Source organism: Macrobrachium rosenbergii, chromosome 19, assembly GCF_040412425.1.
Source record: "Macrobrachium rosenbergii isolate ZJJX-2024 chromosome 19, ASM4041242v1, whole genome shotgun sequence".
Taxonomy (NCBI): Eukaryota; Metazoa; Arthropoda; class Malacostraca; order Decapoda; family Palaemonidae; genus Macrobrachium; species Macrobrachium rosenbergii.
In genome coordinates this window covers 18,829,566-18,901,654 of record NC_089759.1, presented here as the reverse complement: position 1 = coordinate 18,901,654, position 72,089 = coordinate 18,829,566, and the positions used below count along the sequence as shown (strand labels likewise).

The 72,089-nt window shown below is 36.6% G+C and overlaps 2 long non-coding RNA genes across 3 annotated transcripts; one reads left to right on the top strand and one right to left on the bottom strand.

The window, feature by feature from the left end:
- Positions 1–16,465: 16,465 nt before the first annotated feature.
- On the top strand, positions 16,466–27,500 carry LOC136848681 (uncharacterized). 2 transcript variants are annotated; one of them, XR_010856095.1, is made up of 5 exons: positions 16,466–16,681; positions 19,005–19,187; positions 22,467–22,580; positions 23,527–23,667; positions 27,142–27,500. It is a non-coding gene; the product is annotated as an uncharacterized lncRNA (long non-coding RNA). The 2 variants fall into 2 exon arrangements; XR_010856094.1 differs by lacking the exon at positions 19,005–19,187 and having other exon boundaries at positions 16,470–16,681.
- A 1,615-nt stretch (positions 27,501–29,115) lies between these two features.
- LOC136848680 (uncharacterized) lies at positions 29,116–56,255 on the bottom strand. Its single transcript, XR_010856093.1, has 5 exons — positions 56,114–56,255; positions 41,730–42,027; positions 38,229–38,332; positions 37,299–37,367; positions 29,116–34,347 (listed from the first exon to the last, which is right to left on the bottom strand). It is a non-coding gene; the product is annotated as an uncharacterized lncRNA (long non-coding RNA).
- Positions 56,256–72,089: the final 15,834 nt, after the last annotated feature.

The following is a 72,089-nucleotide window of genomic DNA, read 5'->3' as shown; positions in this document are numbered from 1 at the left end:
AGGAATTTGTTCCCGTGTTTGAGTCAAGGAGTCTCATATATGATTATATATTTGTTTAGATTAATTTTTGTGGAATTTTCCACTTTTGCTAAAATTTATTGGACCTGTTAAATAGGAAATGATATCATAGTTGGACTGGTTTATATCCTGGTTAAATAGTGGGAAATGTGGTAGGACCATCAACTGCCCGGAGCAATATTTGGACCTGAGAGTTATCAGGATTGTTAGCTCAAAGGCAGAAATATTTCAGATTGATAGCTCAAAGGCAGAAATATTCTTACGGTTGACCATGGATTCCCAGGGTCTGGTTCTGGGGATAGACTGCGCCATTCTAATTCGGTTTGCCCATAACATGAGATTAGGTGGGGATGATTGTATTTGTAATACTCTCAGTCCTAGCGTCGGTTTGGCTTACACTCCTGAGCCACTCTAATCATGTGTTGTGCCATCCCCGTGGGGTAGGCAGGAGCGCCATTTGGGACTCAGTTCTCACTTGTGCCATTGGTGGAAGAATAAACCCATGAAAGGCTGCAAGATATCTTTAAGGTTTTCAAATTTTTTTTTTCTCCAATCTTTATAAATAGTGACCATAAGGATTTAAATACTCCTGGTCCCTTTGATGGTACAGTCTCAGCACAGTTGACGACCGCTGGAATCTCCTCTGTCAACCTTTGTTTGGAAAAATCCAAGAAACATCTGGAGGGCTATGCTCCAGTGCAGAAAAAACCCTAAAGAAGTAAATATCGTCTTGACCCAACCTTGACTCACTTTAACTCCATCTTTGGAAGTGGAAGTTGGTCAAGATTCCTAACCATGAAAGCTGACCAAAATATTTCAGCCTTAAAATTAGAAAATTATCTATTAAGTCGGCATCCAATGGCAGAAATGTCATTCAGACAAATAAAGAAGACTTGGTTTATAGAAGCCACAACAAAAAGTCAGTCCAAAGACTATTTGTCTTTGAAAAATATAGATAACATTAATGTAAAAGTGGAAAAACACGATACTATGAACAGCATTCAGGGTACCATTGTACTTCCTGAAAAGACAATGAACTAATCGAAAAGAAAATGCTATTAGACTCTCTCAAAAAGAGATACCCCAAGGTCCAGGATTGTGAGGTGTATGTTGTACCAAGTAAAAAAAAAGCTATAAACAAATACTAAAAACAGCAAATATAAAATTTGAGGGTGAAGATCTACCTCAAAAAATAAAAATTTTAGGCCAAAACAGAGAGTTAAGACCCTGTGTCCTGAAGGCCACTGCAATGTCAAAATTGCAGGTATGGGCAATAATAAAGAAAAATTGTAGAAATGAACCGGTATGCACTTATTGTGGATCTACTGAACCTACCATGCAATGGAAGTGCAATGAACCAAAGTGTATAAACTGTGGGCAGAATCATCATGCAAGATCCAAAGAATGCATGTATTATACATGTACAATGGAATTTAAAATGTTACAAGAAAGAATGAGATGTATATAAACAGGCTAAATTAGAATTGAAAGTGAGAAGAATTCAAGATCCTGCCAAGAAACTTACATATTTTCGATAACAAAAGCCAGTAATGAAACAAACACATACAGATGAAGTAATAAAACGCAGCTAACAACTGAGAAATTCTAATGCTTTACAGAAAAAAAACTATGGTAAAGAATCAAGAAATGGGCACAAAGGCTATGGATAACATTTTATCAAATTCATTTGAAATGTTAATGCAATAGGGAGCAAGAAGATACTACTGCAGAAGTAACGGAGGAAAGCTTGTATGACTGGAAATTAAAGATGAAAGAGACCTAGAGAGAAACACCACCAAAAACAAAAACCAACTATTATTAGAGCAACAACAGTTAAACCAGACAAGGATGTGAAAAAGAACAAAACAAGCCAAGAATATACCTTTTATCTCCTAAAATAATAATAATAAAACCTATGGATACAGACATCCAAACACTGGAAGTTGAAGATAAGAATGAATATGTCAAGGAGGAGAGATTACTCCATCACCAATAATTTGTACAAGAGCAATGAAACGAGAATGCACATGAAAACGTGTGTAATGATTGTTTTGTAGAATTGTGTAATAATAACAAAACATAAGAAAAGTATACTAAAAACATTATAAGAAATTTTATGAAATATAGAAAAAAAGAAACTACAGACGCAGTACCTTGAAGAAGGTTGCATGTGCATTGAGCACTTGGTATATTATAAAGAAAAATAAATGAATGTCATGAGTAAATTATTAGAAAATATTCAAGTTGATAATACAAAAAAAAAGAAAGCAAAACTCGACCGCTATAACAAAATATTTTCAGTAGCTGTATTACACAGTGGCATGCAATGGTCTACAGACCAGAATGTAGAACCAATGATACATGTATTATGTTTACATGTCAACAAAACAATATCAACAATGGGTAAATATACCTTAGCATCAGCATCACGAGAGGAAGAAGGAATTCAGTTGTAGGTATTATATGTACACATAACAAAGTAGTTTATGACAAAGTACCTGTAAACATCACTGACTTGCAAATATCAAGTATTAAAATCTGAATAAAAAACGATATATAATTTATAATTTATACAACCAACCTGATAAAAATTATGACACTGACAAACTTAAAGAATTACTTAGCAATGCCAAGGTGATTTTAATGCACACAACCCAACACTGTATGGACTGTAATTGTACAAACTCGAATAGAACAGGGAGTAAATAGAAGAGTTTGTGGATTCAAATCTATTACGTGCTGTATAAATGATGCATCAAATTAGCGACATTTTTCAAAACACATGGAACATTTTCCTCAGTAGACTTAACTCATGTACAGCAAGTATAGTTGATAGGATTAGACTGAGTACAGTTGATGCACTCTGTACACCAGTGATCATTCTCAATATTATTAATTTTCTTATTACACAATAACCCTGCAAAACATGTCCCTCACTATAGCATTTATAAAGCAGATTGGAAGTGATATGAATTCCTTACTAGAAATGTCCCACCATTTGAGTATTTAAAAGTCCATAATGACACTAATAAATTTCTTGTTGATTCCATTAAAAATGTTGTTGATAAAGCACACTAAACTCAAAACCCCATCCAACAAAAACACAAAGTTCCATGGTGGTCCGATCAGCTATCGAATTTATGAATACAGTATAAAACACTCGACAGGAGACGACAGATAATTTAAATGGAAAGTTCAGTAAAATAAATAAAACATTACCATTATTGAAGGAACATTACAAAATGACTATATTGTTACTAGAAATTGATACTTTAAAACTCGACATAACAGAATACTATCTACAAAATTTAAAAAGGGCGTAATTCATGGAAATATCATTTCATGGAGGAAATACATATCTCTCTATTAATACTCCCATAAAAATATGGGAAATTCAGGAAATAAATGGCACCCATGTTAAAACCACCTAGACATGCTGTATTAAAAGATGGGAAAAGAACACGTGATCCAAAAGAAATAAGTATTATAATAAAGAAATCTGTGCATGTATGAAGTGATAAAAATTTAGATGAACACTTCCCCACAAAGAAAATATAGGAATTCTTGATAAATTGCAGTTTCTAGTGAGAATTGATGATGTTCTGTGTCACCATTTCCATTTCTGAAAGGGTGTTCCACAGGAAGCATCCTTAGTGGCACAGTTTACTTTTTTAGCAATGACAATAGTAATAACCTACCTAAGCAATTAATGATATCAGTAATAACTTACCTATTGGCATTAAAGGAACCTGTATATGAATGATTTTACATATATTATTCAGCATCCTAATAAAACATGCAGAATGAATCATTAATAAAAAGCATAGTAAAATAGATAATACCATCTATTTTAAATTTTCCATAGATAAAACTCAAGCAATCATGTTTTATAAAAATAAAAAGTGGGAAAAAATAAATAGATTTAAAAATCAGAAACCATAGTATACCAATTGGCCAAGCTGCAAAATTTTTGGGATTAGTATTCAATACTCGCATGAACCGGAAAGACCACTTAACATAAATAAAATCAAAATGTAAGAGAGCATTAAATCTAATTAGAAAACTATCGAACACTACTTGGGGAGCCAATAGACATACCCTTATTGCACTGTATAAAGCAACGGTTCTGTCTATCATTGATTATGGAAGCGAAGTATATGGCTCGGCATCTGACACAGCGCTGAAAATGTTAGACCCTGTTCACAATGAAGGCCTTAGAATATGTTCAGGAGCCTTTTGATCATCAAATTAAAATCATCCTTTACAAGTTCAGCGTGAACTACCTCTGTCTCTCCATAGAGAGCTAGTAACAATGAAAAGTGCTCTCTAAGAATTAAGCACATGATTCTCCAACAAAAAATTACTTGAATTAAGAGATTTATTTATAAATAACCTTCCACCACCATCCTCCCCAATTAGAGCTAGAAGATTGTTTGAGTCGCTGAATATAATTATAATTCTTCTTCTTCTTTGTCTTCAGCCTTACCCATCTCTCTATATGTAGTCTGTTCCATGTAAGCCATCTCCATCTTCTTCTATCTACATATCCTGTTCTCTTAACCCTTTTCCCATGTCATTTGCTACATTACCTTCCATCTGAATTTGGCCTCTCCCTCCTCCCCCCTCCCAACCACCTCCATGTCCATGACCTTCTACACACACATCCCTCCTCTCTCCATGACATGCCCAACCACTGCAATCTTCTTTGCTGAATCTCTTGACACTTCTACCACTTGACTGTCCTCCAATATAATCGTTTCTGATCCCATCCTTTCTCGTGACTCCACACATCCATCTCAACATCCTCATCTCTGCCACTTCCAACTTCCTTTCTTGAGCCTCTTTTATTAATTCACCCCAGTCCCATACACCACAAGGGGGTCTAACTAATTTCTATAAAAGCTTCCTTTACTCTTGCACTAATCCTCCTCCAGTTCATCCAAACACACTGTATCCTGTGGTTTACTTATGAGTCCATGCCACCATCATCCATCACACAGGACCCAAGGTACTTGAAAGTGGTAACCCTCTTGATGTCGTCTAAACGTAATTTAACCGCACCGTTTTCCTTTCCCTCCCATCCACAGATATTCTGTCTTAGCTCTGCTTATCCTTAAACCTTGATTTTCAAGTGCTTGTCTCCACAACTGTAGTTTTATCTCCATCTCCTTCCCAGTCAGGTCTACCAAAACAGCATCATCAGCAAACATCACACACCACGGACTTCTATGAAATCTGATATCATCCATCACAAGGTCAAAGATGTAGGGACTAAGAGTTGAACCTTGATGTAAACTAATCCTACACTAAACTTCTTTCTGTTGTTCCCACAGTGCCCTTAACAGTAAAATCACCTCCTGGACAATGAATAAATGAGTTTGTACACACTGGAAATATTTTTCAAAAAAGTTACCTATACACCAGAATACTCATATACAACATACAGTAGAGTAGCCTATATGTTTAAAAGGTCCACATTACGCAATATACAGATGGATCTAAATCAGAGCATGGAGTGGGATATGCTGCAGTGTCCCAAGACAAAAATTATCAGTTCTCTCCTAATAATGCTTCAGTATTCACAGCAGAATTGTGTGGAATTGCATCAGCTATAAAAATAATTAAAGAAGCATCATTCAATAATTTTGTGATTTTTAGTGACAACAAATTAAATTATGTCTCCATAACTTATATAATAATGGGAAAAATGTAGAAATGTGTTGGATTCCTGCCCATGTGGGGATCAAAGGAAATGAAGAGGCAGCAAAAGAAGCAACCCACATGACAAGACCAAATGTGAATATCCCTGTTACTGATTATGTAACACGCATAAAGGCGGGTATCATAAATAAATTGCAATATATATGGGGTAAGAACCTGAAAATAATAAATTAAAACAAATAAAACCTAATGTTAAAAATTGTAGTTTTCATATCAGAGAGAGAAACATGGACAAATAATTCTAACACGGCTCAGAATAGGCCATACTTGTGTGACACGTGGACACTTAATGAGCAGCCCACGTGGCCTGGCTCCCGAGCGCTCGGAGTGCAAGGTGATAACACCGGTCAGACATGTATTATGTGAATGTCCAAAGTATGACCAACAGCGACTGTCAACTTTTGGAAGTAAATTAACGAAGGAAATTTACAGAACCTTTCTTACATTTTCAGTCCTTCCGATTTTGGATGTTCATGAGGACCTGTGATTTAATTAATAAAATACAAAATAAGTAATAAAGCACTAAAACCTCTTACAGCATTTGTCTAATTGGAAAAAATTTTTTAATATTACTTAACTTATTCTGAATTTTGATATAACTTCTTTTAGTGTGAAGGTATAAAGCATGAGTAAAATGTATTTATTGTATGTATGTGATCCAGTATGAGTGCATGTGCCTATGTGCAGTTTTTAATTTTTTTTAATTCATTCATCATCATAATGACCGCAAGTTGGTGACCGCCAACGGCCTACCCCTCCGGCTGGTTCTTCTGGCAGGACAGGTAGGATTGCATGATCCCCTCACTTGTCCCTCAACCTCGCGGGTTTTATTGGGAGGCATGAGTCAGACAGAGTGGACTCCAACGAAGCCTGCTTCTCCTCGAGTTCAGCTACAAGGGCTTACGCCCTGGCTCAGTTCTCAGATCATTCTGGCCGCATGCTTTAGTAGTCGGGGAGGGATCTCAGGTCTGTTGGAGGTTCTCCCTCTTGCAGGGAGAGTTGCCGGGAGGACCGGGGCACTGAAGGACTCAAGGGTCCTCTCTCTCAGATGCGGGACACCGAAAGTTACAGAGGATTTTGCAGAGATCATCATGCTGATCTGGCCAGCACAATGATCTTCGGAAAGGGGCCACACTGTGGACTGACCTTCGGGCTCAACCTTTTTTAGGTCCCAAGAAGGAACTCCAAGGCTTCAGTTGGGCTGCTGTGGTCTGCACTTTTGCGAGGGGGTACTCCACCAGGTGAATAACCTTTGTCTCTGGGCAAGAACCTTCAGCCCCTAAGAAGACCCAGGCTTTGATACGCCGTAGGAATACCCAGTCTTCTTCTTCTCTGCTGCGAAAGGAGTGCAGTCACACCCCTTTCAGCCCCCTGCCTGTTCTAGGAAAGGGGGCAAAGGTAAGAAGAAGGGCGGAGGACGTTGGGGGCGGTGTTCATCCCTGCTGCCAATGGTGGGAGGGGTTGCCTGTTGAGCCATTGAGCAACATGGCAGTGACATGGAGCCGAGACCTGAGCAACGGATGTCCTTTGGGAGGATATCTACTTTCCTTCGAGTCTCGGCCACCTCTCACCAACAACCCGTCTGTCTCCTAACCTACGTTCCCTGTTTGCCGAAGATCTCGCACTCAATGAGGAGTTGCAAGCGATGCCGAAGAAGGATGCTGTAGAAGTCCTGTTTGATCGTTTCCTAGGCTTTTACAGCTGCATCTTTCTCGCAGAGAAAGCCCCTTGGTGTTGGAGACCAGCCGCAGATCGCTCGCCAGACTCACCACAATGGAAACAGCACGCCAGTGCTCGCTTCTCCATCAGGGAGAATATCTTTCGCGGCTTACGATGCTGACCAGAAGGATGGGTATTTTCTAAATACCCATCCATCCGTCTCGCACAGGTACCTTTGCTCTGTTCTCAGGAAGTTACCCAGTTCAGGTGCTCTGTTTCGGCCTCCGACTACCCCCAGGTGTTCACGCTGAAGTTTTCACCTTGTGTCGCTTGGGCTCATTCACACGTGGATGGATACGTCTTTGGAGGTATTCACAGCGACTGGCTCGCCCTGGCGAGCTCCTGCCTGCAGTTGTTACAGGACAGCTGATCGGCTTCTTGAGTTCACACAGCCTAGCTGTGTGTCTTAGTAAATCTCAAGAAGTCCGATCTCATCCTCAAGCAGAGGATAAAGTACCTGGGCATACTGATAGATACAGTAACAGCAAGAGTCTTTCCCTCGTACTCTCATATTAGCAGGTTCAGGAAGGCAGCGTAGCTGTTCCTGTCTTGACAGGAGCAGCCAGCTTGGCAGTAGCAAGTTGTCATCGGTCATCTGTTGTCATTGGGGAAGCTGGTCCCTCATAGGCGGCTTCACCTTCGTTCTCTCCAGTGGAAAATGAAGGAGTACTGGTCCCAGTCTCGAGATCCTCAGTTCTTTCCCATTCCTCTTTCGGAGGAAGTGAGACAGGATTTGGACTGGTGGATGACGACAGGAAACCTCTTGATAGGAGTATCCCTGTGTAGTCCCCCTCCCGACATGCTTCTGCTTTCAGGATGCATCGACCGGTGGGATGGGGAGTTACCACCTGGAGGAGTTGCTGACTTCGGGAGTGTGGAACCGAGACAACAAGCTCCTTCACGTCAACATCCTGGAACTCCAGGCAGCCTTCCTAGTCCTCCAAGAGTTTCAGGATCAAGTGATGGGACACTCAGTGTTGTTGATGAGTGACAACACCACAGTAGTGGCATATGTCAACAAGCAGAGGGAGGGGTCTTGTTCCCTCCCGCTGTATCAGTTGATATTGCAGGTGCATGAGTGGGCAGTAGCTCACTCAGTAGAGCTGTCAGCCAGGTACATTCCAGGCAAGAGGAATGTAGTGGCGGACAAGCTCAGCTGCCAGAATCAAGTGATAGAGACAGTGGTCACTTCACTCAGACATCACAGAGAGGTTGTTCAAGCTGTGGGGGCTTCCAGCCATCAATCTGTTCACCACCTGGCACAACAGAAAACTTGCAGTCTTCTGCTCCATCATGCCAGACCCATGGGCCGCTGCGGCAGACGTGTTCCAACACCCGTGGGACAACCTCAAGACCGTCTTTCTGCTTGCCCTGGCATTGGCGAAGAGAGTAGGCGAACTTCAAGGCGAACGAGATTATTTTAATAGGGCTCTCTCGCCCAACAACGCTCTCTCTCTCTCTCTCTCTCTCTCTCTCTCTCTCTCTCTCTCTCTCTCTATCCCAATTATATATACAGTATAAAGGACTTTCCTTCGATTTTAACACTTGCGGGGATGGGGATCAGTTGCGCTCTACTTCATCCCGGAATTTGTTGTGGAGACTCAGAACCCATCGGTCCCTGACACCAGGTTTGAGTCCTTCACGATCCCCACCCTAGAGGACTTTGTTGATAATGATCCAGATGAGATGCTGCTTTATCCTGATAGAGTGCTGCTGTGCTATCTGAAGAGAACTTGACATCACTGCCTGGAGTGTTGATAACTCTTCGTTAGTACTGGCTTGTCCAAGAAAGAAGTTTTCAAGAAAACAATTTCTTTTGGCTTCGTGAGATGACCAGGAGAGCGTACTGTACTCTACAGCTGGTGAAAACGACACTGGTACCTTCCGCCCAAGAACTCATGAAGTCAGGGGCATTGGTCCAACCCTCACATTCCAGAAGAATCTGTTGGTTCCTCAGGTACTGAAAGTAGGGGTGTGGTCCCACCAGACCACCTTCACATCATTCTACCTTTGGGACTTTGCCCACAAGTCCTTGGGCACTTTTCCTTGGGACCTACCAGGCTCCTCTAAGAGGACAGGTAGCATCTCGCCCAAGGTGTTCGGTTATGGAAGCAAGAGTGATTGGGTGAGTGACTGGCCTCTCCTCCTCCTTCCTTGTCATCTTTCTTTCTCTTCCTTCGGGCAGAGAGTGGGATTCGAGCCAACAAATGCTGGAACTGGCAGCTGATGCACGTAGTCTTCGCTTCGAGCATCCGTTCTATTTTCCCATCTTAGATTTATAGAAGCAAACCTGCTCCTTCCTCTAGCAAGGGGAGGAAGGAGACCCTGACAATGAGACAGACCTAATGCTCATATTTACCTTACCGTCACCGACTTTTTAGATTCATCCTAGCCTATTTTCGCATGAAGTTATGTTTCCCCCACTTACTTGAAAAGGCCCAGAAGTCTGACAATTGATCATGCAGCTCTCATACTCCCATCAGTATGTCAGAGGCACAGTACTTTTCCTAGCTCTGTCGACCAGGAAGAGAAGCCCAGGTGCAGCGAACTCCAGTCAGTTCAGAGACCGATTCAGATTCCTCCCTCCAACAAGTGAGTCTTCCTAATGTAAAGGACCGAGGGTTTGTATAACATGGGAACAAATCACAAATTTCTAAAGTAATTTGTATTTTTATATAAGTAACTTACCAAGTACAGTAATTACATTGCTATGAGTTTCACTGCCGCAGCTAAAATGTTAAAATTCGCAGGTTGCTTATTTTGTTTTGGATAGGTGATATGCCCCGCTTCCACTCATGTAAGAGGGGAAATAACTTAGCAAAAAGAACTTCAATTATTTTCGCTGCTGATGGCTGTACACCAGTTATTAGCATCAGCTTTATTTTTGTAATTTGTTATTTTTGTGATTATCCTTTTCATCAATTTGGGAAGTATTCTTCTATATACAGTAAACCCCCCATATTCGCGGGGGGTGTGTGTACCACACACCCTCCGCGAATAGCTAAAACCAGTGAATACTTAGAACCCTTCTAAAAACATTTAGAACTGGCTCTCGTAGTTCAAACACATACAAAGTCAAACTAAAAATGCTTATACAGGTATTATCCTACTTACAATTGGGTTAGGTCTCAAAAAAAAAAAAAAATCCATCGCTTGTTGAAAACGTGAAGACATACCAAACATATCTCTAACATAGCCCAGCCTGCTAATTAGGGGTATTCGCACCATGTATACATATATGGTAGCCTAGCCTATGCTATAAATATACTCTTTACTTACACAGTTACAGGATTTAGCAATGTACCTGTCAGTCTTGGGTCCGCGTTCTTTTTGATTCGGCGATGGGGGGCGATGAAAGTGGGTCGTGGGAGGGAAGTGTTGTAAACGTGAGCTCTCCGTTTCGGGTCAGTCAACTTTCTTTGGGGATTAGTTTATTAAACAGAAGATGGTGTGTAGAGGAGGAGAACTTGAAAACCAGGGACTTGAATGACGGTCAAGGTTGGGTGAGGTGGTCTTCTTCTTCCACTTGTGGTGTACTGTCTGATCAGAATGCCTGCCTGGTCTCCTTTATGTTTAGAAAATAAGAGGATTCGAAATTTCTGCTATGAATGTAATTGACGAGACGAGGCATTGGGAGTGTGTGTGTGTGTGTGTGTGTGTGTGTGTTGTGGTGGGGGGGAGGGGGAGGCGGAGGGGAAGGCGGTAACAGGAGAGTAGCCGTCCTCCGGCGACCGAGGTTGGAAACTGGCCTCAATGGTGATGATGTGAGGGTACTACAGAGTGATGCGGAAAAGGTTTAGATATTGAGGCCAAATGGGGAAACAAGAAGGAAGGTGTTTTTGTAAAGGTTCCTTCAGTGACCTCCTTTGTAGAAGTTGAAAGTTAAAGGGTTTAACCTGACGGTTGTATTTCGGGGTTTTGTCAAGAAAACAGATTAATTTTTTTTTATTTTTTTTTTTTTTTAGTGGGACTGAATTTATCATATCCAGTGCTTTCCACAATGGTACAGTAAGGGCCACCTTATCATGCATGATAGGACACTTGGCTAGCAATGCAGTCTTCTTGCTTGAAACACGTAAAGATATCTTGAATATTCTTTCAGAAAAGACTCATTGAGGTCAATGGTAATTTTTTTCAAGATGAGAAAGGCTACCATAGAATCCTGCCTTTTTTCTAGTTGGAGATAATCCGTAATTATATACTCAACTGGGAGATCTGGGTATGTAGTTTTGTTTTATCAAAAAACCAGTGAAATGAGTAGATCTTCTTTCACTGGGTATTAGTGGTAAAACTGATATCTGCTGATATATTGCTCATGCTAAAGCACTGTTTAAGAAATCTGACAGCTAAATTTGAATGGAACGGGTCCTCTGGTGTTGATTATTACTATTGACAGGATTTAAGACAAAGGTCCCTGTTCATTCAGTCTGTATTTGAATACTCGAGTAAATAACCTGATTTCACATATTGGATCTTAGCTAGATAGTGACCCCCAAGGGTTTTAACCCGGTATGTATCCACCTTTGCGGTGTGTTTAGTACAAGCCCATTTGCTCTTCATCTTCTTACACCAGAATTAGGCTACCATTCTTCTGATGTGTTTTCTTTTGTAAATATAGTTAGTAAAGTTAAACCCCACAGTTTAATCACTCCCCTCTTGAAGTAGGCCCTCAGCCATATTTTGTTGTATATAATTTTAGCTGACCTCAAGGCCAGAGTCCAGATTTTTGTGGTAATTAAGGTAAGCTGCATATCGCCCTACTATACCTCATTGATGTAGTAAGTCCCCAGCTTAAAATTATAACAAAGTATTTATAACCAGCCACATTCCAAAAACACTCAGTTTAAAGTTAAAAAAAAATCAAAGTAAAATGCCACAAACCATAAGAACTAAAAACTTCAAAATGGCAAGTCTGACAAGAGCAAAATTCAAGAAAGCATATACCCTCAGATCAACTTCCAATTCTAGTGAACCTAAAAAAAAAAATCCGAAACCCCAGTTACTAATCCATAAAATGATTTTTATACTGTAGGCCTATGTATCCAACAAACCAACACTTTCTCAATAAACATTAAATTAAGAAGGAAATGCTACAACCTAAGCTAACCTTACTCTCTAGGGCTATAAACCATATACTGGGCACTGTGGTATTTTAGTGTCCATGCCCTTGATTTGCTCGACCTCCCAATTGTAGTCCTGGAGACCTAGGCACCTAATGAGCCTCTTGTTTTGTTATGGAAGGCGGTAAGGTAAGTCAAAGGGTTATGGTCAGTCAGGACTGTCAGGGTGTTACTGGTGGTCTGCATAGTAGGACTCGAAATGTTGTATTGCCAGGACCATGCCGAGGAGCTCCTCGATGGCACTGCACTGTGACTGCTCAGGGTTCAGCTTCTTTGAGAAATAGATATGGGATGGCGCACCTAAATTGTCCTCTTGGAAGAGGACCACACCTATTCCCACGTCACTGGTGTCTACAGCTAGGAAAGGCCAGAAGTAGTCTGGTGTGCGGAGCACGGGGCGGCTCACCAGGAAGGTGGTCATTCATAGGCATGTCGGCATGCGTCTGTGCAACAGAACTCCTGGTGACCCTTGAACTCCCGGTGACCCTTAAACTCCCGGTGACCCTTGAACTCCTGGTGACCCTTGAACAAGCCTGTGATGGGAACGGAAACCTCGGAAAAGTTGAGCACAAACCACCGAAAGTACTGCACCATCCCAAGGAACCGTTGGGCTTCCTTCTTCATCTTAGTGTAGGGCATGTCCTGGATGGCGCTGACATTGGCATTATTGGGCGTGACCTTGCCTCCTCCTACTAAGTTTCTTAGGTACATAACCTCAGACACCCCAAACTAGCATTTCTTAAGATTGATGACTAGGTTAACGTCCGAAGAGCCTTCAGTACCTGGTCAAAACGTGAAGGTGTTCTTCCCAAGTCTGAACATAGATGACGATGTCATCCAGATAAACCATGCAGTTGGGAATCCCAGCTAGGACAGAGTACAACAGCTCGAAGGGGCTGTACCCAGTGGTCTGCAAGTAGGCCTGGCGTAGGGAGAACATCAACTCCAACCAAGCATAGACGTACACCACTGAGAATGAAAGTCGACGGTTTCCTGTACAGTCAACTGCAACAAACTGTCTCCAACGATCTCAGGAACCTGGAAGAAGAATAAAAAATGGGCATGGTCAAAAGCAGTCGGAGCCAGTAACAAAGGCAAGGAGGATTTTGAAGGCACCAAACATTTAAACTTCTAATTAAACAGCTAGTTGAAAATACTTTTCAAAACTAAAGCCATACAAAGAAATACAAAAATAAACAATGTATTATTTTATACTTTCGCTGGCATATTTATGTAGGGGTCTTGTAGATTTGTTTTTAACCTGGGCCCCTTCCCTTGGTTGATGAACAAATTTATCCCTTTCAGGTGTGAACTAACACACACACACACACACATATGTATATATATATAATGTATATAAAGTATGTATATGTGTATATGTGTATATATGTTTGTATGTATATATATGAATATATGTGTATATATATATATCTATATATATGTATATATATAGATATATATACACATTCATATATATATACAGATACATACATATATATATATATATATATATATATATATATATATATATATATATATATATATATATATATATTTTATATATATATATATATTTTATATATATATATTTTATATATATATATTTTATACATATATATTTTATATATATATATTTTATATATATATATTTTATATATATATATTTTATATATATATATTTTATATATATATATTTTATGTATATATATATTTTATGTATATATATATTTTATATATATATATATTTTATGTATATATATATTTTTATATATATATATTTTATATATATATATTTTATATATATATATTTTATATATATATATTTTATATATATATATTTTATATATATAAATATATATATATAAATATATATATATAAATATATATATATAAATATATATATATAAATATATATATATAAATATATATATATAAATATATATATATAAATATATATATATAAATATATATATATAAATATATATATATAAATATATATATATAAATATATATATATATATAAATATATATATATATAAATATATATATATAAATATATATATATAAATATATATATATATAAATATATATATATATAAATATATATATATAAATATATATATATATAAATATATATATATATAAATATATATATATATAAATATATATATATATAAATATATATATATATAAATATATATATATATAAATATATATATATATAAATATATATATATATAAATATATATATATATAAATATATATATAAATATATATATATAAATATATATATATAAATATATATATATAAATATATATATATATTACGCATATATGTATTACGCCCATACTCGCCCAATCATCATAGTAGGATTATTAATAAATTAACTAATTGTGTCCTAGCACTACGCTTGGTGAAAGTGTAATTGTATTCCGGCAGATTAATTCAAGCCCCCATTTTTTTGTACACTATAAAAGTAAGAAACGAAGTCTTGAAACTAATCATCATTACCAATCACCTCAGTCACACCATGAATAACCCAAATCCAAACATCTTGCAGTTCTTGTGGATTTTAACCATTCATTAGGGAATGGCACCCTTCCTGGGGACACCTTGAATATTAAAGGAGGTCCTTGCAAAAATGAATTTTATTATTATTATTATTATTATTATTATTATTATTATTATTATTATTATTATTATTATTATTATTATTATTATTATTCAGAAGATGAAACCATATTCATATGGACCAAGCCTACAGGGGCCACTGACTTGAAATTCAAGCTTCCAAAGAATATTACGGTGTTCATTAGGAAGAAGTAGGAGGAATTAAAGGGAAATACATAAAGACGAGATCCCACTTATTAAAAAATAAAAAAAAATTAGTGAATAGGAAAAAAAGTATTAAAATGCAGGGAGAATAGTATTAGGGTAGTAATGCATTGCATCTTCGCTGGAACTTCTGTAGTTCCAACTTCACGACATCCTCCGGGAAGCTGTCCAACGGTGTGAGGAATAAAGGACCTCTGGAACTGAGAAGTTCGGTTGGACAGCGGGACTCATTTACTGCATATTGATACTGCTGTTCAGCGAATCTGGTTGTTCTCGGCTGGTAAAGGGGGATCAGGGATCAGTTGTGAATGTGAAAGATCTCTGTTGAAATACAACTCGTAAAAAACTGACTGACAAGAGATGGGCGAAGGGCTTAACCGCCATTTGCAGCTACCTCCAGCTTCATTTTCCTCCGGCCTGGGCTACAGAACGGCATTGAGTTGATCGTCGCATTGACTGCGCTCTCAAGATTCTCAAGAATCACATGGTCAGAAAACTTAAAAGTTTATTTTTTTCCTATCAGAGCCGATAGTTTTTACGAGAGCAAACCTCATGACCCAATCAGTATACCTACCTTGTATATTATTATTCGTGTATATTCTTCAGTACCATGGATTTTGTAAAAAGGTGGTGCAGTTACCTCCTAGGATATTTAAGGAACATGTAAATTAGTTTCAAGAAAATCAATGCAGTATTTGGTCAATTTTGAAAAAAATGTCCTCAATAGACTATAGCACAATGGGGGACGTCTGAAACGTCATATTTTTTTAATGTTTTGTATTGAGTGAGAATGGCGATAACACCCGTATTTTCCCTTTCTTAAATGATGTTCTCGTAAAAAAAAAAATCAGAATGATAAGCATTTTGCCAGTAGTATTTTTTTGTAATTTCTAGTTATTCAACTTAACGTTGTTGACCAACTCACCAATAGATGTCAATGATGGCATCGTGTTTTTTGCAATGACGTAATGACTACTTTAAAAGATACTGTATTAGTGGAGAGTCCTTGTTTCCCAAGCAGCCAATCAGAATTCGTTTTTCTCTCATTGTTTTAGAAAACTAACATGGACGTTTGCAATAGGCTAAAACTCCCTGAAGAGCCGTTGGTGAAAAAAAAAAACCGAGTCAGTTTTAAGATGTCTGTGAGAGTTGTATCAGTTTTGCTACCGGTGTTAGTGTATCTAGACTGTTTGCGTTAAGTTATTCTGATGAAGTTTTGTTGGTTGGCTAAATCTGGTTGAGGCCGTCGTTATTAGATATTTGGCAGGTAATGTAATTTCAGAATTGAGGGTTTTGTGGCTTAATTCAGTTGCACTGTATGGGTTGTTAACTTGAATAAAATTTACCAAATCTGGGAGTTTTTACTGTCGAGGCTAAAATTTTTGTAAGTAGTTATCCTGTGTATAGTTGTTTGCTATTGCAAGAAACATGACTTTAGGATTCTTTAACCCTAGTTTCTAAGCCTCGGATAATGTTCTCTAATTTACCGATATTGTAGCTTCCTGAACTAGGCCCTTCAGGTTTTGGTTGACCGTAAGTTTAGTCAAATCCATATAGCTTTGTTGAAACGTAAGTCATAGTGCACTTCACATCAGGTTTAGTTATATCAGCAATTATGGACGAGAACACTTTATGAATGGGGAATAATGACGTGTGGTATTTTTATCATGCCTAGAGGGCAGCTACTTGGGTATCTTTGTAGCCTTTGCCGTAATTTTTTGGATTCAGCTTTGTTTTAGCCGCTTTTTCAAATGTCGACAGTGATACCTTCGGTGTGAACTTTTTTTTCCCCCCTCTGTAGAGGCACCATTACAGCAGAATTTGGCGTTGAGTTTTAGGGTATTTATAAGTAATAGATACACCGCGGGTATTTGGCGAGAAATGGCAGTTTATAGCATTTTAGTTGCTTAGTTACAATTTAACATTATTTTTAGGGGGTCGGCTGTAATTAACCTATAATTAACCCCGTAAATCCATCCAACAAGGGGTTTCCATACGCGATCTTCACCAAACAGCACGGCTACTTCTGTTTCGAATGGTTCATATCCCGTCCGCCAAGTGCAATACCTTGGAAACTGGTTTTTTCTACACTTTTAGAGCTTCTGACACTGGCGGTGCATTTTTTTATTATCGGCCGAATGGAATGTCCCTTTGCTGTGTTTAGTACTGGCCCGGGGTGGGGTTGGGGGGCGGCACCCATACGTTATTGCACTTGCCGGACGGGATATGAACCGTTCCAAACAGACGTAGCCGTGCTCTGTCTTGTGAAGATCACGTATGGAAACCCCTTGTTGGATGGACTACTAAAGGGGTTGATTACAGGTTAATCACAGCCGATCCCCCCAAAATAACGTTAAATTGTAAATAAGCAACCAAAATACTATAAGAAACTGCCATTTCTCACTAAATACCCGCGGTGTAACTTACATCTACCAAGATCTGGAAGCTTGGACTTTTCTGAAGAACTGGGGGAAATTAGTGTTAGCTGGTGAATGTGGGGACCTCCCTTAATAAGGAACGGTTCTTGATAGTATTTAGCAGGATTATCTCTTTAAGGGTAAGATATATCGAAGTTACTGTGGATATATGACAGCGCATTTTATTAACTAACAATTCAGACGAACGTGTAACTTGATATTTCTAGGGGGGAGAGTGAGGCTCTTTAAACTGCAATAATTTGAAAACATGGAATTCTAGATGTGGTAAATAATCTGGACAGGACATAAATGCCGGAACGTGAACTGAAATCACACGAGACAAGGCGTACTGGAGAAAGCTAATTGCCCCTCTGACTCTTTAAGAGGAGCCCTGGCGAAAAAAAAAATAAATTCAAATTAGCAAGAAAGTACAGCTGGATACATTGAATTTCATGGGAACAGCAATTTCAGAGTATATTAGACTGTGGTACTTTTCTGTTGTAGAACTGAAATATTGTAGTTGTGAATGTTACCGTTAATCGTTAGGAAGTCTGATCACCCTTAGGTCTGAATTTTCTAATTCTGATGGGTTAGCAATGATGTTCTGTATCAAGGAATAATACAGATTTGAAGATTTTAAACTCTAGACGCAAGCACCGAAGTACCAGAGAAACCATTCAACTGGATTTCTTTCTGGTCGTGTATCCGCAGAAAAGCTATTTACAGGTGAACTGCCGTGCCGTTGCTAATTTTTTTTTTTTTTTTTTTGTTTTATCTGCCTCTTTTTTAGCATGAATATTGTCTTAAGCTTTTAATACATAGTCACTGACACTTCAGTAACTTTCACGTAAATAAGAGTAGAGCAAAGAATTGAGAGTCGTCAGGATTTGACCCAGTTTACAAACATAAATTTGTAGTTTAAAGCTTGGATTGATTGTCTCTGAAAACTGGCGTGACAACGTTTAGGATATTGACGCCGTTCAAGCTTGGAAGTATTCAGTATTTACTTTGGGTAAGAGGGAGGTCAGTGTTTGGATTGTAACCTTCCCTTTAGCCACAAAAAAATTAATCTGCTATTTTACATCTGAGCGGAACTCCTAACGAGTAAAATTTTTTTTTTTTTGGCAGTATTTGAGTGAGAACTTTGCATCACAGGCATTTTTTTTATTGCAGTATTTGAGTGAGAACTTTGTATCACAGGAACAGTGAAAGACAGCCTAAGGAATTTGCTGCTAAGAAGGATATGACAAAATGTATACTTCGAATGTTTTGGATAAGTTACCTTTTTTTCGCAGATACTGAAAATTATTGCAAACCTTATTGTCTTCATCAGTGCAGTTTTTCTGTTTCCATAAAGTAAGATTATCACAATTTTTTTTGCATTTCAGAACATTATTAACTAATTCTTGTTAGTTTTCTATTGTAACTTGTCAGACTTAGAATACTGTAATTTGTTTTTGGGTTAATATTGCTGTTGTTCCTAGGCAATCCTTTTACACATGTTTGGCACTAGAAGGAAATATTTGTAATTAGATATGAAACTTGTATTTTATTACAAAAAATAAATTAGCATTTGCTACTTTAGTTTAAATACTCCCTTCTGATGTAATTTGTGATATGGATTGAATCCAAAATTGCTTATTAAGTAAAAGGAATGGCTAGATAAAGGAAAGCGCATCAGTGAAAGTACTAAAACAGAGAAAAGTAGTAATAAGCTAAGTGTAGCCAAGTGGGTTTAACAGTGAAGCAATTTGGTTAACATGAAAAATTTTACAAAATTGATTTTCATGCATCTTGACAGCTTTTCATGAAATGGAAGGATGGAATAGACTGACATTTGTAGGTTAATGCTCTTCACAGATCTGGTTTACACTGGTTAACCCATTAAAAGCTCTAAGGATCGGTGGACAGGAGTTTGACACATTTGTGCGAAGGACTTCGTTGGAATGTCACACTTCTATCTCTTGTGCATAGTGTGCTCTTTGTCCGCTACTTAACTACAAAAATAAGTGTCTTGAAATTGTTGGTTAAAAAATGTACACCCGAAGTTATGCAAATTTGGAGAATAATTAGTTCAGAGGAAATCGGTCAACATTGCTCGTCCTAAAAATTACAAAATTCATTAAAAATATACTTTAAAGGGGTTAAAAAGACCCGGTCTTCCTCTCAAGACCTGTCTTTATACTTGCTACATTGACTGTCTAGAATAAATTTGCCTCTGCGTTTTATGGTTGGAGTTCAGTATTGACCATCACATTACAAAACGTGCTTACTGCCCTTAAAAGTAATTATCAACCTTGTTTCCATTTTAAAGAACCTAGTCTACTACCTGCGACTAGCATAGCAGTCATAAGAGTAGTAAACAATAGTTACAGATCTCCCACAGACATTGTGGAAATTGAACTTTTAAATCGAATTATAACTTGAGCCACGTTACTATTGCTGAAACTCCTTAATGCTGCTTGTATACACACGAGATTCTCATGGGCGTTCTCTTTTCCTGTATAATCTAATTAAAAGGAAGGTCGTTCAACATCCAAAAAGTCAATTTATTGTAAATTCATATTTGCTCCCAGAGCCAAAATGAAACTGCTTTTCTTGGTTTCCTTCACATGAAACGTAAGGCTCCTGAAATCTAACAAAAATAGCCTAGATAAAGTACTAGGGAATTAAGTAATACGTTATAGCTTATGCTAAGTCTTGAGTGCTATTTTTTTTTCAAGTTTTTATTAGATGCACATTTTACATTTATCCTTGTCAGAGGAGAGAATCAGCTGAACATAGTTGTGAAATGATTGAAGGAAAGCTATTCAGAAATGTGGAAACATCTAAAGTTCAAGCTGACAGAATCCTTCGGGTACGCCGTAAGGTTGCGTACTTGAGCTTCGTTTTTTATCCATGTCTGATTATTGTTGACAGGCTGCTCACACTTTGATATTTTGAGAAAAGCGACAGGAATATTAGAAATGAAATAGATTACGCATGTGAAATGCAGTTTTCATGCCATGTACTCTTGTATCCCTTCAAGATATATGCAAGTGTTCAGTGGATGGAAGGTCCAAGAAAGATTGATCATTCACCAAGGGTATAATTTTGCCAGTCATTTGAAGTCTCAAGAAAGTTACGGTTTAAACGTCAGATTTTTATAGTCTAGAAATTAATCGGTGATAAAACTCGGGAATAATGATTGAACGTAAGGAACTGGCATTACGAAGTCTGGGAAATCATAATAACTAGGATAGATAAAGATCTAGAACAGTTGGGAATTTAGGCGGGAAGGGAACGCGACAGGATGGTGAAGAAAACTATTTTCACTTGAAACCCCGTGGAGGCGAAATGTGACGCAAATGGTTGTGATGGAGTGAAATATTAAGTGACAATTTTAGTGCAAGGCAGTAACCTTTACATGTAGTTCTTCCTTTTACTATACTTCCGTTCTTAACAATTGTTTCATAGTGCAAGTGCCAGGTTTTCTTCTTGTTACACCTTTCAGACCTCCTTACTGTCAGTTTCCCTTTCAGCGCTGAATGACTTCATAGGTCCCAGCGCTTGGCCTTTGGCCTAAATTCCATATTCTGTGTACCCATTCATGTAGTTCAAATTTATATAACTAGTATTTTTAAGGTAAACTCTTCATGCAATTCAGTCTGTTTCCCACCCTGTTAATGGTAGACTGGTGATTATGCCTTGGTATTATTGATGAAGTATTTTATTGACTTTCCTAGAATCTGAAGGAAAAGTCAAATATTTCTCAAATTACACGTAATTCTTCTCTTCAGTATTTATTAATGTGGAAGCCAGTTTACTAAATTGGTGCGCTTTAGACAGTACTTATGGTTATTTATCAAGTTCCCATAAACCAGTGGTTCTTATCCCTTTTTGGCAGGGACCCCAAAATCTTGTCCAAATAAACCATGGCGACCCATGCCCTCATAAACATTTTCTTTTTATATAATTATGCTTATGAAAACGAGTCAAGAAACAAAAATTACTTGCAGAGATTCAACGGCCGTTAAATTTAAAAAGCAAGTGTCTATGTTGGGAAGATTCCGACCTCAATAAAATGTTCTGTCTCTCTATAATGCTCTGCTTAGATATTAATGAAAATTATGTATTCTTAATACAACGTTTTCTCTAATAATAATAATTATAATAAGAGTATTGGGGAAATAATACCATGAAGTTATAACTCCTGGAACCCACTGAAATGGTTGGGCGACCCAACTTTGGGTCGCGACCCAACTTTGGGTCGCGACCCTGTGGTTTAAGAACCACTGCTATAAACCAAGTATAGGTGCTCTCTGCTATGCCACTTCCATCCCTCCGCAGTGACCTTTTTTTTTTTTCACTTATTTAAGAACAGATTCTTTGGGGCAGCCCCCTAGTGTGACTTGAAGGGCTAATCTATTTTGCGATACATATGTATATTTATACGCATGGGTTTTATCAAAATTTTGACGTCAATGGTTCTGATAAGATTTCTAAGATACTTTGATTCTAATTGAAAATACGGTTAGACTTGCAAGTGAAGAACATTGTCTTAAGTTATTTTTTCATGAACGGTTTTATAAACTTTTGCTTTACATTTTTTTATAGCAGAAATGGCAGTTTTGTTTATGCATTTTGTTTTTTCAGAGTGAAGCAACATGTGAATTACTGGTGGTGATATTTTAAATGATGGACAGCTCTGATCTCAAGGATCTGGTTACACTGTTCAACTTTTCTGCTTCTATTGACATTTTCTTTAAAGTAAGTTTTTAGCTTTCCTCAATGTTAGTGTTTTTCCCATGTGATGATAGCACTTAAAATTGTTGTGATTAAAGTAAATGTGAGTAAAACTGAGGTTATGGTGTCTAGCAAACATGGAGGAGATAGGCTGTTCGTACAGGACAGAGGACGCCTAGATTTAAAACAATATCATATATGTGTACTTAGGATACACCTTAATTTAGGAGGGAGGGTTTGAAAATGAGGGTGAAAGTAGAATAGCAGCAGCTTAGGGAAAATGGAAGGAGATGGCAGGGTGTGACAAGAAACTGCCAAATAAACTGAAAATGGAGATCTTTGCACGGTAATCATACCTGTGATGATGTATGGTTTAGAAACACTGGCACTAAGAAGGGAGGAACAGAAGCTGGAGTGAGCAGATGTGAGAATGCTGAGGTGGATTTTGAAGATCTGGCTACTTAAGAGGCTGGAAAATGAAGAAATTAGAGTGCCAGGCTAGTAACGATTACAGATTAGAGACACAGATGGCATGGGCACATTGTAAGGATGAGTGAGGAGGAAGGTAGGGGCAGAAGGTTAACGAGGGTGGCAAAGGATTAGATGGAGTGATAAAATGAAGGAGAATTTGGAGCTTACCCTGCAGAAACTGTCAGAATAGGAAGGGTAAAAATATCTGTAAATAAATTATTTAATTTAGCACAAGGGCCATGATAGTAAATTTTGGTTGAAATATTGAGGGGTCACAATATTTTTACGGAAGTGTTCTTTTTAAATTGCTCAGGTAATGTTGCAAGGCCTTTTGAATGCCGAGAGAGAGGAGAAAAAAATTGTCAGACATAGTGACACATTCTACCTAAATTTCCCATGAGATGGGAAAATGATTAATTTATGATATTTAAGAGAAATAATTGCTTTCTGATCAGTCAATGAGTCCGGCATTGTATTAATGACATTTTCTTCATTCCAGGTTAAAGGTGGAAGGGAAGTCTTTGAGAACTATACTTCATGGAGAAGAAATTTTTCCACCCAAAATAATCCAAGAATGGATCAAGAATTGTCACTGCCGATGCCTAACTTCAAAAACCTTCAAGAACACACTTCATTGAAGGTAAACATCTTGGCTATATAGCCTACAGTATTTTTATAAAACTGTTCGTATAAATATGCAGATTGTTGACCTTGTAAAGCTTATGGATGATTGGCATTTCGAATGGGGGGCAAAATTAGGAATTTTATTAAGAGTATGCAGCTTAATAACAGGTGCCTTAGGTATGCCAGCCTAATTGAGTTACCCTTAAATCGTCACTAGCCAACATTGCGGTGTTTCATCTTGAGTATATACTAGTATATCAGCGGGTCCATTCGGAATGCAGCTAATCTTTTATTTCTATTGTGGATTCTTTGCATAGTAATTCAATCATGATTACCAGGTGTACTTATGGTTACTGTATTTTAAAGAACCTTTGTTATGAGTAGCCAGTAGCGTTTGCACTGTTACTCATAGATTCAGTAGCCAGTAGCGTTTGCACTGTTACTCATAGATTCAGTAGCCAGTAGCGTTTGCACTGTTACTCATAGATTCAGTAGCCAGTAGCGTTTGCACTGTTACTCATAGATTCAGTAGCCAGTAGCGTTTGCACTGTTACTCATAGATTCAGTAGCCAGTAGCGTTTGCACTGTTACTCATAGATTCACAGCAATTATGTGTTCATTTTACTTTTTTGTCCCCTTGACCAGAGGCCTAATTCATGCGAAATTGAGGTAGCATTTTTTGTTACATTGCCAAATCAACTTTCTTTTTATTCACCGATACATAATTAGGATGAGTAGTACTGTAGTCCATCTGTAGGGAACCCCAAATTAATTGTGTTGTCTTTCATTCATATTGTCCTTTTGAGGGTTGTGCTAAACATCAAGGCCGAAATTGTAACCAACTTGACTTTTCAAGGATGTCTGACGTTATCTGAGGTGAGCATCCTTTCTCCTTTCCTCCGTGGTCACCTTTCCCTTTCTGAGATTCAGAAACAACCCCCTCCCTTCCTCCCTTCCTCCCTCCCTCCCCCACCCCCACAAATTCCTCATGCTATCTTTTGTCTTAGTAGCTTTGAAGTTGACTTCTAGAAGATACTCACCACCTCTTACCTTGAAACAGCCCAGTGGTTTATAAAATTTTGGCACAGGGGACAATGGCATTTACATGTGGTTCTTCAGCCCTCTGCCACTACATAACCATTAGTTACCTTGTCTTGATTAAGTTATTTCGTCTAGAAAGCACCATATGCTTTTTGTCCTTGATTCCATTGTGACTATTGTGTTTGGGGCCAGAATTTTTAGCATTTAACTGAAATGACCCCTGTTTGTGTACATCATTAGATGGACCATAAGACTAGAGTGGTTGTCAAATAATGTGGTGTCCAGCAATTATACGAGAACATTTATGTTGAGCAACTAATGACTCTCCATCTGTCTTGAAATCTTTTGGAAAGGCCAAAATAGTATGATTCAAGATAATTCTATCCCCCACCCAACACAGCTTACAAACTTTACCAACTTCCTGATGAAACGGGATTGGTCCCTTCTATTTAATCCCATATTACTCTTGCTGTTCCGATGACATTAGCCCTAGAACTTCGATGGATTCATCTTTTGCTAACAGTTGTTACCATTTTCCATGTAGGCCTCTCATAAATGTCAGGTAAAATGTCTGCTGACAACCAGACTCAGTCTACACTTAGAGATTGGCTGGTTTAAGGTATAATAAGTTCCTAGTGTAAGAAATGTCCTTCGAACCATACTGGAGTACAGTTACAGCAGGTTTGTATCCCAGAGAGATTTATTGGATCAAAATTATTTAAACTAATCATAACTCTTGGCTAGGATGGATTAGTGCAGTTTGAGGTCTAGCTTATGGTCAGATAGATCCTTGTGGTAGTCTGGGAGAGGAGGTATTTTAATTGGCAAGAACCATGGTACATACTTTTCTTTATAATATAGTTGTTTTTTTTTTAAGGAATTTAATGTGATGTCCTGTTCACAATACTTAGATAGTTGCTGCAGCACTCTCAGTAGTCTGCAGTAATCGAGGCCTCAAAGTCACTAATGTTGTCATTTTCTTTGTAAGTCTGGAGCGGGAAAAGAATTTGATCGTCCTTCCTTCATGACTTTTATCACCTCTTGGCAATGCTTCCTTTTAGCGTTTCAGGGGTCCTAGATTCATTTCTCCCTTTTCCTGTAACCTTTTAGGCTGGATATTAGCATGGCCTATCCTTCATTTTCTTTGTTATAGTAACAATTTGAATCTTCTGTTGCCCCTCAAGTGTTTCTTTCATTGATTACTTAAGCAGCTTAGTCTATCTTGGCCAGGAGAGAGTGTTGAGGGTGTTGATGTAATCCTGTGTTACAGTTGAAATAGCTGACAGTTATGTTCACAGTTTCTCATTAGTATGCTTTTACATATAAATGAAGAATTGTCTGGCATATAGCAGTGATTAAATTATAGCTAAACTGTACTACTTAGCAAGGGTAGGTGGAGCAAGGTTAGGTGGGGAGATTGTCTAAAGCATAAATTTGTCATTTCTTTAGTACTAGCTCTAGTAACAATAGTTCAAGCATTGGTGGTTATCACATTTAGGTTTTGTGAAATAATTAGTGTTTTAGTTCACATACTAGCCATTGCACACTTTGTAACCCACCCATTATACGGTTTGGCATTTTTTGTTTCCTGAAACTGTCTGGAAACAATTAAGTTCAACAGTAATGTTAGTATTAAAAAAAATATGCTGCTTCAGTAGTATTGCTGTAAATGCAGTTTTTTCAGACGTTGATTTAAGCAGAATCATCTCCCGAGATTTTTTGTAATGGAAAAATTTTATGAATACGCTATAAATTTTGGGTTACCACTTTCAAAGTGGTAGTTGGAAAATTTGTATTTAATGAATACGCTATAAATTTTGGTTTACCTCTTTAAAGTACAGTAGTCGGAAGTTGGGATGATATATGCATTGCAAATAAAGTTTTCTTCAAGATAGATTAGAATAACTGTTAATGGGGTATCTAACGTACATTACGATTCATTAAGGTTTAGTCAGTTCCACAGTTTTGATCTTTCCTCTTTTCATTATCGCATTTGTAAAACGCGGGACAAAATTAAACTCGCGTACATTTTTTGTACGTAACTGCTGAATTGATAAATGGAATTATTTTCTTTGTATAGTGTTTTCTTAATAGTACATTTGAGTCAACACTGAAATAACCAATGTACATTGAGTCAACACTGAAATAACCAATGTACATTAAGTTAATGATAGTGCATCTCCAGGTGGTTGAGAGGAGTAGGTATATTTGAAATTTACTTAAAACAGTTTTGGAAGTTTGTGGTTTTTGACTTTAGCCTACATTGTTTCCGCTCTTGAAATCTCTTTTGTTAGATACATGGTAGGTCAAGATCTGTGATTATTTATGGTAGTGCAAGATCTGTTAAGTTTTTATAACATTGCCTTGTTTCTGCTTTTGAAATCTTTTGTTAGATACATGGTAGAGCAAGATCTGTTAAGTTTGTAACATGGTTTTTAAATTTCCGCAGGTATGGGTTTATGGGCAGGAGCAGAGGTAACACTAATTTCAAGTCTTAAGGACGAAGACCCTCCATGTAGTGAAGCAGTCGATTTGTTCAAGTTTTGCAATTGAGAGTTTTCTGCGGAAGGAGTCACTTTGGTGTGATGCCCGAGCCCAAATTACTTGTTGTTTTGCCTTAGACACCGGCGTGTTTTCTGCTGCTGTCCTAGCAGATGGATTGTGTTTTTGCTGTTGCTCAGGGAAAAAAGATTAACTCTTCTGTGGTTTTAGAGCCCCAAACCATGAAGAAAATGCTGTATGTTTAGACGGAATGCAGTTCGTAATTAATTTGTACTTTATTTTAGGAAAAATAAACTTCGCCTTGTATCCGGACGCACTTTTATTTAACCGTTAAAAAATATTTTTTCAGAGTGGGGGATGGTTACCCTGAAATTTTGATAAAGTGTTATACATATATATTACACTTCAGGCATTTCAGATCTCTTCCAGCTGGAATTAGTAGTGATCCCAAGGAAGATAGATGTTTTTCCCCTTTTGAGGACTACCAGTCTGACTGGTGATCGTCTGAGCAAGAAAGTCGTCTGATAATGGAGGTGTAGTTAAGGGCTTTCGTCTGGTCTATACGCTATATAGAGTATGTAACAAATCTCTCACAGGACATTCTGCTTTTCCAGATTTGGCTTTACCTTGTCCTTCCTGGAAAGGACATGGTAAATCTTTGTAAAAGCGATCAGTAAATCAATCTGATGTTGCTAGAGTATACAGAGAGCCTTAGGGTTGTCATGACTACCAGTAATCTATGCACCTGCTGTACTTGCTATGGGCTGTAAATTTCAACAACATTCATGCAATGACATTCTGAACACCATGTGGCCTGAGATCTGATGTAGTTTGCCTGCAAGTTTTTATGCTAAAGCTTACTAAATATTCTTTGGCAATAGTTTCCAAACAAGATTAACGTGCCCAACAGTAATAGTACAGAAAATCTAAGGATATTCAACTCATATCAGCTAACCATTTTCCTCTCGTTATTATACCCTATACTACCGATTTCTTGTACGAGGAAACAGGCCAAATACTCGAGTCTCATGTTAAATAAGCAGGAAAACACATGCCTAAATTATGCAACTTTAAAACAAGCAGGAAAACACATGCCTAAATTATGCAACTTTAGCACATTACCGGTACTGAAATTACAATTGGCTTAAGCTTGAAAAGTCTACTGAGTCTTTGTGAACCTCCACTCAAAAATCTGAATTAATGAATAATGCCTGTGTATCCAATATCAATTATAGTTGTGACTGAACGAATTAAAAATTATTTACGGCGGTTAAGATGTCATCAGAATTGTAGAGTTTATAGTAAATCACATGGATTCATAACTTTAGGGATTACTCAGACGCTGGCATTATACAAATAGCACCATTTCAAGTTCGTTTTGTGAGCACCATTTAAAGGAAGTTTTAACTTGGTTTGTGAAAATTAAGGCTAACAATGTTATCTTCAGTTCACAAAGGTTTAATTTGAATTTAAGACATTGAAAATTTAGTCAATTTCGAGCTTAATAGCTGGATTTCAAAACTCCTCAATGTACCAATTAAATGTTAAAATTCACGAAATTCAACCTTTAAACTTGAAATTACTTAAACCTTCGGGTTTCATTAGCTAGGGTTAAAATTTTCTAAACTTGTTACCCTATAACTCAATGAAAATTTACGAAAAATCAACTTCCAAGCCTAAAATTTCAAGTTACTTGAGATTGATTAGCAAGGCTTCAAAACTACTAAATATATTTCAACATAGTTTTCGGAACACGACGAAATTCAACTACCAGACTTTAAAAATTGAGATGACTGATTAATAAACAAAAGTCCGTAGTCAGCAAGATCTGGCTCTTGTAAATATTTAATACGATAGCGAACCATGACTAAAACAAACAATGCATTTTATCTACGAACTGTCACGAAAGCAAACAAATCTCGAGTTGTCATGAAAATGTTTTACTAAACATGTTCTGTATAACTTTGCTCACGTTGAATGTAATTTAGTTTCAAATTCACTGTTTAGTCAAAGAAGTTTAGAAATGTGGTGCTATTTTGATTTTACATTTTTAAATTCCAATCTTCTTGAAAAATTGGGAATATATTGCCATGAAAACTGGAGTCCTTCAGAAAACCATTTGAAGGGATTTATAAACGAAAAAAAAAATGCCAGTTATGCTTTTATTACATTGGAAAAAAAGAATACAATTCATCCATTTATCTTGTGTTACAATACATTTTAGCCATACACCGACACTCGAAACCACTCCAAGAGCAAAACAATTTAAGACTACACAAACAGCACCCATTTTAACTAACTGCATGACTATCCTCCCTCAGCTCTCCGCACCTACCTAGACCAAAGACCACTATGGTGTCTACTGAGACTCAGTAACTCGAAGTAAAAACATCACTAACCCATTATAGATTTCGGAATGACCTATTTTAATGTCTAATGCACAGGCATTAACATTACCATGATTTTCGGGATGTTTTTGCCCTGAAATCAATACTCGTCCATTAGTACTGAACTGAGCATTAGCTACATAATCTCTAATTCGACTTCCACTTAAAGTGATCCTTCTTTCCACACGGATTTTGATATTTCTAGTACTTAAGTGTACCTACCTAAGAATACAATCAACCCTATTTAATTCGACTATAAGCTCGTCAAGCTATCATTCGAAAATGCTTGGTTTTTTTAAAGTATATTTAACTGATATCAAGTATGTAACCAAATGTTATAATGCTAGGACTTGAAAATACTACAAAAAATACCACAACCTAAACGCTTCAACTGAAACTCCGAAGAAATAAGTTGCCGAGATAAATATTCACGGTACTTTGGGAATACAATTATTGATGATAGATTTTGAATATTAATAACTAACGTCTCTATTTTTGACTAACGTAGATTCAATTTAATATTCGGTTGACTCGTGGCCTCATTGTCACCCATGGTCGTTCAATATACTATTAAGTCTCTAGCAAGTTTCCATGCAATGATTATCGTGATTTTTTCAATACAGTTGAATTATCTGTATATAATTCAATGTTAAATAACACATCAAGAAACATTAGGCACGTTCACATTCGATAGCTACCTACTTGCGCAATAACCTAAACACCTGAAAGAATTGTAAGTGAAGATTACATAAAATATGTCCGTATTTATATCAACTTAGAATATTACCATACCACAATGTTAAGTGAATCTGGCTTTATGTATTTAATCTAAGAATTCAAGCAACTGTACGTTAATTTTGGGGGATATGTCTAAAGCTGTCCAAAAGTGTTTTTAAAACTCTGCTGAAAGTTTTTAAAAGTTAATTTAACACTGCTTTAAGTACTTTATAATTAACAAAATTTTTAGGTACGACAGTGTTTGCCTTAAGTTTTAAGACGATTGAAAATATGAAATTTAGTTTTGCCGGAACGCTATGAATTTACTATATTTAGCGGTAGATCCGACGAGCAACTTGGAAAATGCAAATTAGGGAAGCTACTTTTTCTGAAACGCCTAATATATACCTTTAAATTTCAGATTTTAATCAGCGTCCCGTAAAATACCCCTCATGCAAACACATCATTAAGGTTCTAAGGTTTAAACGTTTAGACGCTCTATTCTAAACCATAATGAAATTGCTTACCATTATCAGTTAACGCCGACTTGTTATAAAACACAAGAAATATCATTCCAATTAAAAGAACTATGAAATGCTCTTAATTCTGAGTGAACGTTTCAGTGGCATTAGATTTCACTTGTTTAATGTACTGTTAATAGATTTACTCCAGCTATTCACGTGGCCAGTATAAAAACGTTGCAGAAACCCATTCAAATTAATTTTTTTTCTAATATATGTAAACTGTAGTTTGTTTCCTTTCAGATGTCATGGTAGTGTAGCCAGCAACTTCATTCAGTAATGCAATGCTTAGAAACTTGCAACAGTGTTTTATGTACAGGTATTCAGGCAACAATGAGGCCAGTGCAGTTTACATTAAACCAATATTTAACGTCAGAGGAGCTGTTATTACAAACTTTAGTAGCATGTTAAAGTACTAATTCCATATCAATCACATTTATTAACACGTACAACTATGTAGATTTATGACGAACTGGTCTTGGTCTAATTAGCTATATACTAACTATATGGCAGCCGTGTCTAGTCCACCTACAGAAATAAAAACGGATACACCTAGCAATTCCCTGACACGCAACCCATGGAAGGTCAATGTTTTTCAAGTAGACTATCAAAATGCTATATATTGAGGATATGACCAAATTTTTCATTAGAATAATCACCTCCGATACAAGTAATCGGGTTTGGATAGGTACTGTGAAAGATTAATCACAATGAAGTAGGTGGTCAATGTCGACAACCAGCCATGAATATCCCTGCTCGACTAAACACACTGACTCGGTAAAGAAAGGTCTGAGGTTTAAGCAAGTTCTCAACTCAACAGGATTGAAAGATTTATCAGTTTCAATCTTATAAAAAAAATGAAAACAAAACAGATAATTGTAAACAGCATACTTGAACTACAATCTCCTAATTCCGGAGTAGATATTAATTACAAAAAGATTTCTAAGGTGATCTATGAAGCTTTCAAGGGAAGTCAGATTTCGAAATGTATGACACTGCCTACACAAAACTGAATATCAACTTATGACGACTCAAAAGTGAAACCTGAACTTAGAGCTCTAACAATTAGACAACAAACAGAACAATTAGACAACAAACGCGTCACATTTTTCGAAAACAAATACAATCCATAAGTAAGAACTTAAAACTGACTCTGGAATTACAATCAGCTTTGAAGTTGAAGATGAAATGTCTGACCAAGATCTGATGGATTGATCTAAACCCATAAAACTCCTGATCTACAACAACCAGCTATAGAGAAAAAAGTTGCAATACAAATTAAAAACCTGGATCAGCTTACAATACTGCTTCCCTCACATGACCTAATTTTGAGGAGAACCACGCCTTAAGATATGAGCTTCAGCTTTGAAAAGTATAACACCCAAAAATTTAATTGTAGTAACACAATATATCTCAAACAGCTTTCAACAAAAATGTCAATGTCACTAGACAAAGACTATGATGTAAAACTGAGAACAAATCCAACTGAAGTTGCAAATCATAGAATACAATAAAACCAACGCCTAAACAAAATTAAGTAGATACTAAACGCCATTTAAATGCCTTCGTATTTTGATTACTGAATAGCAAAATGCGTACCTATGAATATTCCTTTTAACATAGTAGGATGAAGAATCTTTATCTGACTATTACTTTAATTATCGAATAGCTTAGAGTTTTTTTTACGAATAGTTGAGTATTTAAAAAAAAAAAAGTAAAGACAGGATTTCAATAGGTTTACGGAGCTTGACAGTGGTTATTGTGACGCCACGCACCTCGCCGTTTAATTCTCCACCACAGAAAGTTTCGCGTGACAAGACCTCCCTCTAGACCTTGCCAATGACATTCAGCTCGGGTGAAAAAATGTGCCGAAGTTTCTTCGGCGCAATCTGGTTTTCTGTACAGCGTATAATGCTTTATGAAACCCAGCCACGGCCCATGAAACTATCAGTGGCCTGTGTTTTTGCGTTGCCAGACCCACGATCATGGCCTACTTTAAACCTTAAATAAAATAAAAACTACTGTGGCTAGAGGCCTGCAGTTTGGTATATTTGATGACTGGAGGGTGAATGATCAACATACCAGTTTGCAGCCCTCTAGCCTCAGTAGTTTATAAGATCTGAGGGCTGACAGAAAAAGTGCGGACGGAACAGATGTGCTGAATAAACCAATAGTTCTGTACTAAAACAATAACTAGAAAATCACAATGTAAAAGGGGGCGGTAGCATTTGCTTTAACCTTTTGACTGAAAAATCCTAAAAATCCTAAGGATCCAGGCCTCAAGGGAACGATGCTAGCCAGGATTAGACACTTCCCACTAACCACAGAACGCTATTTTTAACTGACCAGAGATACGAGTATACTATCTTCCTTGTTATTTTAATGAGTACTTCATTTTAGTTAATACAGGACCTCTAAACATTTGTAAAGAAAAAATTCTATATCCTTCCCTTGTCTTATGACATTTTCTACCACTGTCCTTTTCCAAGGAATTATTTCAAAACCCACTTCATTATCATTCACTAAATTCTCTAACCAGATGGTCAAGAATTTAACCACCTTCCAAAACAGCCACTCAGATTCCATCTCTGCTCAAACCAAATACACAAAATTAACAATGCTTGAGACACGCACAACCTGGTATGTACCCATTTCCAAGCCAGCCAAGCACAAGTTATGAAATGTATTGTAACTCAAGATAAAAAGGATAAATCAGATATGAAATATTTGAATATTTTTTCTGTTACCTTTACAATGCATTCGACAAGAATTTTAGCAACATGTTTCCAACTTCTCTCAAACCTTACTTGTAATTGTAAACGAAAATAAGATTCATAAAGTGTAATGCGAAAATCAATATGGGATGCAAACTTCAAACCAAATATCAGACATATTCGTACAAGAAAACAGTAGTGCGGGGTGTAAAGTTCAGAAAAATGAAAAGCAAATAATTTTACAGTTGTGATAAACCCTTAGATTTTCTTAATTATTGCTGTTGAGAACCGCTCATTTGGAAATTTTTGCCTTAAAGAATAATAAAGTTTTAACATAAATGAACCTACGGGTCAATTATACCAGATGTCAGGACACGCGTCCGGAGAACCATTACATGCGTTTTCAAAGTTACAGCCATAAGTTCAACAGGTAAATATATACACTGGTGGTCATGGCAACCATCTCTGACTCAATGTGTACCCAAGATGCACCAGAGAATTCTTCACTGAAATTCTATTAACAGAAAATTCACCAAGTTCTTCAACAGTGCCGAGGTAAACAGCCAAGTCTGGAAAGGCACACGAATGACTTGAGGGCTTTGTTTCATCTCCCAAGAGCATAAAACCAGACGAAACTCTGTAATCACACCTCCATGACCAGACCCTCTGCTCTGATGGGTGACGTCTGCCGGCTGATTCTCCTCTGCTCTGCTGAAAACCCCTCCTCTCGCCTTTCTGGAGCCAGTGCAATGCTCGCTCAGTGTTTCTTCTTTCGGAATACAATTCGTCTTGAAATATTGACAGACATCTGTACCTACGAATTAAAAACTTCGTTAAAAACATGCAAGTATAACTGTATAATTATCACTAATTCAAACTTTACCTAAGTTCTCATTTAGTCCCTTAATAACCTAAACTCTACTTAAGTTGTCAACCAGTGGCCCCAGCCCCTAAAAAAAAAATAAATACAAATTGATAGAATGGACAACTATAACCAGAATACGTACTACAAATGTCTGATTTTCATTTATACGAATGTCTAGAAAGGACGACAGTTGAATGCATTATTAACTGAATCTGGCAATTCAGTACTTTAAGAGTTGAAAGTGGACTTAACGTACGTTAAGAATTTTTTACTGATTTGTGGAAACCTAACTGTTGTAGCAGCATTAAACAATGAATAATGAAAGAGACTCCTACATAGTAAATTTCAAAGACTCAGAAAAACGGAAAAAAATTAAAATCAAAAACTAAACTTCGTCATGCCTCTTACATTTAATATGGACATTACTCTTTAGGTTTAAGCTTTCGGTGCTTAGTTCCTATATACTGGCAATCTCGAAATTCGTAAAGATACAACTCTAATTCTTCTACTTGGAGTAAGTCCCCCTATTCCGTTCTTCCCAAGGAAGGGTTGCTGATTTACAGGGCTCGTATGAACACCCGTTCTTATCACTAAATGAGAACTAAGCACAAAAATCCTCAAAAACTCCTTACACTAAGAACACAACACTCAATACAAGAAGTTATATCTGGAACGTGTTGTCTATAAGAGCCGATATTGAATTATTACGAAAGAACTTTCAAAACTGATTTAATAACCAACTGAGGATTATTTTGAAAAATAAACATATCTTCAAAATGTATATTTTGAAAAATTAAGGTAAAATATGACCCAAGGCCATCTGCAGTAGTTCAGATGACTCATGAAAATTATTGGAAATGAAAAATTCCAATTAGAAAAAGACAATATCTAGCAAACTCTCAAACATTGTATTTGATAAACCTAAAAACCTGAATACCTAAATACCAGACGTGGATAAAAAATTTCTAGAATTATTAAACCTTCACGAAAATATTGCAGTGACTTCTTGTTTTGAAAAACAAAGAAAATATCGCAGTGACTTTTTTGAAAAAGTATGAGTTCTCATCGATGAGAAAAACTCTAAAGCTGATTGTACTGAAATTCTGCATATAATCTAGCAAACCAAACTATCTCCCATCAAGTATTTTGCATGAGATACCTAAACGAAAAAACTGATTTCTAAACCGATTTTTCGAAAACCACAAAGCTACTATATGCAGCTGTAAAATTTTCAGTGCCTTCTGTTGTTTATGAATTGGGTTGTTGGAATGAATTGTCAAATTCGACAAGGCTATTTTCAAAACGTACCCAACTGAACTGAATACAGCTAATTTCTTAAATACAAAAGTGTAGTCAGTATGCTTAAACCTACTATATGACAAATTAATGACAAAACTGAAGGAGTTTGAAACTTTGAAATTTTGGACCAGAACATTTCATAAAACAGCATGAAACTATAAACGCTTTCTTAAATAGACACCATGAATGAACTTCAGCTTAGCGTATGAATTACTAATGCCCCAGGAAAAGAATCCCCTTACAAATATTAGTTCTCAGAAACCAAAGAGCCCAAAATATACTGAAATGTTCCAGGCAAAAATTTTACAATGGCTATAGTTAAATTTAAGACAATATGCTTTTTTTACATTTCATAAATCGACATGGTAAAATCAGTCTCATAACAGGGGAGCCCTTAAATCATGATTACTAAATTAAGCAACCTACTTTTAGCGAAAAAAAAGTATTCGGCTAATTACAATACCAGCAACACAAGTGTATTTCCAAATTATATGCCCGATTTCAATTACCAATAATCGAAAACCAGTATTCCAGATGTCTACCAAGTATCTGAATCCAAAATACTAAAATTCACTAAACACTGAGCAGTTTCTCTAGGTTGCACCCCACAATGCAGTTCAGAATAAACCTGCATGAATTATTTATGATAGCATTCGACATATTCGAATTCTCAAATTTTATGTCTTTATTGCACGAGTCGACACTTTAATAAGTAGTATTGTACTTTTATGTAATAAATGCTGCATATCCTATAAATTATCATCTATTAGTACTAACATCAAAATAACCAAATCAAAAGTCATTAGCACATTAGTAGAGTCATAAACCATATGTGCAGTACTACATCAATGTTGGATAATTATAAAAACTTCATTCTTTAATTTGTGAACAGCGTGTCCTTGCTAGAAGGTTGCGTACTTCAGTATAATTCCGTTACAAACTAAGCATTTTTATTCATTAATACACTGTAGTTCTTCTTTGGAGGAGTGGTAGAGCTTTCGACTGGCACACTGTTGGCCCAGCGTTCGACTCTCCGAGCCGCCAAAGAAGAATTAGAGGAATTTATTTCTGGTGATAGAAATTCATTTCTCGTCATAATGTGGTTCGGATTCCACAATAAGCTGTAGGTCCCGTTGCTAGGTAACCAGTAGGTTCTTAGCCACGTAAAATTAAGTCTAATCCTTCGGGCCAGCCCTAGGAGAGCTGTTAACCAGCTCAGTGGTCTGGTTAAACTAAGATATACTTAACTTTATTCATTAATACTTAAATTGGACACAAAGTTACTAAAACTATATTGCTATCAGACATCACTGAAGTTTCATTTTTAGAAAAAAGTAAACTACACTTTTCAAAACTTCCACTTTAGTGTCTTTCCATTTGAGTCTGTTGCAAGGAATATTATGGTAACTAGAAAAGGATCATTTTGGTTGAAGTTTAAAAATGTCATAATTTAAAAGCTTTACTTTTAAAGAAGCTTAACAAAAATCACATTTTGGTTCAAAATGTTCCGAGATAGTTTGAGCTGCTCTTCTCTAATGCCAGTTACATGATTTGATTATGAGATGTAAGTGTCAAGCTAAGAACTGGGGCAGTAATCCCACCTGCGATTTGCTGCACCTTGCTTGATAATGTAGGTTGTTTCTGTAACGTTGCTTATGTCGTAGTTGAGTCTGAAATGAAAAGTAAAATTGTTCAGTATCCAGTATGTGAAACAAATTGAAATTTACAATTACAAAACCTGCTTTTAGTGCAAAAAAAGCATCTGGATAACTAGAATACCAGCAATACAAGTGCATTGACAAATTAAAATCCTATTTTCAATTACCAATAATTGAAAACCAATATTCCAGATGTCTACTACGTATTTGAATCCAAAATACAGTACGAAAATTAACTGAACACTGAGCAGTTTCTCTAGGTTGCACCCCACAATACAGTTCAGAATAAACCTGCGTTAATTATATATGACAGCATTCGACATATTCGAATTCTCAAATTGTATGTCTTCATTGCACTAGTCGACATTTGAATTAGTAGTATTGTACTTTAATGCAATAATTGTGCTGCATGTCCCATAAACTATCGTCTGTTAGTACTAACATCAAAATAACCAAATCAAACGTCATTAGCGCATTAGTAGAGTAGTAAACCATATGTGCAGTACTACATCAATGTTGGATAACTAAAAACTATCCCATTCTTTAATTTGTGAAAGTGTCCTTGCTAGCAGGGTTACGTACTTCAGTATGATCCCGTTACAAATTGAGCATTTTTATTCATTAATACTTGAAATGGACACAATGTTACTAAAACTATATTACTGTCAAGACATCACTTCAAGAAGTTTACTTTAAGTAAAGTACACCTAAGAATAAATCTTTGATCTTTATTTCATGTCCCCTTTCAACCCTGGATTACAAATTCAGGTCAGCTTCAAAATTTCCTATAGAAATTGCTTTTTCAGAGGACCAATAAGTACCAAAAAACTGAATTAAGTAGATTTAATTTCAAAAGTTTCATCAAATACTCACCAGATTCATTTACGGCGACGCTTTTCAATTCTACTAAAAACGGTTCTCAGACAGTCCTGTTGACCATCCGAATATGGCTGTTTTCCAGGACCCGTGGACCATTACTAGAAACAAATTTAATTCTTCTAGAGTGACTTGTAACAATAAGAAAAACAAACTTTTTTACTATCTGCCCATACTAGATACGCATTCAAGCCTACTTTCAGATCATTGAGAATTATGAGGGGAGAGAGAGAGTGGGAGGAGGGGGAGAGAGTGGGAGGAGGGGGAGAGTGGGAGGAGGGGGGGAGAGTGGGAGGAGGGGGAGAGTGGGAGGAGGGGGGAGAGGGGGAGGAGGGGGAGAGTGGGAGGAGGGGGAGAGTGGGAGGAGGGGGGAGAGAGAAGAGGTAAAGAAAACTATTTTATAGGAAATGAGTATGAAGAGAAAGTGAGATGATGATGATCCAGGAAATTAATTTGAATAATAATTGCTTTGCATGTCTCTGGGATATGCCCCAAGGAACGACTAGTGGCGCGGAAGCGAAGTGTGGCCAGCAACCTCTCGTACAACGACACTGGTTGTCTTGTACAAGTGTGCTGTACAGTAACTTTCGTGCGGGTCGGACGTGTGTCTGAATTGCTCTGCGCAAAAGTGCCTGACTTGCGCGATGTTCAAAGTGAAAACGAAGAAGGAAAAAGAGAAAAGTACTATTGAAACTAAATCAAGTAAAGGGAATATCAGTCTATCATACGATCATTTTCTCAATTATCAATGCAGCACGTAACGATGCAACTCTAAAGAAAGTACTGGAGAAAGCTGAGTCAACCCCAATCGAGAGAGAGTCAGCAACCTGCGGACTTTGCTCTGGAAAAGTTGTTGTTGAAGGAACTTGCTGTGATGCTTGTACAGACACTTGGCTTCATTATGGATGCTCCGGCATAGAGCCCAGATACACACCCATACTTGGTAGTGAGAACATATTGTACATCTGTAATAACTGCAAGAGGCCTGAACAAAGAGCACACAGAAAACTCATCGAAGATGAACTTGAAGAAATAAAAGAAAACTAAGAGACATTAACAAAGTTGATTCAGGATTCGGTTCAGAAAACTGGTAACGTAATGATCCACATAGATGAAATCCAAAAAATTGACAATGTTGATAAATATGTAAAGACCATGACAAACATGGCTGAAACGCGTGCTGAATCATTAAAGACAAAAAAGTGCTTCTGATCAAATCTACAAACGAAGAGAGCACAGCAGCAAATGAAGAGAAATTATGAGTCACATAACGACCCCAGTTGAACAGGTTAAAACAACAAGAGATGCACACTTATTTGTAAGATTTCCAGGCAGGAAAAACTTGGAAATGGCAAAAATAGAGATCCAGGAAATCAGCAATATATCAGTAAATGAGAAAGGCAAGCTTAAACCAAAAATAAAAGTAGTATATGTCCCGAAGGACGAAGATGACATTGTTGCTAACATTGTAAAGAAAAATCCATGGATAAATAACCTCATCTCTGAAAATGACGCCCTAAAAATTGTAAAGGAAATGACAGCCAAAGATGACAAATACAAACACTATATCATCAAATGCACACCACAAATACGAAAGGCTATATATGATAGTGGTGATAGATTGTTTACACTGTATAGCCACTGCAAAGTATATGACTGTTACATGCCCTATCAGTGCTATAAATGTTAGGAATTTGGTCATAGCGCAGCAAATTGTAGAAATGACCAAGCTTGGCCTAGATGTGGTGAAAATCACAAATCAAATGAATGTGCTAGTAGCATCTTCAAGTGTAAAATTGTGTAAAGAAAGGCCATAGTCATACTAAACATAAAACATATGAAGGCAAAAGTGCACAGTATATAAAGAATATGTATCAAAGGTGAAAAAAAATACGGACCATGGATTTGACTAATTATCTTCTGTGCAATTTAATAAACATACAGTGCGTAGGAAATGAAACTAACACTATTAGAAATCTGATAAATGATCCGGAAGCGAAGAGCATACAAGAAAACGCAAATTTAAAAAGGAACTGAAGACTCCCCTATTCTGCAGGAGCTACGATACTGACGAGATAACACTGAAAGACAATTAGAAAATATAAGCAGCACCTTATTTCGAAAACGTGCTTGGCCCCGCCAGAGAGGGAATTATCCCTGTGGAGGGCTGTACATAAAACCAAACAAAGTGAACAAAGTGAAAGTTTAAAAGAGGAGAGACCACATATACTAATTCCATGTCGGTCTGCTCGTCCATTCTCTGATAGTTAAACCGGTCACCAGGGTAAAATTTCAATTCATTAATCAACAATCGTGAGATAATTCATTTCTCTTCTTCAACCATAGTTTAATTAATCCACGTTCTCCTTTTTCGCTGGGGCTTTCCAAGTTTTGTTGCATTGCGCAGTCTATAGCGTTATCACTGAGCGGAGCTGACGCATCTTCACTCTACCAAGTTTCGGCAAACTGAAGTGAATCCGAACGTCTTACCGGAGTTAGAACGGAACTTGACCCGCCGCTCGTAACGTCTATGGGGCCCTTTAAACTTTCACCCAAATTTTAATCATTAAAACAACTCAGGATTGAATTTTAACAAAACGGATCAAATCTTTAATTAAAATAACTAAGGACAGATACCTAATAATTCCATGGGTCAGTATCGGTAAAAGTTCTAATACAGATTCTGAATTTTGTCTAGTTTACCAAGTGATTTTAGGCTTCCATAGGTTTGTTGGGAGGAATATTTTAAAATGAAAAGTGAAATGAAAGTGTCATAATCATTACCACTAGGAGAAAAGAAATGCTATGAATGAAGATGAAAATACTACTGACGGAAGAAAGTAAGTTGACAATAATCACTATTTCTTAATACTGTACTACACTAGTCTAGTTGCTGTTGGCAGTACCGTTGCCCACCCCCCCTTAATACAGTATAACCAATAACCTTGAAAAGAATTACTTTACTTAAATGTGTATTCACAATTCACCTTTGGTAGTCCAGGTCTCATAGGTAACAGTTTATATTCTTGATAAGTGCCAATGCCTATTACTGAGGTACTCCCAAAATATGCTACCCGATCTGTAGATTTTTACATGTGACTGAAGGTACTCTTGGAACAGTATCCAAATGTTAAGTACTTGAGCACAGAAGTCACGATTAAGCACAAGAAATGGATGAGTTAATGGGTCTAATGCTGTCCATTACAAACATTAAAAAATAACCACTTGCGACAAAACTCCCAAAGGTGCATAAATATTCTTTGGGCCAATGACAGCAAAATGTCCTCACTTATTATCAAGTTATAAGGCAGCTAGGAATTGTTTTCAAATGAGAAGTAATTATGTGAGCTTAAAGGACTAGAAAAAAAAAGTGAGTGAAAATAATGCTGTATAAAATTAATGTCAAAATGCTGTAAGTAAACCTCCCTATCACCTAAGGTGCCCATATACCTGACAACCTCTACAAGAAATATTCAGAAAAGAATATTTGCAACTCACCTGCAGTACTACAGGTACAACAGCCAACGCCAAATAGCCGAGTTACTTCCAAAACTTCACTATTTGTAGACTGACGGTGTACATACTACAAAGGCAGTATTCATGCAGTCCATTTATTTTCTTTGCCAAAGGCTTTCCCTAAGTAGCCAAGGTTACTCTCAACCAGCAATTTTATCCTCCAAAGCTGACCTCTTGCATTTGCAGGTATTGTAAAATTCAAACTATCTTCAGATCCGGCATTATGTGGACTCGCTGCTATTCAAGACTTCAGCAACTAATACTCGTACTCAACATGACCCTGTAAAAAGAACGAGTAATTTAAGAATAAATATTTAGTTAAACAGTTTCATGACATCCAAAAATTAAGAGCATCTAAAATTATCTGCAACCTGAAAACTGAATACTTTCATAAATTAGGAGATCAATGACAAAGTGAGAGCCAAATGTGAGAGCAAGTCAGTTGCAAGGTAATGATACCTATCACAAAATGATGTTATTGCTACAATGATCCAGTTTTTCTTTAAAAACCGTATTCATATGGACAATCTAGATTTTTAGAGTTATGCTCTAAGACTAAGTATTAATAACTATTCTGTAATGGAAGAAGGGGCGGGAGAGGACAAAAGACATTATCTGTAGGTAAATTTTCAATGCAAATCAAGAATCTGGATGAAACTAGGTGTACAGATTCTAGATAATCCGTCTGTTGCCCCAAACTGCATTTTCTGTATCATATATTACAATATTTTATTATTTATTTTAGGTGACAATTTCTAACTGTTCCCTAACTGAGAAATAAGACCCTTAATGGAACCTTTTGCCTGTTGGGTGGCTCAAGAAGGCCAGTTGTTTCAGTAATTCTCTAAATAGTGAAAATTTCACGCTCACAAAGAATACATTTCTGCACGCCACCAGAAAGCCAACAAAGATGGTTCAAACACGGGTCAACTACGGCATATACACAATTACTGTACAACCGACCATCTACTGAACTGTTGACATTGGAGTCAGAGCAGACCACAAGAAAATTGTTTAGTGAATAACATTAATAACATTAATACTTCTAAGAAAATTTTGTGCATAACTTTCTTCGTGAATTGTGGTGGTCTGATGCTTTCCAACTCCATACTGATGATCATTAAAATGTCTTAGTGCTATGGTACAAAAGTTCATTACTTATACTAACAAGAGACTGCAATCAATACCGTTCTAAGGGCTGGTGTTACACAAAAGCATTACATGCAAATCGTGCAAGTTATGCAAAAATTAAAAGAAATACAACCCACTGAAGGAATAAAATTGTGCAAAACGTTAATGGCTGTGCTATTGTTGACTAGGACAGACATGCTCACACTGGCATATTCCTTTAGCCTGCGCACGCTAGCTTTCATGTCCCCCTGAGCCTTTTATTGCTCAGACGGAATATCGCTCTCAGCTGTTTACGCTCTGTTGCTGAGGCAACAAGTTAACAGTAAATTGTCTTTGAATCTGTCTGATCACCAAACTAAAGTCTCCTCCATGAACGCTATTTACATCAGTGATTCCTATGTTTAAGACTTTAGCTGGATAAGGAATTAAGTGGTTCTGGAGATAAAGGCATTACTGGAAAAAAATCTTACTGGCAAAGCCTGATAAAAGATGAAAACGACACGTTCAAAATCTCCAGCATTTAGAACCTTAGTTGAGTTTAATCCCTTCACTTACCTGTATCAAGACTTAATCACTAAACTAAAATTATTTTAGATTATATAAGGCACTCTTTCCTAATGTCGAGTTGCAAAAATAAAAGTCAAATTCATATGCTTCAAGGCACCCCATCTTATGTATAAAGAGTTTGTCACATACCAAAATCTAGGTTTGAGTTAAAATGGTCAGCAGCACGATACCTACAATAACTTTTTTTTTTTTTTAATAAATGTCGGGCCAACCCTAGTTGCATAGCTCTTATTACACGCCAGTTCCTCTAGGTCTTCCTCCCACTTAATTTTCCAACTAAGCAACTAAATCCTTTGGACATGCCATTTGCATAAGGAACAATGCTTAGCAGACTGGTTTAATTACTTACAAGTTCTCTAATTGCTTAACACTGCACTGCATGAAGTGTCAAGATATTCTATTGTGTGAATTCTAATAAGGACCAAATACACTAATAACTCCTGAAACAAAAAACAAAAAAAACTGGCCTACCACTTCCATACAATTTTTTTTTTTTTTTTTGTCTGATCAAGGGGGATGACGCCACCTTTTGAAGCCCTCATATACACAACCAACAACTCCTTTATGGCACAAATCTTCCCAGTTTTGAAGACCAAGAGGCGCTAGCGAGGTAAAGATGGACAATGTGACCAACGCCATTAATTTCGTCAGTACGAAACCAAGTTAATTCACTCAACCATGATAAAGATAATGTGTCCATATATATTTTTAGTTGTAGGCACTGGCAAAGTTAGTAACACGCTATTTTGTACCAGTGGCCTAAAAACTCACGGGTACCTAACGCTATTAAGTTTTGTCCATAATTTACGAATATTTCCGTAATGCTTTAAACGACACCTCTAATCTAACCACGTACATATAAAAAAGATAATAGTTCATAAATACCCTAAAAATGACATCGGCGGTCGTATAACCAAAAACCTCCTGAAAACTTTCAACAGTGAAACCATATCCAGAAAGTCCTCTTTGCTATATCCTTCTCTTCATTCCTATAGTAACCCAATACGCAAAATTAGCGATGTCCAGCCGTGAATACAAAGGGATGATTTTTTTGCAGGATATTCTTACTGTTTAGAAAACGCTGTATAATGTCAGCGTTGCGGTCTAAGCTCTGAGAAATTCTTACTATGTTGAAATTGAAAATCATCAACATCACAATTGAAAATTGGTTTACATTAATTCTACCGCAGTACTTCAGTTGGGCGACAGAACCGCCAAACTTCTGTACGAGGACACTCGGGGAAATCTACCTTTAAGCACTCCTTTCTCTTTCCCTCACGTCTATGCAAATTCTTTCTCCCTTGGTAAGGAACTAGTTTTATTTACCAAAGATACGTGTACAACAGAGGAACAGTCATCTGTCCATTTTTTATCCATCAGTGGGCCCCTTTCTCTGAATGTTTGCTTTCTCTACTTTAGTCTTTAATGAAAGTTCCTTTGTTTCAATTTTTTTAATCCACACGGCAACAATTACATTAACAGATCCTACAAATCCCTCCTACAAAGATGGCTATTCCACTATCGTAACATGGTTACCTCGAAAATAAATTTTTAACAAGCCCTAGAATGCCCGTGTCCGAAATCAATAGCATGGCCTAGCAAATTCACGAGCTTTATGGACCACAAAATGGGGTCAGTAGATTTCGAGCGAGATCAGGTAATGCAGATAGGTGGCTTCGACGACAAAGACATTAGTAGCAATGGGCGACTACATTCTAAGCACACTTTCATGGCGTAACATTACGAGATTTCTGTGAATATTGAGAAAAAAGTTGAGCAGTTTCATCTGTGGGCAGTCTTCAAGGAACCGCGCTAATATGACTTGTAGAAATAGTTGATTGGAGAATGGTAATTTCATTCGTGGGAGAATAGTCGAATTGACTAGTTCGTTTGGTTCTTACTTTTTGTCCCCATTTTTTGGTGTTCATTTATGGACGGAAAGTAAACTGAATGATTGCCGTTTGTTAATATTAAATGTAAATGCTTAACTTTCCCATTTTTATATTCTAATTGAATTAATTTAATGTTAAATGTATTCCTTATAAGGAAACAGTTTTGTTTTCCAGTCTTTATTTTTCAACGTTGTTCGAGAGTTTCGGACAAAGTGAAAGAAAACGGAGTTGTTGACGGTTTTGGTCCGACAAAGAGTCTTTAGTCTTGCGGTACCAGTCGGACAAAGAACGGGTGTTCTTTCGCTTAAAAAGTGAATTCAAGAATTTTAAAATTCGAAGGACATGTAAAGAAATTGATCTAGAGGATGGTGCAGGTAAGTTGAGAGATAAAGACTTCCCTAAAATTGATTTGAGTTAGATAATTCAACTCAAATCAATTTTAGGGAAGTCTTTATCTCTCAACTTACCTGCACCATCTTCTAGATCAATTTCTTTACATGTCCTTCGAATTTTAAAGTTCTTGAATTCACTTTTTTAAGCGAAAGAACACCCGTTCTTTGTCCGACTGGTACTGCAAGACTAAAGACTCCTTGTCGGACCAAAACCGTCAACAACTCCGTTTTTTTCACTTTGTCCGAAACTCGAACAACGTTGAAAAAATAAAGACTGGAAAACAAAACTGTTTCCTTATAAGGAATACATTTAACATTAAATTAATTAATTCAATTAGAATATAAAAATGGGAAAGTTAAGCATTTACATTTAATATTAACAAACGGCAATCATTCAGTTTACTTTCCGTCCATAAACGAACACCAAAAAATGGGGACAAAAAGTAAGAACCAAACGAACTAGTCAATTCGACTATTCTCCCACGAATGAAATTACCATTCTCCAATCAACTATTTCTACATCTTCCCCAACAACAAAAAGAAAAGTGGTTACACAAAAAACCATTTTGACAGATTAACTCGACAACAAAAGACAACTTTTATAAAACAAAAACAAACCATTGTTTACAATCTACCTTCCCGAGCTAAACTTCTTATTAGGTTTCTGGAGGCAAGAGCAGTACTACGGGTAGGCCTAGTAGATGTTTCATTGGGCAAAGCTGTTTCAGTGTCAGGTATTTTATCTGTCTCCAACTCACTAACATTTTCTTCTTGTTCTTCAATTTGAACATATAAATTAGGATCATTAAGTTCAGAATATAATTCTAAAGGTATTAAAAAACTAACATTAACTTCATTTTCACTTTTATCAGGCTTAACAATACGAACAGTACGTACAACACCTTCGTTATCACTGAATGTTTCAACAATTCTAACCAATGGCCAATAAGTTCTAGATTTGGAAGGTAATTTAAACAGAGCAATTTCCCCTTTTTCCCACTTTCTTGGAGGATGAAAAGATGATCTATCCTTTTCTTTCAAACTTACTAGATATTCAGAAAGCCACCTTTCCTTAAAGCTTTCATAAAGTCCATCCCTAGTTTCCAAAGTACGAGCAAGGAGAGAAGAATACTCATCCTCCTCACCATACTCCCACTCAGGAACTTGTTCAGAATCACCAAACATTAATGAAGGAATAAATCTGCCAACCAAGAAATGATTAGGAGAAATTATATCTAATTCATTCTGACAAGATCTATAAGTTAAAGGCCTATTATTCAAAATTTTCTGAATGTCAGAGAGGAAAGTGACATTCAGAAAATGAAGGAGTAAATCTACCAAGAGTTTTAAAAAGGCAATGCTTAACTGTTTTAATTAATCTTTCCCAAACAGCACCATACCACGCTGCGTACACAGGGATAGTCTTATGAGAAATTGAAGCGACTCTAAACTTCTCCTCAAATTCAGAAGAAGTAAGTAACTGTTCAATTATATTACCAGCCTGAACAAAGGACTTAGCATTATCTGAATAAACAGCAACAGGAACACCAAACTTATTAGAAAATCTAATGAAAGCTAATATAAATTCCGAGGTTGACATAGACTGGACAACTTCCAAATGTATGGCTCTAGTATTGAAACAAGTGAAAATAAGAATGTACACCTTAAATTTTTCTCCATTTTTCTCCCTCAACCATAAGTGGCCTGTATAGTCCACACCAGTATGAGCAAAAGGCACACTCAAATTAACCCTGGAAGAAGGAAGCGAAGAAGGAGAAGGATACTTCACTGTGCTAGCATTATAACGCTTGCATACAATACAATCCTTAAGGACAGACAAAACTGCTTGCCTAGCCTTCACAATCCACAAACCATGCATGCGCAAAAAACTAAGAGTGGATTGCGAACCCATATGCATAGACTTACAATGGGCATAATAAATCAACAACCGGGTCAAATGATGCTTCTTATCCACAAGAATAGGATTGACAATATCAAATTTTAAAGTAATGTTTTTATCAATCCGACCTTTAGTTCGCATTATACCATTGTCATCCAGAAACAAATTAAACTGCCTAACTAAAGGTGGAACTTCAACTAAAGAATTTCTACTCTTTAGATAAGATAATTCAAGAGGAAAAGCTTCCTCTTGCATTAACCTTATAAGGTAATTAGAAGCTGCCTCAACAGGGTCAGCTTGAATTTTCCTAAACTTATATACAACAGTAAATACCTTAGAAACTACACTTATAAGCCTAGAAAAACTAGAAAAATGACTAATATTTACAAGAGGTTCCTTTTTAGGGAACATTACAGGAGAAATTAAGTCACCCTTCACATTATCAGGAATACAACCCAAAAGACCCTTAGGCCACTCGTCAGGAGAATTCAACCAAGAAGGCCCTTTCATCCAAAGACTGAAATTTTCAAGAAAATGCTTACAAGTACAAGGTTTAGTAAGTAAATCAGCCTGATTGCTAGATGAAGGAATATAAGCTAATGAAACTCTACAATATCTATCAGAAATCCTATCTAACAGATTAAAAATTTCCTTCAACCTATTATTCACAAATGTGTTTCTCTTAATAGCCCTATTAGAAAGAATCCAACTAAGAACTACTTGGCTATCTATAAAAAGAGTTATGCTTTCAATTTTAGTACAATTTAATAGATTATTTTCAAAAATAGTATCAAAACACTTCAAAGCTAATTGAGCAGCCAAAAGTTCTAAAGTCGGGAGAGTTTTCTCCTTAATAGGGCTGACCTTAGTCTTAGCAAATATCAGGGAACTATGACCACCTTGCACAGCATACATAGCACAACCATAAGCTTCCTTAGAAGCATCTGCAAACAAAAACAGCTTGACAGGAGCATCAGTTTTATAAGTTTGTCTGGAAAAAGAAGCTTGACTAACCTCACTGTAAGAACTACAAAATTTACTCCATAACTTAGAAATTTCAGCACTAGCTGTTTCATCCCAGTCCGAAACTTGTTGGCACAACTTGCGAATAAGCAGCTTGCCCTGCAGCATTATAGGTGCAAATATGCCAATAGGGTCAAAGACAGAAGATAAAGCTGACAAAATCTGACGCTTTGAGGAAGCACCCTTGTTCAATTGCTTAACCTTTAATTGTAAGGTATCCTGGTTAGAGTCATAAATATATCCTAAAATCTTCATTTCAGAAGAAGCTACCTTTTCACCTTCATCAAGAGTAGATAACAAAGCAGGACAATTAGAACCCCACTCCCGTAAAGGCAACCCCCCTGAATTCATAATTTCCTTAATAGAACTGATAATAAATGGCATCTGGGCTCCCTGATTAGAAGAGAGCACCAAGTTATCCATATAAAATTTGTCTTTAATCAGAGAAGCTACTTCATTCCCTCTATAACTAGACAAATGATGTTGAATAATATAATTCAATATAAAAGGAGAACTTACAAATCCAAAAATTATGGTATTATACCTATAAGCAACAAACTTCCCATTTATCTTTCTAAAGAAACAAAATCTATTTCGATCAGACTCTAAAGATAACCTAACTTGGAGAAAAGCCTTCACTATATCAGCTACTACTACATAATCATTATTCCTGAAATACAAAACTAATGACAACATGTTGTTCATCAAATCAATACCAGGAAAAGCGGCTTCATTTAATGAAGGAGCTTTTCCCACCTTTAAAACTACAATTGAATACAGGACGGATTTTAGTGGTGGCATTTTCATCCTTTCTTATGACAGGACGATGAGGAATGAATACTTGGCCTGCGGCTCTATTTTTAACAGGCTCAATAATGCCAAGCTCCTCCTGTCTATCAAAAACTTCCTCATATTTAGAGGATATATTCTGATCTTCTAATTTAGAGTAAATCCGCTCAGCAACTGCCAAAGAAATCTTTAAATTGTTAGGGACTTTTTCAATTAAATCCTTTTTCCATGGTAACTGAACGTGATAATGTCCTTCATGATAAGAAATAGATTTAGCAAATTCAGCAACTTGTTGATCTTCATAAGGAAGGGAATTTTCATCTTTAATCCCAATCGATTCCAGGTTGTAGAAATTGTCGAGTCCATACTCGACACAAGAATCAGGAAAGATATCATTCAATGGATCGAACTTATAGCCTACTGGATTAACTGCAAAATTTACTAATAACTTCTGTTTTCCAAGTTGCTTAGGAGGAACAAATTCCAGAAGTCTAATCTTATCAGGCTTAGAAGTCTGTTTAATCTCCAAATTAAGGGAAGAATTATAAAAAACTCTAGATTCTCTGTTACATTCAGGTACATATTTAATCTCCTTATTAGGAATAAACCTAACAGATTCAGTTTTACCATTACCTCTTGGTCTATTTTCCAAGACTTTATTACTATCAACTATAGGACAAGACTCTACCTCCCTTACTGGTTTATCTCTAACACAAGGTTCATAAGAATCAATTCTCTCATAAAAAGCTTCCTTTGTGAAGGATGAACAAAATTGACTACTGTACCAAATGGAATAACCCCATTGGCCAACTTAATTACTCTAACCTTAATATTAAACAACTCTACAGAGTCTAATTCTAACTGACTAAATTCCTGAAGGATATCATTCCCTAGGATACCTAATATATTTACAATTTCAGAATTTCTTCCTGGGTAATTATTACATACAGAATAACCTGCAGATTCCAAATTTTCAACTACAGAAGGCAACATACGAATTTGGAGGGAAAGACTAAAATTTTCCAATGCAAAAAAAAGACAACTAGACTTTCTCCCACAAGGCATTGTTAAATCAGCTACCAAATGAAATCCCTCACTAACTCTAGCTGGCAACCCAAAAGAAGAAACTAACCTAGATAAAGGAGCACCACAATAATCTCCTAATTTACAATCAACAATTTGTTTATTAATAACACTAAACTGGGCTCCAGTGTCTAATAGAAAACAACATTTAAAAGATTTCCTACCCCTACCAACTTTGAGTGTAATAAAGGGAACAAATATTTCAGACCCTGATTGACAACTTAATACTTTTTTACCAAAATCCTTAATAGCATGAGGACACATTGCTCCATGATGTTCAGATTTATTGCAAGAAAAACATTTATAAGGTAACAATGATTTATTTCCCGGACATTCCGAGGCCCTATGCCTATCACTCAAGCATTTAATGCATAAAGTTAGCTCTTCAGCTCTATTCTTCCTAGCTTGCAAAGTATCAAACCTAGTACATTTAGAAGAGTTATGACCTGTTTCTTTACAAAATTTACATCTACCAGAAGATAAAGGTTTACTGGTAAATTGAACTTTATTAGAATCATTACTAACAGTAGATTTATTACTATACTTTGATTGTTGGAAATTACGGTCTTTACCTTCATATTTAACTTTAGGTTTTGCACCAGAATTTTCATTATGACCTAAACTAAGGCGTGCAATAATACTCTGATAATTATCTAACAACTGGTTAAAATTAGGATAAGAAGATCCTGTAGTTCTAGAGAGTTCTATCAAAAAATTTCTAGGAAGTTTCCTATTTACAATTTTGCTAATTAGCAATAGAGCAGCCGAATCGACTTCAATCAGATCTATACCAAGTCCCTTCAAGTCAATGAATTTATTATTCAAAGACCTAACCAAAGATTCTACTTCACTAAGAGATTTTACTTCAGAAGTGTTCAAAACTTCACCTATTACTTGATCAATTATGTTGTCTTCATCCAGAAAATTAAGATCTAATTGCTTAAAAGCCAAATCAAAACCCTCATCATTTACTGTAATGTTTTCTACTATACTTAACGCTTCACCTAACAAATAACCCTTTAAATAAATAAACTTTTGAGCATTAGTTAAGTTAGGCATACCAGTCAAAGCATTATTAAAAGCCTTCTTAAAGTTAAAATAGGCAAATGGATTAACTGCATTGTTTTCAAACTTCTGAATTTGAATAGGAGGGAGAGGTAATTTTACAATTTTACTAGAACTATTTTGAGGAGTATTCTTATCTCCAAACAAATTATCAAATTTTACTCTAAATTCTGACAGAGTTTTCTGTATTTCATAATGATAATCTCTTGCTGCTTGCATAATACTCTCTAGTTCATCTTCAGCAGCAATTTCACAAATGCTTTCGTCAAAATTCTCAACTATTGCTAAATTAGCATCAATTTTACGAATAAATTCTTGTAACAAATGACTATTAATTTGATCGTCCTTTAAAGAGTCAACCTTCTTAATATCAAGAGTTATTAAACCCTTAACATAAGCCCTCCTTTTAATTAACTTTTTTATTTCAGAATTAGTCATCTTGAACAATGCTATTAACCAACTAAATTACCCAAAGAAAAAATCTAAACTTAACTTAATCAAGTCAATGCAAAGCAAGTTATCATCAATTACTCCCTAATGAGAGAGAGAGAGAGGGAAAAAAAAAATGTACAACTTACTATGCTAACAGCAAAACTAGGCTAGCCTACCTGAAACTTGATCACAAATAATTTAGATTGCACTTAACATCAGCTAGGCTAATCAACAGGTTATTTAAATGAAAAGGTTACTAACTTAACCTAAATAAACTTAATCTAAGCTTAAATTAATACAAGTACAAGTAAGGACCAATACTGCTCCTTTCCTTATAAGGAATAACAACAGTATACAAAAAATCCTAACATTACAAAACCAAATGAGCATAGAGAAAAAAAAATATACTTGACACTAGAACAGCTAGACTAACTTTACTTTAGGCTTTTGCTCATACTAAAAGTCAGCCATTCTCCGAGCCAACTTCTCATTACCATCAATATTGAGGTGTACTCCATCCCTGGCATAAAGGCGTGGGTCGGAAAATCCCTTAACCCCTTTCATTATAAACAAACTATCCTTGCCCGACCATTTATTCAACCACTTATTGAATTTATTAGATTTAGCCTTGAAATCCTGTCGCAACGCGTCAAAACTTTCACAGTGGTTCCAAAAGAATCTATCCTCTATTTGGGCAAAAATTAGTTTAGCATCAGGACACAACTTTTTCAGTAATTCAGCAAAAGCCTCACAACACTGTTCTACTTTCCATACCTCCGCAGTACTGTGGATAGCATCCAAATCATTGCTGCCCAGGAACACAAAGATGCGACTAGGCCTAGACCTTCTAGGGTTAGCGAAATACCGCTCTACCTCAACCTTGATGTTTTCAAAGGTTGCACCCCCTTTACAGATGTAATTGAACCCGTCACATTCTCTTAAACATAAGTCGGACAACCTACGCACCCAACTATGACCAATAACAAGAGTCATGGCCACAAAAACAAAACAAACAAGACGAAAAAGTAAACTGAAATCTTACGGAGTGAAATTTTTAAAATTCGAATAGACTAAGGGAACTTCCAAATATCGCGTGCTGATGTATGTGGGTACAGCTTTTCATGTAAGACCATTCACCAGGTTGTACCATTAGATAAGCTGTTATTACCAGGTAACAGTTTGCTTAAATTACAGTTGAATTTATGAAAAAGTAACCTTTGGGAATTACCGGTGAATGTCAAAGTGTACAGCTTTAAGGAAAAAATATAAAATCACTTTATAACTTGCTAATGCAAAAATATACAGTATATCCTTTCTCAATTTTATGGAATAGACTAAAAATTATAGCTTATCACGATATATCCAGCTCACGCTTACCTTCCCTGACTGGTGTCGAACTTTTAAAAAGGGAATTGAAGGTTTAAACTTACAAGTATCAGGTAATCACAAAGCAAAATAAACATTTAATTAGCTTTCCAGAAATGTTCTCCCTCTTGCAGACTGCAAATTATACAAGAACTTCACTCTAGCAGATGTAATGAGAAATACGAACTAACAACTGCAAATGATTTCGGCTTAAAAATAACAAAATGAAATAAGACAACAGATGTAAAAAGCATTGGTCATTGATATTAAACTCTTGAAAAGCAAACATACTGATGTAATTATTTTGAAATATGTCCAACTTATAAAACTTGGTTGTTTCACATTATTTTATGCAAGCAGGAAAAATTTCACTAATGTCTTATGTTAACAGCTTTTGCAATTAATGTCTTTAAAAGCCAGTAGCTTCACCAGTGTATATATTTCGTCAAAAAAAATCTTACAAATGAACAAGAGAAACTTCATATAGTTTGTCATAGGGTTTTTCATGCATGTACAAAGGTTTACAATGGTAAGACTGTGGCTTTTGAAATACTGAAATTACAGCAACCTGTCCGGAATGAAGGTTAAAATAGTTGCAGTTTCCAGCGTGAGCCAAGTCACGGGATCTGCATGAGCCCAGCCAACAAGATTTTAAAGATAAGAAAAAAATTTTTCCTAGTCAGGTATTTGATAACTATCCATTCAAAAATTCATTAGCATTTTCAACAGACCACGATGCTTTCCATCAGTAATCTATGATTTTTGAACTAATTCACCGAAATTATTTTTGTATTCTGTACTGTCTTTGGACAAGTTTTAATTTTTAAATGTTCTCAAAATCTGTGGATTCCTTAGACTAAACTGAATGCGGGGATAATATGCTGTTAGATATTTATCAGGAATCCTTTGTTCCTGCTCAACCGGATTCATGAATGGAGTTTCCAAAACTAGGCTACTACAATCTGAGGATACTGAGTGCTAACAACCTGATATGGCTCGGTTGTACAAATTTTACCCAAAAGTTCTACATTTTCTGTACTAACATTTGTAGAGAAACCACAAACTATGAAAAGTTTATTTTGCACGCTTCCTTTTTAAAATTACCAAGAGGCGTGGCGGGTATACGCAGAGGAACATGTTTCACTGCAGGCTTTAAGATTACGAAAGCTATGGTCGACGTTATAATTCATAGAACTTTCTCCTCCGACAATTAACAAGACACTGGGAATATGACATGGTTTAGCTTTAAATTCATACTTTTCCCCATTTTAAGTTACAGAAGCAAAATTTAATGTCAAAGCAGGACTCGCTTTCTAAAACATTTTTATACATCGAATCCATTTCGTTTGGAAACTACTGAACTGGAAACTAATTTAACTACTCTAAGTATGAGTTTTAGATATGCATGAAAATCAGGAATATGAACTGCTTCATTGTGATAAACGCACACCATTATGATAAACGCACACCATAACAATTTCCAACGCGTTAAGTTTTTGTTCCATGTGAATAAACAAAGAACTAACACGCACCATTGAAAGCTTGATCAATACTTAAAATTATACGCGAAAAGTGGGAGCAATTCACTGAATACACCTGAAACAATGCAAACCAAGTAGCCTAGAAAAGTATGAAATATAGCCTACCCGACAACCCGTACAAGCGCTGGCAAAAATAAAATGGAAGATGTCAGAATGGGCAAATGTATCATACTGATGATACACAATCCACCGTCTTCCGCTTTAATGGGCAAAATTTGACATACCGAAATACGATGCATTAAATTTAGCTTTTTTTAATCATACCTGAATATATACCTTTACAACCCTACCCTTAACGGATATATAAGGAACCAAACCAACACGTAGTAAGATTCATGGATCCTCGCTATTTGTATACCACAAAGTAGTGAGAGGTAATGAAGCTTCCATTTGTAAGCCGAAATGAAGCTGCTTAAAAAGTGGCAACAAACTTATTCTGGCGAAGGTCGTGTTTTCAAATAACATACTTTGGCAAAAGTTGGCTCACGTTATAAATATAAAAAAATTTTTCATTAAAGAAAATGTAAGTAAATCTACAGTACATTTCGGCAGCTAAACCACTACGACCTAACTTCGGACATTTAGTTGATAATACAATCGCTGTCATTGACCTTTTCAGTGAGGCATCATAGTAAATACTTTTATTATATTACAATCTTCTAACCGATACCACTCCAACATTCCCACAAATTAAGGGTATCCGAGATAATTTTGGTGTAACAATGAAAAACGCGACCGCCCAGCCTACAATAAGTCTCTCATTAACCAACCCAAGTAAAATTACATTGCCAAATTTAATGTATAATAACAAAACTCACACTGTTCCTTGACCGGTGACCTCAACCATTTTTTATAAATTTGGTTTAAACCTACTTCATCAGACTCCTAAAAAATCTCGAGTAGTTAGTGACCTCTCTTGCTCAAATCGAGATGAAACCCTTTTAAATCTGTAAACCCTTCCAAGTGCGTGAATAAATTATACAAAAACACTTTTAGATCATTACAGGCTTCAGTTTAGATGAAAATGTTGAACTTGTATACCCGCCAAACTGTCTCTTAAAACCCGAGAAATACAACCTTAATATATGTACGAGACGAAATATTAGCGTTTAAGACAATCTGACAGTATATGATAAAACTAAGTTACCAACCAATAAAGTGGCAAAACACAAAACTTGCAACTCACTTCTTTGAAAAAAAATATTCTTGAAATTTTCAACTCCAGCAAGGGCCACTTCACTAAACGAAAAACCGGTTAACCAGGCCTCGACATTTATATATATTCTTTGTAAAGCATTTGGTTCGTGAAACCAAGGACAACGAAGTACGAATGAGGAAACTATAGTTTAGTCGTCCATGAATTTTTGTGACGTAATCCTTGTGAGACAAGTGGCGCCATCGCCATCTACATTCGGTTTTTGGGGTGATCAGTATTTCGAAAAAAAAACTTTTGACTCTAAAATATCATTTATAAATTTGATTTCACTTTTTTTCAAGGACGCCTGTTGGGTCTAATAAGCTTCAATTAAGAGAGGGTTAAATAACTGTTTTCCAGCTGAATATTCAAAATAAATGCGAGATGTTCGTGAATTATTGTACTGCAACAGATTTTATAAGAGAACTCTTGTGCGCCAAAACCCACAATATATAGACTGGAAAGAACTTAGATACTTAAGACGGAGAAGTTTTAACATCATATTTCTATCATAACACAAAAAATATACCAAAATTTATACAATTTTACGAAATACTGCATGACCACCATGTCGCTTCAAAATTTTATCTTAAGTTATTTTTTATGCCAATTACTAGATTTTTCTCTTATTTTTACATTCGATAATAACTTTTTTTAAAATTTCATGTATCTTTTAACATTAATCTAAAAGTTTCCTTCAGACTTCAGTAAAAAGGTTCTTTGCAGCGTCCCTTTGCCCCATAGCTGCAACGCCCTTCATTCCTTGTACTGTACCTCCATTCATATTCTTTCTCCCATCTTACTGTCCACCCTCTTCTAACAATTTTTCGTATTTGAAATGCGATGTTTTCCTCTTGTTACACCTTTTAAACCTCTTACTCTCAGTTTTCCTTTTAGCGCTGAATGACCTCCCAGGTTCCAGCGATTGGCCTTCGGCCTAAATTGTGTATACCAGAGTAAGTCTACGCTTTGTAGAGTTTTCAGTCATTTTTAGTAGTAACATAAGTTTTGGTATTAATATCGAGAAATATTGCAAGCTTTTTTAGTGAAATTAATTTTTCAAAACCTCAGACTATGATAAATCTGACATACTTTGCTAAAACTGAGCTAAAGGTATTTCTTTAAAGGAATCAGCCCATTCAGTGATATTATTAGTCTACAGTTTTAACTTTTTTTCCTCAATTGTTAGAGATCCTGCAGTGACAATGTTTTCATTTTCGTTCCTCCTTATATTTACCTATTAATTTTTTTTTTTAAACCTACCCTCCAACTGGCGATCACATTTAGTATAAAACTCCAGAAGGAAATAGAAATGAAATAATTGGTCAGACGGGAAAAATCCTGTCAAATTAGGAAAGAACCTAACCTAAAGAGGACTGAAAAAAAAGAAAGCATTTTTCCACTTTCTTGGCTCCTACTGAACGAGTGCCGCAATCGTTATGGCTCAGTTTTATGGCTATTTTGAAGTTCTAAAAGTATTATCAAAACTAGATGAATGCAAAGACTGAATAGGAATAGGCACTGGAGTTTAATGATCAAATGACATCTAAATTGTATATGGTCGTCAACGTCACCTGACCAGTAGCCATTGCCAGTAGTCGATAAGATTTCAGTAGCAGCGAGAAAATTAAACTTTCTATCCTTCAATATTTGTTTTTAATCAGTAAATGCTACTGGCTATCGATTAAACATATAACACAAATGATCTGTGGATAAAGTCTTTTAAACTCATAAAAATGTTTATTATTAAGAGCGTTCATCATCACTGAAAATACTTTAACACCTTTTTCCTTTAAGCACCTGTTTATTATGGTTAACGCTACCTTTTAGTTCAAGTGTATATGATGGACGCATTACCTTCAAAAGAATTCGGCAATAAGTTTCTGCATTCTGAAACGTAATATAGATATATATATATATATATATATATATATATATATATATATATATATATATATATATATATATATATATATATAGGCTATATACATACACACACACACACACACACACATATATATATATATATATATATATATATATATATATATATATATATATATATATATATATATATATATATATATATATATATATATATTATTTAGAGAGAGAGAGAGAGAGAGAGAGAGAGAGAGAGAGAGAGCCCAGCCCTGTCTCAGGCTTAGGCCTACTTTTACTTCAAACCATCCGTTGCCGTCTACGTATTCTAACACCACAGGGTTAAATTGTTTATATCAGCTTGTCTTGTGTGCCATCGTTTTTATCATAGGGTTTAATCTTTATTGAAACGCTTTTCACATAAACATTTCATAACAGAACACTTGACCTTCACACCTTCCTCGTTGTCTAACCACACACTGTTCCTCCCATATCTATCCTTTCTCAGTCACAGTCCTACCACACATCTCGCGTTGCGTACTAGGCAATGTTATGCTCTTACAATTCTCACAATGCCCTCCTTCATCTTTACCTTTGTACAGTGGCACAATGATTATTCCTCTCACCCATTACCTCAAAACATTTTGCACACGCAGACATGCAAAATACTTTCTTCATCGACCAAGGACTACATTCACTTCAGACATCATCACTCCATTGTTCTGAGATCCAATTGTGCTTTGACTTTCTTTCTGCAATTACTTCCCTGTAGAACAACTTATTCCTAAAACTCTTGCTCATTTGTATTTTCTTTTCCTCTCTTACCCTATCTATCCTTCTGTATACCTGTCCATGAACTTCCCACCTGTCATGTAGTTGTACCATTGAACTTTTTAAAATTCCTCATCTACCCTCTTAAACCCACAGATATATTTACAGAGTTTTTAACCCCGACCCACATTTCATACGTTACCTCCTTAAATGTTTTTCTCACGTAACAAAATTACTTATCAGTTACATTTGCAGCCAAATATTATCCCTTTTCTCTGCAATTTAAACTATCATCTACAATAGATCTTACCTTTCAGTCCAGCCAAATAATAATCAGATAATTTATATCTATAAGACTCCTTTTCTCAACTTGCTCTGAATTCGACGGATATATGTATGTACGAAGTGGAATAGACTTACTGTACATCTTTCTTCGTAGCGGAGTGTTTTAGCTTAATAACCTCACCCCAACCCAATAGACGCTAGTAGAGATTATGGTCACTGGGGTTATGTACCAGGTTCATGGGACTATGGAAGTTATTTAACTCTTTGAAATAGGAGATACTCAATGACCTTGATAACCTAATGACTTTTTTAATAGACCAGGCACATGGGCAACAGACAGCAAAAGGATAGATGGGAGGGGCTTAACCGCAGAAGCAACTACTCTACTTCATAGCTCAACTATCATTCCTTAACGAACGGTTTTTAGCATTGTCATTTAAAGCTTTCTTTATAGATCAGAGAGGTGAAATTTCGTATTTGAAACTTCCAGTATAGCTTTCGAGAGTAACCTGCCATTAGGTACGTTCATCCAAGCTCTATTGATTCCCTTGACATTACAGGACAGAGAAAATCCAGCCACGTATTGTCTTGAACCTGCTTACTAATCGACATCAGTAAAGTAAAACACTGCGTAAAAGAAACAATTGTCGTTCATATGAACTATACTCGGCTACACAACACGCCATTGTGCACTGGTCACACCGAAGGCTTATCGTGTAATCTGGATTCATCCAGGCAAATATGTCTTGCTCAAATGTACTTTGACAGGGTTCTTTTTTTTTTAACTTCTGAAGAGCTTGTAGGCGCATACAGTAGTTTATGTCCGCATATTCAAGTATTGTTATATGCCCAAGATATTAAGACGAGAGGCTGTCTCGGCTGAATTCACTGATTATAAACATTGTTTTTTTTTTTGGGGGGGGGGTGGAGTATCACATTAACCTCTTGAAGGCGCAGTCCACAAATAAATTCGACGTTTTCAGAATACTACTGCACGCTGCGCCGTCATAATTACGAAGTACATTACGTGAAAAGACAACACTACGTGAGATATTTTCCAATACCGGATACGTTATTCGTCTATGCGACAATTTACGACTCAAAATACAAAATAAATAAACAAATAAAGCTATTCAAATAACTTAGCATTTAACGGCAAATATTTGTTCAAGAGGCCAGTTAACTGAGAGGAAAGTCTCCTGGAAAACAATCCTATCATCATTATCCCCAGGTTTAATTTTGGAAGTCTTCTCAACGACATTCGAAAAATTATTAATCTCATTGGATTTGCATGACAATTTTACACATGCCATTTTTTCACTATCTGAATAGGACTTTTTTTTTATGGGACCTTGTTTATTAGATGGTCTAATACGGAGGGGTCAAGAGAATGTTCAACTATTTCAGTGTCTGACCCAAAAAATGAGCAAATGTAGTGCTCGTAACGAGTTTTTTTTTTTTTTTTGTTTTTTTGCTTGTTTCATTCCAAGTCTATTTTAACCTGTTTCCTCACTTGAAAAAATGCCTAGAACTCATTTGTCTGTAGGGTTTCTGGGAGAGAGATCTCCATCTCATTTCCATATAGGCTTGAAACAATGTAACACTTCCATTTTCTACTGAAGAGCTTAGCAAGTTTTTCTTAACTCTCACTTTCCGTGAAGTTTATCTGTTTACTTTGCCCGTCAAATGAAAGAAGAATGAAGTAGTAGTACCCTGGTTTGATCAGTGTACCAATGCATTAACTGCCGGAATGAGTAATACCTTGCATTCATCAGTATTTCCTAGCTTTTCAAAAGCCAGCGAACAAACTTTTCTTGCGGGCTTGTTTTGGACACCTTTATTCGACACAATAATTTATTTCTTGAGCAATACTCTTCAGAGGAAAAGATAACCGCTATTGTCACATACATCACTTAACTGCTCCACCCACTTCTTTTTTTTTTTATATTGAAGCCATATCAGTCTAATACCTCTTCCCCCATTCTTTCCAGCACTCTCCAGTTCTTCCTCCCAAAGCTTCCATACTTTAAAATTTTCCCCAACGTATCGTCCTCCATCCTTTCTAGTCAAAACTCGCAAAACAAACTTTTAAGTCTTTCATCAACGCTAAAATGTTTTACCATTTCTTTGTACTTCCACATTTATAGCCCTTTTCAATCCTTCTTACACCACATGTACTAGGAAAACAAAACATTTTCCGTTTTTCAGTGCTACGAAGAAAGTTTGCTCAACAGTTCCTTCACACATTCCACCCCTGACCTCAGTTAACATTCCAGTTTTTCTTCTAGATCTTTTGCATTTACCCTGCTGACTTCCATTCTGTGACTCGCCTCTTCTTTAATCTTACCATCATTCATTAGATTTATTACCAAATGCCTGTCTAAATGAGCGGCTTCCATTCTGCCACCATCCAAAACAACATTCATTGCCCTGTCTTACTAACTTCCGTTTATCATCTGTACCTCCAGTAAGCGCATATATATATATATATATATATATATATATATATATATATATATATATATATATATATATATATATATAAAAAAATGCCACGAAGGAAAGTGAAACAACGTGGTTTCAATTTCCCTTCGTGGCATTTGCCCTTATTTATATATTCATTACGTTCCATATATATACATACATACATACATACACACATACATACATACATACATACATATATATTTATATATATATATATATATATATATATATATATATAAATGTGTATGTATATATACATATATATATGTATATATACGTGTATATATATATATATATATATATATATATATATATATATATATATATATATATATATATATATAGATAGATAGATAGATAGATAGTTAGATATCCATGCGATCACATGTGACACTAACACACGTTCCTTTAGTTCTTCCATAATCTTTAGCCTTATTGTTAACCAGTATTTACTAATTTTATCAACTTCTTTTGTCCCCATGAGTTTTGGCTGTTATTCTTGTTCTTCCTTAAAGGAAAGCTGATCTGTGTGATTTTTTTTAGTGAAATAAAAGACACTTTGGTTAGTTACATTTATGAGAAGCATAACCAATTCCATAACTTGATATACGAATACAAACGTGCAACACAATAACTCTTACTGGAAACACTGCAAGGAGCTGTCACTTACTTACAATTTAAAAGCTACAGCATTATGCAAAATGTAACTGGAGTGTAATAAAGACTTGTGAACATAAAATGAAAGCACATTCCACTATACAGTACCAGCAAGTATTCTTTTACACTGAATATACTAATTACCCTCTAGAAAGGACTACATGCAAGTGACTTGGTTGAGATACATCACGAGGCATGAATAACTACATCAGAGTCATAAATGGGTTATGTTAGGCAATATGCAATGAATATCACACAGGCAAAAACACTTTCTTATTCTTGTCTCAGAATTTTCCACCACACGGACGTTTTGAACTGAACCAGAACACTAACTTATCTCAATGTGACAGATCTGAATAAAGCACCAGTTATTGAAAGCGCCATCAGGACTGCAGGCTGCAACATCACTCCAGCGGCGAAAAACAACATATCGAGCCATGACCGGGTCCGATTGTTGAAAGACGACTTCTTGTCCAGATTGCGATGGTCCGGGGTGATATCCAAACAACCTGTACGACGAAAATTGTGCCTCTGGCAAGTCGGCCACTCCCACGAGAACTTCGATGTTGATGTAACATGACGCCAAATTGCCGTCTTGTAGTACAAACATGACTCTGTGAACAGGCTTCACGCTGCCCATGTCCACTTTGAAAAAGGGGTTGAAATAGTCGCCGCTGAAGTAACAGTCACCTATGTCCCCATACTTATAAACTCCGTCTACCAAATTCTGCGGAATTCTCGTGGCGGCTAAGGAAGGGGGCGGGACCCCTTGTATGGCTGACCCAAGTGCGTAGTCATTGAGATTTTCGGTAAAACACTCGACGGCATCCAGTGTGTTCACCTCTTTGTACGCACCCACAACGTACATCTTGTAGAGGAAACAGTTGGTGTAGGTTTTGGTGGAGGAGGGAGGCCCGAGGCAGAAGACGTTACACCATCCCACCCCAGAACAGGAACCTCCACAATTCACGATCGCCATCATCCTGGGTAAACTCGGAGCAATAATTCTGCTTTCGTTCTGTCGGGCTCCCGCGGATAGACGGGAGAGGGATATCATCAAGCGTCGGCAAAGGAAGCTGCCTGATGATACTGATCCTGCTAGTAGCGATAACACAAACCCGAAAGCGAGACAGATTAGCAATCCTTTCATTGTCCTAATGGTGTTCAAATCAAAGTTCTGTATATGAGCGAAGGTATGTACCGTAATCAGTTACGACAATTGTGGACGGTGCTGGGCAAAACCAAGGGTGTCCATAGACGTTATCAGCTCTTGCAGGTCAAGATATCCTTTTTTTAAAATGTCAAACTCGGTGTCCTCGTCCAACGACAGCTTGTGGTGGACTGGTGCGTTGTGTTGATCTTACTAATCTGCCAAAACCTGCTATAGCAAGCAATAAGAGCGATAAGATCATGATTACACTAAGAATTCAGCTAAGGACATAATTACCGGCAAAGGGTGCGTGATGCCATTAGGAATCTATTTCCGCTGCCATTTAGAGACTATTCATGAACCGCATTTCATGTCCCAGAACACTCGGAGGGAGTGTGTTTCGAGAAGCTTCTAAGCTGGGACTAAGTGGTTCCATTCAAATAACTTGAATGCAGCGTTATGAAGGTTTCGTTTAAAAAAAAAACTCTTCAGAACATTTAAAACCAGTGACAGGATTAAATGTAAGGGCAAATTTTTGCTGGGAATGTGATGCACAAATCCTGGTTTTCGTTGTAGAGTAATATATATACATTTCACTAGACTTATGCCCTCACCGGGTGATTTTCTCTCTCTCTCTCATAACATGCTGAGTTTTCTCTTAATTTTGGCTAGTTTCATATGCACATTAATACATAAATAGGGACATTCAAAGCATTTCACTTGCATGCACAATGATTAAATAAGATAGTCCAAATTTGCATGTTGGGTCCTCATTCGTCAAGTCGTTTCAGAAAAATGGCATTTTTGGCCCTCTGAATCATATAAATATGCCTTGATGCAAGTAAGGAAGCCTATCGAGTACTTTTTTTTCATGTGAAGCTAAGAGGGTGGGTGGGGAGAGGCACTGGCGAGACTTAGGTAGCGCTGTGGAACTTTCGTTATCCTTTCATGAACCTATCGCGTTGCCAGTTTCGAAGTTCAGTCTTCAGTATTTTAGAAGTTACTGAGGGTCAAAGATGAATTATATTGAATTCAGCAAAATTCCATACAAGCTTTTGCGGTCTACAAATATTAGTAACCAGAACACTGGGCAAATGGGTGTCTCCCACTCCAGGTGTACCAGAACTCGACTCAAAGCAGACTAATATATATATATATATATATATATATATATATATATATATATATATATATATATACATACATATATATATATATATATATATATATATATATATATATATATATATATATATATATATTAATAAATGAAACAATTCCTCTTAATGGTCTGTGCAGAACCGGTGTACATTTTTATGTAATGTTTTTTCTGATAGTAATGTGGAAGGTGCTCCCTTTCTTACATCATGATCTTTAATATTGCCCTTTTTCGAGCTTTCCTCAGTACGTCATGGTATCTTTGCATTCCACGTTTTGAACTTTCATCCTCACATTGCTTTGCATATTTCGAACTTTCACGCAAACACAATGGCCTTTTTTGCATTGCTTTATTCAAAGTATCATTCTCACATCATGATCCTGCGTTGCCTATTTCGATCCATCAGTCTCACATCGTGGTCTTCTTGTATTGCCTAATTCGAACTTTCATGCTCATATAATGGTCTCATCGCATTGCCTGTTTCGATCTTTCATTCTCACACATGGTCTTTTAGCACTGCCTATTTCTAACTAAAATTCACACATTGTGGTCTTTTTGCATTGCCTAATTCGAACTAAAAGCCTCACACCACGTGTTGCCATTTTCGAACTCTCATTCTCTCATAATCGTGCAGTGCCAATTCTGATCTTTTAATCTCTCAAAGGTTCGAATTATATTGCTTCTTAGTAGGATTATTCAAAGTCAAAGTCTGGGGATCCAGGTACATTAGGACTTGTCCATAGGCCTATTAAAAAGATAAAAAAATCTTAAGCCGAACACACATTATCCCTTTGCTCTTGTGCGGGTATATGGAAGGGAGGAAGGACGGGTTTACAGAAATATATTTTAAGCAACACTACCGAGCGTTGCCAGTTTCGAAGATCTGTCTTCTAAAGTGATTAAAAGTCTAAGTGCCGATAAGAATGCGGATGTGAGCAAGATCAGCGCCACTCTACACAGCGTGTTGTTGTAACAACAATGTGACCCCACACTGATAATGCATTTATAATTACATAACCGTCTAAAGCGGAATGTTATAAGCATAACATGGTCGGTTACTATGGGTACTGATCAAAACTCTGCGACTTGAGAGAGAGAGAGGAGAGAGAGAGAGAGAGAGAGAGAGAGAGAGAGAGAGAGAGAGAGAGAGAGAGAGAGAGCACCATCATTGCAAAAATTGTCTCCACGAGGATAATGAAGCTATTCTATAAACCCTTGGTTAACTGTCCTATGTTCTACATAATTTTAACACTATGAAAAAAAAAAATCCCTTCCAAGTCAATCAATTTTTCTTCGTCTTAACCGAATTGAGAATGACGTAAAAGACATCAAGCCTACCATATGAGGAAATAGTGCTAGGCACTGGCGTCCACAAAATCGCACTGAATTCTTCAGGAGCACACTAGATTTATGATGGAACTACATTCTGATATATAGGAGGCTGCAGCGCCCCCAAAAAATGGATTGAAAAACAATAATACAAAATGAAAATTAACATAAATTTCACAGTCCAAAGAGAGACAAAAATCTTCAGCGATTCTGCGTTCAGCACAGTTCGTACTGAGAGGATTTCACATCACCCCCAAATTTAAATCTACAAACCACTGGATGCTGAGTGACTATTTACTTCTGGGGCTCTCTCCGGAGCCAGGGAGATTGACAGTGAAGCATACTGGCCTGTGAAGTTTGTTGATCTTCCTTTTCTGAACTTTGAGAGAGCGCGTTACATTTTAATTTTGATTTCGTATTGTTTCAGCGATTTTTTCGGCTGAATTCTCCTATTAATTAGAATTTAAGTCCATTGTAAATGTGGAGTAGCCTAGAGGAAGGCCATGGTTTAAAGGCTGAAACAGCTGTAGCTTTGAGAATGAATGGATATAGCAGCATGGTATATCCATTTTATATATAATCACCAGAAAGAGTGCTGTGAGAGCCATTATAAAGGTTTGCCTAGTTACTTCTGATAAGGTTGCCAACAGAATAATAAATAAATTACTGAATGATAAAGTCGCGCCCAACATAAGTGAGCTTCGTTTGTGATCTGTTAAAAAACTGTAAATATAAAATGTGTTAGCGTTTATCGCCGCAATAAAGAATCTTTAATTTGACCGATCTTATGAAATTTGGGCTGTCAAGCCAGGCACTGGGCCACTTCCGGCTATTCAGCGTTTAAGGACAGTGGAAAGATAGGTGGTTGGACATAAAGGTAGATTCAGAAAATAGAGATGATGTATAATGATCTAAAAAGTACTAGTTAGAGAGGTTGAAAAGCAAGACTGAAGAAAGGAAGCTGGAATGGAGATAAACAAAAGTGGGTAGAGTAGGGGCCGAAAGGACGCTGCTGCAAACAGCTTATTAATGTCTACAGTGCGCCACGTGAGGTGCATTGAAAGCATTAAATTCATACGAGGTCAATAAATAATATGAAACAGAAATCTTTATGAAATCACCTGCAGCAGTGTACAGGCATTACCAAAAGCATAATTAGACTCTGAGCTCACGCAGCTGTCTAGACTACACTACAGCCAGACGATTAAGTTTTCCCGAGAACTCAGGCTGAGAAAACTTATTCACACCACTCCACAAGAAATTAAGGGCATTTGTCCATAAAGTACGAGAACTAGTTGCTGAAGAATAATTCTGTAAACTAGAAACAACAAATAAAGGATAGTAGCCTGTTGAACCTAATGAATGCCGATGGGAATGCCTCCAAAAATAAACCTACAGAAAGTGACGATAGTGTTGTTTTTCAAGAAAAGCTTTAATCACAGTTAAGTGCCCGCTCGTGCAAATATTTACTGTTATATGTTACATTGCAGGCAATGTATTTTCTAATTATGACAGCGCAGTGTGCAGTGCTATTCTGAAAACGTTGAATTTGGGGACCGCGCCTCCAGGGGTAATTATCTAATATTTTCGTATAATTTTCATCCCCAGATGTTATTCATACCTGCGAAGTCACCTCAGACGGTAATGCATCTACTGTAATTATCATGGCCACAGGACATAATATCTGAGATGTATGGTATAATCACCATGTACCCTCAAGCTCCTGATAAGTTAAAAAGTAAAATCCTCGGAACTACTTTTGAGCAAGCCATGTTTACCCGGATAAATCCAGAATGCGCGAGAAGCCTTCGGTTTGGCCAGTTCACAATGGCGTGCAATTTAGCCTAACAGTTCATATGAATGGCAATTGTCCCCTTGACTCAGTGTTGTATTTTACTGATGTAGATAAGTGGGTGGATTTAAACCAGTAAGTGGCTATAATGTCAAGGGATTGAATCGAGCTTTAATGAATGCACCTGATGGCAGGTTCGACTCTCAAAATCTATACGAGACGCTTCAAACATGAAAATCCACCTCTGATCTATAAAGAAATTGTAAAATGACAGTGCTATAACCGTTCGGTCTTTTCCCGTCTGCTGTCCAAGTGCATGGTCTATTAAATGTCATTGGGTATCCCTCAGTTTAAACAAATTAAATAACGTCCTTGAACCAGGTAGGCTATATATGATAACCTCAGTGACCTTCTACCTCTACTAGCGAGTACTGGGTTGGGATGAGGTAATTAAGCTAAAGCACTCCACTGCGAAGAAAAATATACGTCTGTTCCAATTGTACTTATATATATATATATATATATATATATATATATATATATATATATATATATATATATATATATATATATATATATATATATATATATATATATGCGCGTGTGTGTGTCTAATTCAGAGCAAGTTGTAGATGTAATGGTCAGAAGAGGAGTGTTATAGATATACATTTTCTGATCATTATTTGTTATGAGTACAAGGTACGATAGATAATAAAAAGGTCAAACTTGGCCGTAAATGTAACTGACAAGTGATTTTGATAAGAGAGAAAAGCATTTAAGGAGGTAATGGATGAAATATAGGCTAAGGTAAAGACTACGTAAATGTTCTTGATCGGGTCACAGAAACAACTCGGAGTACCTGTGCGTGAAGGAGGGCAAGTGGTTGGACGAAGGAATTAAAAGGTTTAATGGTGCATTTGCATGATATGAGAAGTTCATGGACTGGTATACAGAAAGGTAGATAGGGTAAGAGAGGAATGGAAAATCAAGAGGTGCAAGAATTTTAGGAATAAGTTGTTCCACAGGGAAGTCATTGTCAAATGACAGTTAGCACACAACTGGATCTCAGAAGTATGGAGCGATGCTGTCTGAAGTAAATGTAGTCCTTGGTTGGTCGATGAAGAAAGTATTTTGTAGATTTATCGAATGTGGAAGTTCCAAGAGGGGCAGAGCCGAAAGATGAGCGTGAAGGTGGTTAGTAAAAATTTGTGAATCCTTCTGGAAGTGACTAAAATTAAGAGGCTGATGAATGGAGAGATGAAAACTCGGACACTGATGACCGAGATATTGCAAGAGTAGGATAATGTCACCGTCAGACTAGTTAAAATGAACTAAGCAAGTAATCTGGAACGCTTGTCTTGCATTGGCAGTTAGCCTACGGTTAGTTGCAATTCAAGCACCTCGGAGATGCATTCGCCTCACTTTCACAATGCTGAAAAAATGAACAACCTTTTTCACTTTTCGTGTTTAGACGGACTCGAAATATTGATGATCTTGCAACGTAATTAACTTCACTGAGATGGTTACCTACTTCAATAAAACACTTGACATCTAAAGTGAATGATACTCTATACAACCAGTAAGACTAAGCCTAACCAGTTACCTGCTAAAGACCTAAGATTCACTTTCCTACATTAGAAAATTGATATGGTCTTACTTCGCTAACATGATAAAACAAACACTTCAGAATATGGTTTTAAAAAAAGCGTTGCAGGATACCGCATCTCGGTTTAGTACCAGCCCCTCGGGAATGAACGTAAAAACCATAACAAAAGATGGTAAATTTCTCAAATTATCTCACCTGTACTGCATTATATACATCCTTTTATATGTTGTTCGACCCTAAAATTCCGTTAACAAACGATATCTCCGTAGAATTACCTAAGGAGATTACTATTTACCCATATTTCTACAGCAATGCATAACATACCTTATTTTGGCAGCAACTCGTCCTTCCTCCTTGACGACCTTGTGAGAAATGTTCAAATCAGTCGGCAGTACCCTTCAGTTCCTTCTCTTCTTTCTGAATCGTTTCGCGTTTTTTGCTCTCAAATATCGATATCGGCATATTGCAAAGTACTATTTAGAAACAGGTATGACATGTTACTAAGACTAAAAAAAAACTTGACTTTTCGGAGTTTTAGTAGAATTAAAGTGAAGCTGTTATCGGGTAGTGGTCAAAATGTTTGTGGATTTCAAGTATTTACATACCAATAGACTTAGCCGTTCGTGACTTGAAAATGTCTTGTAGGAAAATGTTTGCTTTCGAATAACCGTCAACGGTAATACCCACACGAAGGTTTTATACAATTTTTCATATAATTATTTACCTGATGACAATCGAACAAGTTTGGGTACGAGCTGGAGCTCGCCCTAGGCCATCTTGATCACCCACTTGAGTAAGGGTAACTTGAGGGGTTAGGGGATATCATATCCTTTTAAATTGTTATTTTACATTAACAATAAATTTCACCAATGTTAGAAAGAGGTTTCTATTTTTACTGAGTCCTCGCAGTATTTTCTTGAAGGAAATTTTTGGATGGCACAAAGATAACAATGGTGTGTATTATAGGCTAGTATTTTTTCACACATGCGTTGTTATAAGGTTAGCCGTATGTAGACACACACATAGGCTATATATATATATATATATATATATATATCTCCTAATTAAGTTGTTCAGTTTTCTTTAACCTCAAGGGCATAATCCAGTGCATAGAAAAAAGCATTTATCAAAGGGAAATCCAATATTAACTTTGTAAGAACCAACAACATCAGTGACAAATTTTTTCACTCGGTAACTTACCATACTTCCATTAAAGATCATATCCCACACTTACAATACAGTAATGACACTGGTATTCCCCACATCGATTACTTTGGCAACTTTACCTGGACTGTAAAATTTTAGAGTCCCTACCTTGCTTTCGTACTCCTCTCTAGTAACATTGCAATGCTGTTTTTATGAATTACACTCCATACTTTACCAGCAACTGAAGGTAGGCAATTGACATCTGGGCTTATCATCAGTCATTACATGAATGTGAGACCACCATAAGTTGGCATTTGGTTTTCACGCAACCCATCAGTCATTTATATCTAATATTTGTGTACCAAATGACCTCAGAATTTCCTTTGCCATACATAGGCAGTCAAGCTATGCTTGAATCATCTGGATCCTTGGGTAGGACTCATCTCTTTTTTCATGTAAACTGTATTTAAAGCAGTGAGACTCATTGGCTGGGAGAAGGGAGTTCCTTTGGTGCTTGATAGGTTTGTTTAAAAAACGCACCCATTCAGGGGAAATGTCTCTTGAAGAAAAGGTAGTAAAAGCAGACTCGAAGTGATTGATACTGTAGGCTGTCTAAATTACTTACTTTATCTACCAGGAGACCATGATCTTAGTGACTTGTTACTTCTTTGCTGTGGGAAAGAACCGCCTGCAGCTCCTGTCCCTGAAGTTTCTGTCTAGGTGAAGCTTGATGACCTTCCCTGTACAGAGCAAGTGGTCATTTTCATTCCTGGTGATGGAAGACAGGGTAGGAATGGCAAAAGGCTGCAGAATGGCCCTGGCTAGTTGCTGCTTGGATTTCCACTACAAAATCTGGTGGAAATGATATTCTTGTGTGTGACCCTTCCAGATAGTGGGTGAATCTTGTTGACCCGTTGCAAAGATGCAAATGCCAGTAGAAAGACCATCATCAATGTGAAATCAAGAAATTTCCTGAATTGGCCCATAAGGAGACTTTGTAAGACTCTTGAGGACTTGGGAAATTCCCACCCTGATGGAACCTACTCTGCAATACTGCTGAATAACCTATGTTGAGCCCACTAGCTTCAAATATCTGCTAAAAGGTGGATCTATATCTCTTTGATGGGAAGACATGGAAAACTTCTAATATTAATGACAGTGAGTGAACACAGCCTCAGTGTCTGCTGGCACTGCAGGTGGCACTGTTCACAGTTGAAAGTTTGCCTCTGACAAGAAAGAATGCTAATGCTTAGGAGTGGGTGATCTGTGACTCGGACCAGGAAGTGGATTGTCTCCATATTACATCAGTGGCACTGCTCCAGGGACAGTGGTGATATCTAGGGAAGTAGTCATAGCTGGTAAAGTGTCTATCATCCATTGCATGAAGTGTGCAATGGTAGAGTTTACTGCCTCATTAGTTAGCAAAATTATACAAAACAGAGATGCTACTGACGGATGCAATAATAAAGTATTTGAAATATAAAAAGAGAAGTTGTACAGTATTTACTTTCTACTACTACTGCTACTATTACTACTACTACTACTGTGTAACGGGTAACCAGTGTTAAGATACGTTAAATATTGTAGGCTGTGGATATTTAATGTCTGTCTCAAAAATAACAGGCTAGTCTCACAGTGTTAGTTATGAGATGTGTTTTTAATTGAAGGGCAAAAATTGCAGCAGTATCAAGAAGTGATCAAACA